General features: G+C 47.6%; 1 protein-coding gene and 1 long non-coding RNA gene across 2 annotated transcripts in view; both read left to right on the top strand.

Moving 5' to 3' along the window:
- The window catches only part of MYBL2 (MYB proto-oncogene like 2), a 17,433-nt gene extending 14,526 nt beyond the window's left edge, over nucleotides 1-2,907 (top strand). Inside the window, exon 14 of the mRNA XM_054081937.1 lies at nucleotides 966-2,907. Coding sequence (XP_053937912.1) covers nucleotides 966-1,094 — 129 coding nt within the window. The 3' untranslated portion in view covers nucleotides 1,095-2,907. The remainder of the gene's footprint in view (nucleotides 1-965) is intronic.
- Nucleotides 2,908-17,668: 14,761 nt separating this feature from the next.
- On the top strand, nucleotides 17,669-41,779 carry LOC128853857 (uncharacterized). Its single transcript, XR_008452662.1, has 4 exons — nucleotides 17,669-17,801; nucleotides 18,393-18,440; nucleotides 24,783-24,897; nucleotides 41,033-41,779. It is a non-coding gene; the product is annotated as an uncharacterized LOC128853857 (long non-coding RNA).
- Nucleotides 41,780-70,816: the final 29,037 nt, after the last annotated feature.

Below are 70,816 nucleotides of genomic sequence, written 5' to 3'. Positions count from 1 at the left end.
AGGCAGGGTCGTACTGCTCTGCGAGCTAATAGATCCACATAAATAAAGCTTTGGGAGTGACTTGAAGGTGACAGTAAGGCAGCTTGTGTGGTGACAAAGTACACAGGTGTGCAGTGAAAAATCCCATTGCCCAGAGACAGCAGAGCTGTCTGCGGTGTTGCTGGGCTCCTGGGATTTATTGTGCCAGAGCAGTGTTGCTAGCAGTGGCAATTATTTATTAAGGAAGCTCACCTAGCTGTGGGCTGAACCTAAATCAGCCCTGAAGCTGTACTGTGGCTGCATGAGGGGGTTGTTAACGTAAGCAAGTGCTGAAGCTTGAGCTCTGGTTCTTTGCAGTGCATGTATAAATGGATATCCATTTAGCAGAGTATTCACAGGGGTTTTCCTGAGGTGCAAAACCACTTTATGGGAAACCTTTCTGCATGCAGTGACTGAAGCACACCTGACTTTCAGCTCTTCCTATGTGCTATGGGGTCTCGCTGAAGCTGAAGGCACCAAATTGCCGTTAAGGATGGTCTTTGGCAACCTAGACCTTGTGCTGAGCGGCTTGTGTAGGAATTGAATGGGTTAGGAATAAATCCCAAAGCTTGAATTCCTTCTATCCCTCTGGAATCTCTTCAGCAGAAGGAGCTTTAGTGGGTTTGTGCTTTTGGGTTTCTGCCTCAAGCCAAGTAAGTGAAAGACCTGAAAGGGCATGTGGACCATCCTGAAACTGAGCACTCACCTGGGAAACTGTTGAACATAATCCCTCTTAGATAGAAACGACCATCTTGGCTGTGATGTGTAACTGGCAGTGTTCATGCTCCTCCTGGCTGCAAGATGGGTGCTCCTAACTACCAAGTTTTATTTCCCTTGGGTAGCAGATAGTTGTTATGATACATTTTTTTTTTTTAAATGGCATGTCAACACTGTCTTTGTCCTCTCTCTTAACTGTGCTGTACGTGTTCTTTCTTTTCCCTCTGCAGATGACCAGGGCTTGGAAAGCAGTGGCCTGTGGTGGAACCCAAGACCAACTCTTCATGCAGGAGAAAGCTCGACAGTTTTTGGGCATGTTGAAACAGTCTCACACATCAAGGACCTTAATCTTATCATGAAGGATTATTCTGCTTTTTTTAATTTTATTTTTTAAAATGTTTTTATAAATGGAGAGAAGGGGGAACCACAGGAAAAAAATATCCTCTGCCAGGCTGTGCTGTGTGGGGGTGGATTTTTTTCCTTCTGTTTCCAGGTAGATCTATATTGTAATAAGTTGGGCTAACTGCTGGCTAATGTGTGGAATGCAAGGTTTGGGATCATTGTGGAAAAGCAGATGAGGGAGGTTTGGAGAGCTGACCTCTCTTTGCAAGACCTGGGTTCTGCAAAAGTAGAAGCACACAGCCGTGTTCCACCTTGGAGCAGCGTGCACAGTGGAGACGGGCCTCTCTGCCTGCCTGGATTTCTCACTACCTGCTCTAGTACCTCGGGAACGGCTTTTGCGAACATTCCTGCACATGTCTCATCTCCCCTTCCAGCTTTCACAGGGGATGGAGTGCTCTCCCCTGACTCTGTGAGGACAGAGGCTGGGAGATACGCTGTGGGGCGACTGGTGTTTGGAGCTGGCCTCTCGTTCCCTGTGGGGCTGCTTTGTACTGCTGTGCTGCGGAAGGGGAGCGCCTGGTGCCTCTCCCCAGGGCTGCGCTCCCTCTTCAAATAAACAATGGTGCTAACATCACCCTGTTACTCGGACTCTGACTCGGCCTCGCCATGCTCAGAGGGAGGCAGGGCTGTGCTGGGGTGGTGAGACGCAGGAAGACATAGGGTTTCACGTGTGATCTTTCCTGGCAAATTGCTGAATTTATGTTGGTCTATGTGGCTAGGGATGCCTTCTCCTCACTCTCAGTAGTTTAATCACTGTTTAGGAATGGTTTTGGTTACTTTATGGGAAGGTGCTGTTCTGTGTTTGAGCTTAGCGTGGCTGCAGGAGTTGGGTAGAGGCTGCTGAGAGCTGTGAACCTGCGAACAGCACCAGGAGCATGTGATGTAGCAGAGCCTCTTCTGTCCTTCCTTTGGAGTCCAAAGCTGTGTCCATAGAGTTGTCTCTGTGTGATAGCAGTAATATGGTTTGCCATTTCGATGTAGCCAAGGATGAAATGCAGCAATAGTATCAATATATTGTCTGTGCAATGGGAAAGGAGCTGGAAATACTGAGGAGCGACTTGCCAGTTAGACCAAGTGCATGAACAGCTTTGGGTGAGCTCTGTTCAGGGCTGTGCTGTGATGTGCTGTCCCCTCTAAGCCACCAGGCTCTGGCTGGGGGTGGCAGTGCAGCAAAGATGCAGGGAGGGGGTCTGTTCACTCCATGCATCTTAACTGTCCCCAGTCACTCTGCAGGGTGGAAAAACGGAGCAGGGCTATATAAATCTTATTTCAGGTTGTGGCTTACACAGGGAATAGTCAAGAAGCCCTTACTGCGAAGCTTGTTAATAAAACCGTGGATTCTGGGAAACGAGGGAGTTTTAGAAACCCAGCTCATTTTTCATTTCTACAAGCTCTGGGCCAAAGTAAATCCATGAAGTCATTTTTATTTCTGTTTCTCAGTGCTGCAATGTTTGCTTTGGAAAGACAGTAGGGACCACTTGTCTGAAAGCCTGGCTTTAGCTGCTTCAATTCTCTTGTTATTTTAAGAGAAATCATCATAAACCCATCCCTCTTCGCTCGGAGTTTAGCAGGCTTGGCCATACCTGTGCTGGGTGACAAAAACCAAGCCCTGAATTGCATTTCCTTTCTGGAGCCGATGTAAGCTGAGAGTCCTGAGCAGGCAGAGTCTGCCGGAGAGTAAATCGGTGCATAAGCCTGACGTGTAGATTTGGGAACTGCCCCTAAATTAAAGGATTATGAGGCTGAGAAGTATTAACTACTAGTCTGATGCTGTAAATCTAGATAGGGCCGGGTGTCCTGCATGGCAGAGTGCTTGTTAAGAAAGGTTGAAAGGCAGAAAAATACTGAAGAAAATGATTCAGGCCTGGCGTGGTTAATGAGTAAAAAGATAATTAGCTTCTAATTGGAAAGTTTGGTGTGGATCTTGCCAGGCTGTCTTGGCTATCCTGGGGCTTGGAAATGGGCACTGCTCTGCAGGTGGGGGAACAAGGCCCTACACTTGATTTATTCTGTTAATTTAGATGCTCTATTCCTGACAAAAGCCTCAGAGGTTGAACTTACCTGTGGCTGTGGAGTCCCTGGGCTGGAGCTGGAGATCCTTCTCAGTCCAGGACTCCGTGTCCCCACAGTGTCCCTGGCTGCGCCCCAACCATTGTCCCCTTGAAGCCTCTGCAGTAACCCAGCCCTCTCAGGCCACACAACCCTCACAAAAAGAAACTTGGAAATTTAATTTTGCTTTAAATCGAAGACCAGAATGAAAGTGTCCCAGGAGCCCCTGCCATGTGGGAGAGGAATTCCCTCCCATGGCCTGGCTTGCTGGAGAGCTGCAGAAACCCCAGGTTCCTGCTTTGTTTTAAACTTTGTATTTGCTTCTGATGTTTTGCATTCCTCAACAGAGAGCATGTGACCCCTTGTTTGAATCTGTACGTGGAAAAAGGAGTGATCTTTTTATTTTAGCAGGGATGAGAGGGGAATAGTAGAGCTGCAGCTCCTGGGATGTGGCAGTGCCTGGACTGCAAGCAGGGCACTTTGCTTTCAGTTGGGACAAGCCCCGGAAAAGCTGGGGAGTGCGAAAATATCAAGGTAAACTGAAAAAAAGAGGACACCAGTTTTTTTTTTATGGGCAAGCTTCTGGATGGAGCTGAGTGGTGCCCAGGTGGACAGCAGTCAGGTGGAGCAATGCTGAGCCCATGAAGATCCACAACAGGCAGCACAGGAGATGCTGCGAGTTCCTTATAGGGCTCTCAGCTGCTGGGCTTGTTCCTGCTGGTTGGAGGGATTTCACAGCCATTTTTATCTTGTTTTCACAGCTAATTCTACTAAAGCGCTGTGCAAACAGCAGGTTGCTCGCAGGGGGCTTTTTGGCAAGGCACCCTGTGGGGAGAGTTGTCCCTGCATGCAGCCGTGGAGGGATGCAAAGTGTGAATAAGATAATTTTCCCTATTTTGAGTATTTCCTGTAACTGAAGGAAATAAGAAGTGATGCACCCCATTCCCTGGCTTGCCCATAAAACCAGCCCTGGTAAAGCAAATGCTTTGCCTGCTAGTGGGCAGAGGCTTTGTGCAGTCGCAGCTGCGCTGGGTCGTGCTGCCGAGGGCCACAGCTGTGGCAGGAGAAGTGCTAACGTGGGTGCAATTACTCGCTTAACCCAAACTTGCCCTGCTGGCCTTGCTGACGTGCGCTACTTAGTGACTAATGTGATGGCATGGAGCAAGGTAAAGTGCAGAGCATGAAATGGTGCATAATTGCTTAGCAGGAACTCGGTGGTTTGAGCTTTAAGTCTGACCTGTCACTGTGTGAGGTTTCTGTGAAAGCAGGGACAGGCTGGGGCACGTGTGGAGAGCATCCAGTGGGTTTGTCCTCCTGGAGCAGTGGTGTGAGCCCATGTTACAGCAGGGCTCCTGGCTGCACCAGGAGCATCTCAGCCTCCAACATTTCCAACAACTCCTGTTTGGGAGTCGTCCCTTCTCTGTGGAGGCTGTGCAGGCATGCTGCTCCATCCCTGCTCTCCTCCTGCCTTCCCGCTCTGAGCATGCTGGTTTGGGGGTGAGAAAACGATTACAGAATCACGGAATCATTCACGTTCTGAAAGACCTTTAAGACCATTGAGTCCAACCGCAAACCTCACACTGCAAACTCCACCACTAAACCATGTTCTGAGGTGCCCCATCTACACATCTTTTAAACACCTTCAGGGATGGCGACTCCATCACTTCCCTGGTCACCCAGTTCTGTTTTGGGCTGAAAAGAAGATTAATTCCCCATTGGTGACTAAATTGAGGTGGTTCTACCTTGATGTTTCACAAGTTTTAGCCCAGCTCTATGCAAGAAGGGGAATTACTCAAAGCAGCGAGTGCTTCCTCTCCTGCCTTTGCTTGTGGTATTTATTAGGCAGTTGCTAAGCAATAACCTTCTAAAATTTCTCATATCTTTATTTTTTTTTCATGCTCTGACCTGTGGGTTTAGAGGTTTAGGAAATTAAAAGGACAATTTTAGCCTCTTAGATACAGGAGCTGAGAATTAGCTAAGCAGCTCCTGGATTTTGTGAGGGATGGAGATGACTTGCGTTAAGAGCTGCCTGCAGCTGGACAGGAAACTAATTGAGATGTGGTGTCACTGGGGCAGAATAGAAAGGGAAGAGAATATCCGTCTCCCTTCTGGCCACACTCAGAATACCAGGATACCATTAGCCATGAGGGCATATTGCTGGCTCATGGTCAGCTTGTTGGCCACCAGGACTGCCTGGTCCCTCTCCACAGAGCTGTTTTCCAGCTGGTCAACCTGTAACCTGTGCTGGTGCAGGGGGATTGTTCCTAATGAGATGCAGAACCCTATACTTGCCTCTGTTGAACTTCATTAGGTTCATCTCCACCCAGCTTTCCAGCCTGTCCAGGTCTTACAGGAGCAAAGCTCCCCTCCGTCTGTGGCAGCTGGAGCTCAAATGCAAAGCCTGGTGTGTAAAGCTCTGTTTTTACCATCCTATGTTTGCAAAGCTGTCGCAGCAGCGTTGTTGGCATGAGCAGGTGGGGATGGTGCTGCCAAGAGCCTCTGTCCGGGGAGACCGCTGGTCTGAAAACTGCTATCAAATTAGAATCTGTAGCCCTATATAAATAAAGCCTGTTATCTGTAATTGTGCAGCAGGTAATGGGTGCCAGAAAAGGTGTCAGATCTGCCCAAAAGGACTAGATAAGGCGACAGGAAAAAAAAGAGTAATAATTTTAGATTCCATTCCGCTGATGTACTCGCCCATTCCCAGGGTTAGTCCAAATGGAGGTTTGAATTAAGCCAAAACAGCCCCAGTTAATGTCTAAATCTGCCACTTCTCAGGCCCTGCAGAAGCAGACAAACACAAAATCGATATTTTCTCTAACTGTTGCTAAGTTTACAGACTAATTCCTCCCTAACAGTCCTTGCAGCCGTGGTTCTTCAGAGCCCCCTCCCTCCTGGCTGGGGGTCCTGGGCTGCTGTGGTGCAGGAAGAGGCAAAAAAACCTGCTTTATCCCTGGGACTGGAGCTGCTGCTCGACTCCCTCCTGCAAAACCAGCCTTGCTCTGCTTTCTGCAGCGCACAGCATCCTCTCTTTGCCCCTTTTCTGGATGCCAGGGATGGTTTTTTTCAGCAGCAGCAGCGAGTCCCACGCTGTGGCAGCGCAGCCGGATTAACACCCAGGTTTACACGTCGGCCCCGTGATGAGCCGGATCTTTTGATCCCTTTAATTAGAGTTATTTCTGGTCCGAAGGGTTGTTCCCAGCTCCTGCCGCTAAGGGGGAGTGTTGCCCCATGGCAGAGCCAGCAGGACAGGACCGGAGGTGGGAAAGGCAGCAGTGAGGGCTCATACAGCATCTCCCAGGAGAGGGTGATGCCCTCTGGTTTGGTGTCAAAGCGGGGAGGGACCCAAATGGCAGATTTATCTTGGGCAACAAGGGCTGGGACCACCCTTTCCCAGCAGCCAGAGGGGTTTGACACCTTCAGCCAAGACTAGGTGACCCTCAAAGCCCTTTGAGGCCAGAGGAGAGATGCTGATGAAGAGCTAGGAAAGAGTGATGGGGATGCAGGCAGGATGGCGGTCGGATGAAAAGGGCTTTCCTGCTGCAGGGATGAGTACAACAAGAAGAGAGGAAATGTTCCAAAGCCTACTGTGGATGTGGTCCTTTCCCACCTGGAGAAAAGCAAAGAAAGGGGCTTAGTCGCTCATTTGGGTGGGGCAGTTCAGGATCTCTGCTTTTGGGCACCTCATATGGTCTGGTGCTCATGTCATGATTTATGTGCTCGAGCTGACCTCTAGGTTGTTCCCCTGCCCTGTGAGATATATGTAGAGATGATCCAACAGTTTCCCTTGTTAGAAGCCAGTCCCTTTGCCTATGAAATGCAGATAATCCCATTTTTTACTTCTCCCTACAAAGGGTTTTGGGATCTACAGATGCCAAATGTGCTTGTTTATGGCTTGCTGGAGTTAGAGTTGTGAGTTTTCTTTACGAATATGTTTTCTTTTCAGTTTCTTATTTCATTTCAAATGTCATCCTTTTTCTCTTCTTCTTCTAGGGCCACCCAGGAATTTTATTCACAAAATTGGGATGAGCTGCAAAAGGGATAAAGATCATTCATGAGAACCTTGAAAGAATCGTCTGAGCTCTGTGAAATGAAGATTAAAAATAAAACAGGTAGGTGAAGCGCAGACTCCAGCACGAACATCTTATAAATACTTGTCTGTGAAACTGAGAATGCTTCCCACAGTGCTGTGTGCTCTGCATGGGAAGGAACTGTTGTATCCATCTCAAAATTGGGTAAATGGGAGCACAGCCCAAGGGCAGGAAAATAGAGGGTTAGAAAGTCAGCCAGCTCTTTGTGAAACCGGTTTCTGCTGCTTCCTCCCCGTGTAAACTGCACAGGTGAACTCTGCCATGGGTTATTTCATATCTGGTATGTGTGAACAGCGGCACCAGCAGAAAACTCCAGTTTCTGGGGAAGGTGAGGCTAAGAGGAAGAGGGAGAAAGGGTTGTAATTCCATGTTGCCTTCAAAGGCAACCTCGTGCCTTTGATGCTTGTGTAAAACGAAGGGCTCTGGTGATCTGCAGCCCTGCAGAAACAGGAGACCTCAGCGCTGGTTGGGTTTTGCCTCAGGGCTGCCGGATCAGAGCATCACCTAAGCACAGGTCTGGGAGCTGGGATAACCCAAAGGTGAAAACACCATGGGATACCTCCAGTACAGATATTTCAGGCACAGTCCCTGGCTGTGGTTGGGTGAGACGACCGGTCTCTGTGGCTCTGGTCACAAAGCAGTGTCCTGCAGATAGCAAGGGAGTGATTTGACCTAAAAAAAGGTATTAGCTTCAGCAGACCTCCAGCCATGGTGGTGGGATGTGAGTCTCGTGTCAGCCCCCAGGATGGAGCTGCATGGCATGGTGGGCAGCAGGCTGGGCTGGCATGAGCTGGAGGGGTGACTCCCTTGCTGCAGGGAAGACCAGGGATGGCTGCTGCATCTGAGGGTGTTTTGCTGTACTGGGCCCTGCTGAGCTTTGCAGGCCCCCATTTTGGTTGGCAGCGTGAGCTGAGCTCCCTGGAGAGGTTTTGTACCTGTGGATGATTCTTGAGCTCCTCTGTGTCTTCGCCAGCCAGATTGGTTGCATCTGGCTCTTGGCTGTGGGAATGTTGCTGGCATCTTAGGAAAGAAGTCACTAAGGAAGTCTTTCTAAGGACTACCTTTGTCTTTCCGCAACCCTTCTGAGTGCATCACACAAAGCCTTTCTGGTGGCCCAGTGAATCCAAAAGTAGCTCTGTTGGTGCCTTCCTGTGCAGCACCCAGACAGTGTGAGCTCTGTTACACATTGATACCCTATATTCTCTCTCAAGAGCTCTTTTGTGTTAATTGGACCTTATTTGAAAATCAAGCAATTATGCACAAACACAGCAGTCTGGACATCAACACCTCAGATCAGCTGAGCTCTCCTGGGAGCTGATTCTGTGCCTGTGTGGCAGATACCTTCATCCAGCCCACCTTTCCCTTCTCCCAGCTGCCGTGAGTCAACCTGCTGAGCACCTCCAGCTTTGCGTGACTCTGGCAGGTACCTCTCATCGGGCTGTTCCTCAGGGTGTTGCGAGACCAGGGTCATACTCTGTGGTACACTGTGGAAAATCTTCCTTTGCCCAGGTAGATTTATCTGTTACACATTGTTGGTAGGTCTAAAAGACGATCACTTGTGCTGCATTTGATTTACTGCCTCTCAGATGAAGTAGGTCACCAATCCATCATGGATTTATTTTGTGTGATGCACAAGAGAAGGCAGTGAGATCCTATTTCTTCCCTGTCCTCCTCCTCCCCACCCACAGGTGACAGGAGGCAAGACTGTGAAATCCTGAGGAGAAAGGCCTGATCCTGCACCTTTCTGGCTCTTGCTCTGACTGAGTGAAGACTGTGACCCCAGGGAGAACAGCTTGTGCCAGGGCAGTTGGCAGTTTGATTGCCTATGAGCTGAGTTTGGTTTGCCTTGAGATGTTAGGCTGCCAATGTCAGTGGCCAGCGAGAAAGATACTCTCCAGGTGTTCTCTGCCACTCATCCCCCAGTGATTTGTCCCAGTTTTGCATCAGGCAGGGGATTCAAATGTGGTATTTATGTTAGAAAAAGCTTGCTGAAGCATAAAATGTTTGCTATTCTTTCTGTTGCTTTTGTGGGTGACCTCAAGAGGTGTCTTTTAAGGTACAGTGAATGAAGATGAACCCATTTTCTGCATGATAAAAAGCCGTGCTGCGTCTGTTGTGGGTATTTTGGAGCGTTCTGTGGTTAGCTGGACACCTGCTAAGTTTCCTCTCAGGAACAACCTACAGTGAAATGCAAGTTTCCCCCATCTCTCTCCCTTATCTTGTTTAAGATTCTGATTTGGAGTTTTATCCGTGCCCATCTGGCACTGGGCTGGCTGCTTTCCCCTCCTTCCGCTGGGACCATGTCCCTGGCACAAAGGCAATGCTGTAACATCAGAATGCCCCTGGGAGGTGGAGAAGACCAGGAGCCAGATCAGGGTGGAAAGCTGGTGAGAATGCAGCAGAAGAACTCAGTAAGGACAAAGAGCTCCAACTCTGCATCAGCCAGCAAAGGCGAAGGCGGCAAAGCTTCCGTTTCTGAGGATAAATCCTCCTCCTGAAAAAAAAAGCCAACATATTTTGCGCACCACTGTTAAGGAATCAACTAAATTTTTCCTTTCTGTGTCCCTGTCTCTGCAAGAGATCCTTCAGCTACAGCTTTGCACACGGGTCTTTTGAAAGCATCTCGGTTCAAGTGCTTGGAAAATGCCATCATTTAAATCCGTAATAGCTCTGTTCGGAAACACGCCCCAGGCAGTGCGTGTCAGCTCTTGGTGTTGCAGAGTGTGTGCACGTCTGGTAACGCTTTGTATCGCTCATGCTGGAAATGATGTGAAGCAAATGCAACATCAGCCTGTGGCGCTCACAGGCAGCCTCAGGCCTTGGCCCAAAAAGTGGCCCCATGCACCCAGGTGGGCTCCCGGGACAGGTTGGGGCTGTGTGACGGTGCCTGGTGTCCTCACAGGAGGAGACCCTCCCAGGTGAGCCCCACTGGGACATCTGTCTGCTGCTGGTGGGTCTGCTTGCCCTGTTTTCCAGTGGAGCTTCTCCATCGGGTGATGGGAGAAGCAAAGCAAAGTGGAAAGGGATCAGTGCATCTTTCTCTTGGAAAGAAGTTTCTGGAAGCAAAACTGGGAGTAAACTGCTGTGCCACTGCCCGTGTGACACTTGGACAACCATCCAGAGCAGGAGGTGTGAATAAACCCTGCTTAGCCTGAGCTTTTGGTGGCAGTACCGAGGTTAAAGAGGAAGGTCTGTTAGATCTTCCACTGACGTCCTGTCTGTCCCTGTTCTTCTGATAAAATATGGAATTGGGAGAGTTTGAAAGCACTTTTTCAGTTACTGAAATGCTTTTACATCACTTAGTGCTTGCTTCTGCCCACACATGCTTCTGAATAATCATAAATTTCTTCTATAATTATGTTTATTACACACTTGCTATGGTGACACGCTATCCTGTGCTGTGGAGGAGACTGCAGCCGAGCTGGAATTCTGCTCCGGGCGAGCCAATTCCCAGGGTGTGGGAGGGAAATCCTTCAGTACTCTTCCTGTCACGCTCCCCCTGCCCAAGCCGGTGTCACAGCAGGTTGCACAGCAATTAATAACAGGATCATCTTTCTTCTATATTTTAGTACCAGCAAGCTAATTAATAATGATGGGTCAACAATTTTTAGGCTTTTAGGATTAACACCAGGTTTAGAAGAGGATCACATGCGTGTCTGAGCTGCAGTGTGCAGATGTAGGCAGCCAGGTTGCAGTAAACGATATTTGACCCACATTTTGAAGTTCTTTGAAAAAAATAATTATTTCTTGGATATGAAGGTTGCAGACTTAATCCTCTTCTTTCCCACCTGCCTCAACTTATTTAATCCCTCTTATTAAGGACAAAACAAAGACTATCAGGTAAATGATGTTTTTTGGATGAGATGACCCAGCCCCCTAAACTTCATGTTATTTTGAGAATTGCCTCCTCGATGTATTGTAGGGGCAAATCAGCAGCTGAGGTGTTTGTGGAATTTCATGTTCCAACAGAGGTTTGCTGAGACTTGGAGGTCTGTTGGAGCTCCACGCGTGAACTGTAGTTCAGGAAACCTCTGATGTCTTGATGGCTTTGTCATGTGGTGAATCCTGGATTGGACAAACTGTGGTGTGTTGGCCAGGACTCCGCATCCAATTGCTGAATCGGAGCATATGTCTTCCTCCTGTCTTGTAGTACACAGCAGGATGCTTGCTGTGGGTGCTGGGCTCTGCAGATGGTGTTTGTGTAAGGATAGAGCACCTTGTAGCTTGCACAGCACCTTCCTGACATGTTTGATGCCCATACCAGCCTGGCCTGATCTGAAGCCAGTGTTAATGTTATGTCGAGCAGGATAAGACACCTCCAGCCTGACTTATCCGATCATTTTACAACACTACGAAGTTTTGCCAGCCTACCTTGCACACGGATAATTGCTCTCATCCTGCTACCTGGGCTGACGTGGCTTGCACAAGCCACTGTTCCCTTGGCAGGCTGCAGGTGGAGGCCAAGGAGTGTGCTCACCTTACGGCACTTCAGACTTCTTGGTATAAAGAGAGATGGTGAGACTCTGCCTCCCTCTGCAAAGCTGTGCCGTGAAGCCTTTGCCACAGTGATGTTTCCTACCACCTTCCTCTCCTGGTCATCCTCATCACCTCTTCCTTTCCCCTATCCTTACCAAATGCTTCTCTCTTTTCTTCCGAATACTGTTAACCTCAGCAGCCTAAGGATAATCTCAGACAGGAGCTTGGCCGGCTCAACCCCTCTGAGAAAGCTGCTTCCTACCCCCTAGCAGAGACCGTCTGCCTGTCTCATACCAGAGCTTTCCTTCACCCTCAGGGAAGAGGACCACAGAGCAATGAGTGATGCATGGCGAGGGGTGTCATTAGCACCCTGCAACGATTGCCAGACACTGAGCACAGGCAGCCTGCCCGCCTGCTGGGAGCCAGCCAGACACATTGCTTAGCATGCTGGATACCAATAGGATAATCAGTGCATAAGCTGCTAATTAAAATATAAGTATACTGCAGTGAGAAGGTGCTTGTGCAATGGACCTTGAAATGCACTGTTTGCATAGTTGATGAGAGAGAGTTAATGCTTCTACAGTAGCTCTGCACTGTGTGTGGGGCCTGCCCCACAGCCACTGCCCCCCGACCTGCAGCGCTGTGCTCCTTGTGCTGGTGGGAGGGAAGTCCCTCTCTTACCTGGGTTCAACCCAGAGGCTACAGCCCTTGCAGCAGAGCTGAGGGTAAGCACTCAGTTCAGTTTATACTGAAATTGTGTCTAAAAGCGCTGCTTGTGATGTTTAGGGAGGGAGGAGCAGCTGCATGGGCTGACGCAGCTTCTCCAGGGAGCGGCAATACGGGGTGTGAGCTGGTGATGGCAAGGAGGTGGCCAGGGACCTGCGGTCTCTCCTGCTCCTTGGTGACTCCTCTCCTGCAGTACCTGGCTCTTTGCTTGTCCTTATGGGCATGCTGGAGGGGTAGGGGGCTTCAGTTTAATCACTGTTTGCCGAAGTGCTTTGAGATCATTGGAGGACAAATGTAGTCTTAGATGGTTTGTATGATGAGCCGGACCCAGACCCCAATTCACTCTTTATTCTTGGCCACTCAGGAGGTCTTCGCAGACTCAACATTTACTCAGGTAGCAAAGACAAACACTGTCAACGCACCTGTTAGACTGGCACACAAATTAAGGGTGGATGACAATAGATTCTCTTATAATGAACATGGAAAATTAAACAGATAGGGCAGGAATTAGGTGGCTCTCTATTTTCCAGAGACTATTCCCTGGGGAGTTTCTTGCCACCCTTGCTGGGCAGGGGCTCTGTGCGGACCACAGCAGTTACTTTTCCTCCAGATCTATAAATGTCCAAGCATTTTCTGCTGTTTTTCCCCACCTCCAAGCAGTTTTTCCCATGTCTCGTTCCCCCAGGCTTTGATTCTGCAGCAAAGCCTGAATTATAGAAGATGTTGGTGCAGGGATGAGTGTGGCAGCGAGAGCCCAAGGTCTGGATGCTGCTGAAGCTCGGTTTTGGGTCAGGGCTGGCCTGGGGCTGAGCTAGGTCCCCAGTGGTTGGTGCAGGGTGATTTGGTGAGCTGCTTAATGGAGTTTTTCTCACAACAACCCTATGAGGCAGAGAAATACTGTGATATGAAGGTAGAAGAGGTTTGGGGTGTCTGCTGGGGGGAGCTTGAACACCCACTCTTCTGCTCTAACCACAGAGCAACGCATCTACCGCTTCTAATGGGACAGAAATTCGAGTGTAGGGAAAACTCTGCAGAGGAAAACTTGAATTTCTGGCAAATTCCATCTCTGCATCCAGGTGCTGATGCAGGATCTGTCCTGAGGTGGGCAGGGATGTCTGCTGCAGGGGAAGCAGCATTGCCAGTGGGCTTGGCAGGGAGCGAGGGATGCACAGGCGTGTGGGCTCAGAGCGGGTCCCTTTGCAGGAATTGTCTTTCCTAGCCTGGATTTCTGCGAAAAACAGCACTGGCATGTAGGGAGAAGTACTTTGTATTTGCTAAAGGAGGGATCTTCCAGCTTAATGGCTTCCCAGGACCATTCATTAACCTGACAAGTCGACGAGCAAACCCAGAGCAATGATTCTAGCTGCTTGCCAGGATGTCTCTTTTTACCCCAATAAACTTTTCCCCTCCTTCTAGTTCAGCTGATGAATCTGCCCTGACATGCAGAGAAGGGTATCTCCGAAACAATGAATCCCCGTCAGAAGATTTGTGAGCAGCCAGACAAACGATTCCAGCCACAGAAAGACATGAGAAAGAACATCATTCCCGAAAGCGCTGCATTATTGATTAAGCATTTGTGATCCATAAAACATAGTAACAATGTAGGGCTGGCTGAAGGATGAGCTCTACCAAAATTCTATGTTCTTTTACTGTCTCTGATCCTCAAGGACGAGAGTAAAGTAAGTTTAGTACCAAGTAGGAATTAATTTGTATAATAATAGTTTTTGATGACTCACAAAGGTTATTTTATGATTAGCCATCTAATTATAAAATGGCCAACAATTTCATCTTATCCAAATCTGCATCAGCTAAATTATGAAATGCCCTTGTTTTATGCAAATGCTGGAAATATTGCTTCTCTAACCTCCCAACCCTGCTGTCTGTCAATAAGGCTTGCGTGGAGTATAAATCTTAGGGCAGTACCAGAGCTCAATTCAACTGCAAATAAAATGTGGCAAATTAATTCTGCAGGAGTGCCCAGTGGGCAGCGAGTGATGGTGAAGGAGTGAGATCTGAGTGCCTAACCCTACGGCATGGTTTGAGCTGGGCTGCCCTGTCTGGGGAGGTGTTGGGGCCGGCACTGGGAAGTAGGAGAGGCGTACATTTCTAGGGAGAGGTTCATTGATCTTGCGAAGGACTGGAGAGGTGAGATATCCTCATGCTCAGGCACTGGAGGAGCGCTGCCCCTTGCTGGCTCTGTTGCATGCTCCATCCTTTCTCACCCTTCAAGCAACGCCCTGGTTCCTCTCTGCTTTGACTTCTCTTGATCAGCTGGGGTCAAAGATTTTTTAGTTTGTTTCCTCTACGTTGCAGAATGATGACTCTGAGGAGCATCGCTGAAAGATCCATGAAGTACAAATGTCTCCTGTGGCTTGTCCCCTCCTGGATTCGCAGGGAGGGTGGGCAGGGGAAACTGAGGCAGGGGCTCTGCCCTGGGGTCCAACCCTCCCCCAAGGCTTGTGCACAGCTGCATCCCTGCCCGGCTGTGCTACAGAGAAGCCTCTGCTCGCAGACAGCCCTTCATGAAGATGATTTTTGATCTCTGGGCAAAAGGGTGAGTTTCAGGGACCTGCAGATAAAGCACAGAGGCAGTGCTGGACCCAGACTTGTTTAATTCTGCAGTCACCAGCGAGCTGTCAGACAACAGCCTAAGTGCAGAGTGGGCTGCTGTGACCCCAGGACAACCTCAGGGTGAGCTTGAGAGCACATCTCCCCTGGCACAGTGGGACCTGAGGCAGCAGGTCAGGGAATAAATAAGTCTTTATAGAGAGTGGCTGTGCTAGAGGCAGAGGTCAGGCTGGGCAGGGAGCAAAACCCATCAAACTTTGCTCCTTGTGCTCTGCGATCCACAGCTGGCTGAGAGCTCTGGGGACAATAAACTTTATGTCTTGGTTACGGTGTCCTTCCTCAGATATGAGAAGTGCTAAAAAAATTGTTGACCTATGGACAGTAGAATTTTAAAGCGCAGTCAACGCAGGTATTAAAATTGACTACGGAAGTTTTTGTGAGCTCAGATGTATTTTAGAAACGAGTGCCAGAGGCAGAAAGGCGATGTGAGGGTAGGAGGCAGCTGCTGCTGCTGGCGCACTGCCTGTGACCTCTCCTTCGGTTTGTACCAACCAAGAGCACAGCCAGTCATACTCTCAAGGTAAAATAATTATAGTTTGGGCCCATTGTTGGTGTTATTTTTGAAAGTTTGGATTCTAAGCACATTAAGCAGTGTCCTGAAATATCAGTTGCCAGAAATTCCATGCATGGGATGAATCGCATGCCTTGGAATCCTGGCAGGTGCAGGGTTTCTGGTGTGAGCTGAGGGGCTTTGCTGTAGTTAGAGGTGGGCCCTTCTAAGAGTTGGATGTAGATGGATCTGGGACTATTCAGAGCTGTTGTAGAAACACTCTGTGTGTGTGTATTTATGGCTTCTTTGCTTACAGGAGTTGCGGATTCCTCACGCTCTTGAACTTTGTGAAGCAGAGTTGATTTAAAAATAATTGAAACACTCCCATTTCATAAATGATGAGAGAAAGTAAATTACTGCTTCGGTGTTTTAGTTACAACTCTCTAAAAATGAACGTCTTGGCTGCTCTTGGGAGAGGACTTTCCTTCCAAAGCGTTCAACGTCTCTCCTAGCACTGGGTAAGACAATACTGAACTAGAAGTCTGAGGCTGGCAAGTCTCGCAGAACAGGATGGAAAAATCCCGTGTGTTTCCATTAGTTTTTGTTTTTTCTGGCGTTTACGTTCCTTGTAAAATGAGATGGTCTGTGTCCATATCCCTGGGATCTGACAGGTCTGGGTGAGCTCCTGTGGAGGAGATAGAGCAGTGGGAGTGCAGTGGGAATTAGGAGCTGGTGTGGGAAACTCCGGAGGGTTTCCAAATGGGACACCTCAAACTGATGTTTGCTTTGGGACAGTCCCTGCTCGTGGCCCTGGTGGGGCTCCCCGCAGAGGCAGCAATTTACCACGACAGGAATGGGGTCTTGGTGCTGGAGGGAGGAAGAGCAACAAAGGAGGAGAAGAAATGCCAGAAAAGGGGGAGGAAAGGAGGATTATAAAGATTAGGTCCAATTAGATACATGCACTTTAAACATCAGATCCTATTAAACACTCCTGGTTTAAAACCAGGCCCTATTATGTGGTTGCAGCTTCCAGACAAAGTCCTGTTAAGTGGAGCTGCTTTGAAATCCAGGGCCTCAGACACAGCCATTATGAAGATCAGGCCCTATTAAATACATTCAGTTTGAAGATTAGGCCCTGTTAAACACAGACAGTTCAAAGCTGGCCTCCAATTAAGCAGAGGCGGTTGGAGAAACAGAGCCTGTGTGGAGAGAGGGGGACCTGTGGAGCAGCTTCATGCATCTGCAGTTCCTCCTTGGTGGGACTGAGCTTCTGGCCAGGCGTGAGCAGGGTGCTCATGGTCCTGCCTGCAAAAGGTGAATTACTCCAAGTTGATTCTTCATCGTAAAGGAGTTAGGGTGGTCTCCAGGCTGGTGGAGACCTGAGGCTTGATGCTCACTGGAATGACTGGGGACAGCAGCAATATTGCTGACTGGATCAGGCATTTGAGAAACTGGAGAATAAAGGAGTACACTGTGTCTCCCCGTCAGTTTTCTCTGACTTTCTGAGCTATGTCAGTGGGCTGCAACATTTGTATTCTTCGGAGCTGGATAGGACCAAGGGCTGTGCCGTATGTGGGGTGGTTGTGTACAGGGGGAGGCAGGTCCTGGATAGCCCCAAGGTGTCTGGGTGTCCAGCAAGCTGTGGATTACAAGGAAACAAGGGTAAAATCGCTTGTCTTTTAATACCCAAAGAGCTGTGCACGGCTCGGGCTGGTCTGTGGTTTGGGTGTTTGAGACCTCCATTCTCAGCATCAGTCTCCTTTTTCCACTGGCCACAGCGGTGGAACCCAGACCAGACAGTTTGAGACCTGGTTTACTGTAAGATTGCACAGTTACTCTCAATTTCTTGTGCGAGCTCCATGGCTGCTTGCCTTACTAATCGGCACAGCTAAGAAATACATCTCAGGATGCCTGGGGGACATGATGGGGACAGCAATGGTGTCTGATCCAAACCTACTGCCCAAGGCAGCACTCCCTTCCCTGGGGCCCTGACCCTCTGCAGTGGGTAGCTCAGAGCTGCTAAGCCTTGCCTGGAGGTGACTTGCTTACGCAGCTAATGTTTTTTCTGCAGAATATCATTGAACAACCCTCCTCATCCCACTTCTCCGTGTATTCATCACAGTGCTGCTGCTGCTCTGCTTTCACAGTGTGTGATGCACAAAGGTGTGAAGAGCATTTTGTACCTGGTCCCCACATCAGTACAGGTCAGTGAAGAGCCCTTGAGATGCTCTTGCAACTGCTACTGGCATCATTGCGATTTTCTTTCCAGGGGATTTATTTGATGCTGCTCTTGGTCCTGAGCCTCCGTAGCATCAGATAACTTTTAATGAGCGCTGGGTGCTTTTATCTTTGGTGGAGGAAAGGGATTTTACCATTTGGAATTTAGCATATGAAATATTAACTAATATATATATATATTTAATTTTTGTATTGAATATTATATAGCAGCATAGTATGAATATTAAAACTTTAATACAATGTAGATGTCAGAATGAGTTGTAGTGATAAAACCTAAATGAAATATATTTGCCTCCCTGTTTTACTTACAATGGCAGAAGATTTTGAAGTCAAAACAGACTTGTTTCCCTTTTCAACACAAGTTTCTTTGTTCTACAAGAAACCATTCTATTTGAGATTGTTTAGGATTTTTCTAACACACATGGCTTGAAGACCCAGGGCTTTAATGAGCACTGAGGCTAAGATGTGCGGTGATAGATGAGAGTGCTGTCAACTCTCCTATCTTCTCCTCCTGTTCTTTCCTATTTGTGCCTCTCCCTCGCCCGTTCTTTTCCTAGGAAGGAGACATGCGTACCTGAGCCTGGCTGATGCTCTCTTGGCAGCAGGTGGGTATCTCTGAGGGTTGGTGGGAAGGGATGCCAACTCTGATGCTCAGAGATAACGCTCAGGCAGGCCAGAGAAAACAAGCAGCCCCTTTTCATGCAACCTTTGCTGAGCTCAGATAGCGTGTACACAGCCCAAGGTGTTGCTTGAAAGCCACGGCAAGGATGAATTTGCTGTGTGCGCACATGAAATCCTGCCTGGTGCATGGTGGGGAGATGGGGAGGCTGCCCCGAGTGCGTAGGGAGGATGCTTCAAGTCCTCACGGCCCAGGCAGTGTGCAACCAGACTCTGGGGTGGGGGTGATGACCTGCTTTGGCCCGGCCCATCTTCTCCTGCTGTTTGGCTCTGTTCTCTTGGCTCCTTGGTAAGAAAGGGATGAAAGAGCTTCCTTTGAAGTTTTAGCTGCCTTCTCCTGCCAGTAAGGCTGATCCTTCAGACCTTGATGGAAGAGTGCAGAAAAACTGCACATGAGCCGCTGAGAGGCTGGAGGGAAAGTCGAGAGGATGAGGGTCTCCCTGCCATGCCCTGCTGACGAGCAGGGCTATGCTGGCACGGTCTGGATTTGCTGAGATGCTGAAAGGCTGTGGAAATGTCCGAGCTGGCTTGGGATGGGACTGCGGTGCCCAAGAAACCCTGGGGAGCTCTGCTGATGGGTCGCAGCAGAGAGCTGCCTGGGGGTCTGTCGCAGCAGGACAAGTCAGCTAGCCTTGTCACCATCCTGACCATACTTTTGATGGCCTGGGGAAACAGCCCTGTCCCATAGGCAAAGGCCACCAGGACGGGCAGGGTGTTCTCCCCTGGCTCAGGTCAGCAAGATGAAATTGTGATGCATGAACACGTGGAACGTGCTAAAGGAGCAAGTGCAGAGCAAGCAGATCTCTTGGTGTAGTGCTTACGTACGTGAGGTTTCCTTTTTCTTTCATCTTTTTATCTACGTTCTTTTTTGAAGGAGCAGCAGATGAAAGATTCACATCAAACCCCTATCAAGTGCGTTAAAGGAAATGTTTTTGGCTTCATGGATTGCTTTGAAGGAACCGGTGGCAAAATGAACTAGGAAGGTGTGAAAGACACCCCAGTTGGTTTAGCTGCATTTCTAGTGTCAGAAATTTGTTCTCTGAAGTAATTAAGATGCAGGTGTTTGGAAAGGGTGCACGAGGCTGCATCGGTAAGATACACTTTTGCTCAGCTTCTTTGGCTTATGCTGCTCTCCAGGGATAACTGCAAACCGCTCCAAATTACCTCTTCCACTCAAAACAAGTCATAGGGTTTTGGGATGACAAAGTCAGGAGTGCAGAAACCTTTCAAAAGCTTGTCTCTGGATAGACCTGCCTTAAATTCCTTCTTCTTATTGAATGCAATAAATCAGATATGACGGCTTCCTGTAAGAGGAGTAAGATCATGGCCCGGACTGGTAAGACAGCGAATCAGAGTGAAGTGCAGAGGTGCTGCAAAGAGGCCGAGAGTACTGTGTTGGATGCAGGAATGGAGGGTTAGCTGGGCTCTCCCTCCTTCTAGGAAATTGCTTCCCCTGTATCAGTGGATTCGGGACCAGCGTTTAATAATGGGGCAGATCGCACACCATGATTACAAATATCTTAAACAGGGAGATGTAGCGATTTCATATTTTACTGTGTGTGAGCTATAAATCGTACCCCTTGCGTCTAGACATGTGAAGGTTAATAAAACCAAATAAAAAATGAATTCTGTTCAGCAGAGACGGTCACTGATGACATACCAGTGAGCTCCTCAGGATGGGAATGTGATGCTCAGTACTCTGTGCATGGAGTCCCTCATCTCGTGGCCCTGGGGTGCATTCGCAGACGTAGCAAATACCAGCATCTGTTCCTCAGGAAGGAGCTGCTGCTCAGTGGAGCTCCCCAGCTCTTTATATTGGTCCCTCTCATGCAGTGACCACACATCCAGTCCCTCAACTCATTGAGCAAGTGGGTGGTCTTGGGATAAATCAGTTGCAGCATCTTTTGCTGCAGGATGTCATTAAACCCAGTTTTTCCATCCTGCTGAGGGAAATCAAAGCTGGGTATCACTTCTTTGGACAAGCGTGGAGTAATTTTAGGGTCAATAAACCACCTTTCTAGACGTTGTAGGCTCAGCTGTTTTGGTGGTCATAGCTCACCTTGCCCACAAAGGAGAGACTCTGAGGTCCGTTGGCTGCACACAGACAGTGAATGTACTGTGGTCTGCAGCCCTTTCAAGCACCCGCTGTTGGTTATTTGCAATTTTCCATATGATTTTTCCCTACTATTTGACATCGAATCCTGTACAGAGGGAAGCTTTTTGCTCTGGAGCAAATGTAGGTAATGGAAAGGAGACTGCAGGTATGTCCTGTGGGACACAGGCAAAGAGCAGGAGAACCAGAATGTTGGATGGGCCTTGGACGGCCTGATCTAGTGGGACATGTCCCTGCCCATCGCAGGAGGATTGGAACTAGATGATCTTTAAGGTCCCTTTGGACCCAAACTGTTCTATGATTCTATGACAAGATTTTGGCCACAGTGGCACAACCACAACCCTGGAGCACACAGCGCTTTGTTTCTGTTACATCACTTTGCTATAAAAGTGTAGTGGTAATAAGTGTAAGGCTGAAATGCGTTCCTGTGTCTGAGGTGCTTTTGTTCATGGCCATGAGTCCCTCTGCAGTGGAAGCAAACACTCCTTATAGACAGAAGGATGCTCTTGCGGCCAGTGTGGCATCCACAGCCATGGCGATCAACACACAGGGGCCGTATTTCATAATTTCTGAGACGTGGAGGAATATAAAAATCTAAGGGATAGCCGGAGTATGATTTTTACAGATGGAAGGGGAGCATTGTACTTTTTACCACTAGCCACAGAAGGGCTGAAGCTGTATTGAACCCAGAAGCTTAAACAGGTTTTAACAAGCTGGCAAGGAAAGATGGGATAGGAGGGAAGGAATGCTCGCTCCTGGGGAGAGGAGCACCAGCCCCCAGTTTCAGCCTGTTCTCCGAGGGCAAGGGCTGGCCTCAGTTTCCCTTGCCACACATGCAAGGGGCCCAAATGCCAGACCCAGAGTCAATCTCCCCTCCTGGGGTCATGCTGTGCTGCTCAGCGTGATGCTGGGTGGTACTTCACCCAGCTTCAAACTAGGTTTTGGGATTGGATGCTGTGCAGCCCAATGAATCTGGACTAACACAACCTGCTGAGCAGCTGCCTGGCTGAAACAACTTGTTGGCAAACTTGCTATTTCCCCAATCGGTACTCATTTTTCTTGCCCCCCTGCCCACTGTTAATGTTGGTAGTCCCTAGATGGCCCTGTGTGATGTGGGCAGAAGAAGCCCCATGCGGTTCCTGGCTAAGAGGCACCAGTGAGAGCTGAGCACCAAAATACAGATTGACAGGAACATTCAGGTTCCCTCCAGCTTTGTACTTGGGCACCTTTGAGGACCACTGGGACTCCACGTCTGTGGCTACAACTGCTATTTCTCTCCGAGCTCAGGCAGGCACAGGCCATTCAGCACCAGCCTGTTCCTTGAGGAGTGGTGGTTGCTGAGCAGATGAGAAATCTGCCTTTAAATTGGAGGCATTTGTAAGCGTGGCTTGCTGGATTTGTAGGGAAACGTTATTGACCTGCTGTTCTATTGATTTATACGTTTACCTGGGGTTTGCAGCCTCACTCCTCTTCCTGGCCGTTTGCTCCGGGGCTCTGCTGGCACATATTGACAGGAGTTATTCCCTCATTGCCCTGGGCAGGGGAGCAGGATAGGGCTGACAGGGCTGCAGCACGATCCCACCCCCGGGTCTGGCTCAGAGCTTCAAGGCAAAGTTCATTCATGGACCCTGGTGTGGCACAGCACTGTCCCAGTAAAGAAATGTCTTTTCTGCCTTTCGGGCTCAATTATCTGCTGTGGCAATCCATAGGAGACAGACTACACCTGATGAAACCTCTCTAAAATATTGCCTTGCAGTCATATGCAGCAAAAGCAAAGATTTGAAGGAAATGGCAAGTTTTTAAAGAAACTTCCAAATTCCCCCTCTTTGGATGATGACGTCTCTCGGGACATAACTAAGAGGAGGTGTTGTGAATACTGATGACCCAAAAGAGGCCATCAAGAAGAAACGGCTTCCTCTAGACGCTGCCTCAGCATCTCTTGCCAGGTGATACCCCCCTGATCCTCACCCTTTGCCCTTCAGAAAGAGCTGGCAAAGCCGCTGAGCAGCTCACGACACTAAGTCGAATGGATAAACTTAATTCTGCTGGCTGGAAAATCCACAGCAGCTGGGGCAGAGCGCAATTGCAGCCAGCGGTGAGCCTGTGTCCCCAGCTCCCTCCTTCTAGGCAGGGCTGGCTTGTCACTGTCCTGGCCCCAACACCACGGCTCCGGGGCTCCCCCAATCTCACAAACCCCTGTAGGGCTGCCCTTACACCTCTGTGGATGTGGCCATACTCTGTTGGGCAGCAATTTAATACACAGACAGTGCCCACAAAACCCCGTCCTGTTTTTCCATCTGTGTTTCCCAACCCGTTGGGACCAGGGCAGGTGAGTGTGATGCAGTGAGAATCGTGTTGCTGGTCTCTCTTCATCTCAACTTTGGGGTTCCTGGTCCCATCCTGGCATCTTAAGAGCAGCTTCTCAAGGAGCATTTGGGGCATAGGGTGGGGAAACGGGTTTTACTGTTTTGGGAGGAAAAAAATCAATCCTCCATTCTGGTGTGAAAAGGCATAGAAAAGGAGTTGTCTGCTTAAGGGGAGAGAAATACCGATCATATTGAAATGGGGGTAAAATCAGGGAGGCTTTATCAGGACCATTCACTGAGAAAACTTGCAGTTACAACTGTGTATGTAAAAGCTCAGATTTGAATCCACAGAAACATTTAGGTCCTACTAATCCTGCAGTATTCAGGCAAAACTCCTATGGGGTCCAGTGGGGGCCTTGCTCAGAGCCTGGAAGTTTTACCTTACTGATCTTTAAAAAATGCTAAAGAGTTTAAAACCACCGGCTGACTTACCTGGAGAAAAACAGTGGGTGGTGGCAACGCTGACACTTGCACATCATGGTCAGAGTCAGCACACAGCGTCCTCACAGAGGCACTGGGCTTTTCTTTGTCCTTTCCCATTCACCGTACAGTAAGAGGAAAGGGATGAAAGCAAGAACCTATAAAGTTTCTCTTTCTGTGCTGTCAGCTCTCCTTCCACACCCCCTCTTTTATTTCCTTTGTGCTTGGCTGGGCTGTGAAGTCCTCTTTGTTCCTGGCTGCCCTCTGCCCTCGGTGCGCAGCAAAGATGCCAAATGGCCAGCGCGGGGTCACCAGAGGAGCATTCTTAGGACGAGATGTGCTTTGTTAGCAGCGGCCCTGCCACGTGTCTCTGCCCACAGACAGTGGTGCTCACTGTGAGCTGCACAGGCACTGATGGAACCCAGGAGGTGAAGCTCTTCTACAGCACGGGCTACCAAAACGTCCCCATGTTCTGCTAAGGAGGCCACGAGCCATACCAGCACCTTGAGGATCTCATCTCCCAGCACATTGCAGTGGGATTCAGACACGTGAGGGCTTTTAAATACCAGTTAGTGCTGCAAAACATGGTCCCTGGGGCCAGTTGTCACTGCCCTCATGCTGGGGTGGTGGGCTTTGCTTCTGGGCTGCTCTGTGCTGGGGCTGCTGTGGCACAGAGCTGCCCCTTGTGCCCAGATACAGTGTGGGATGCACCCTGGGCACTCAACTGGCAGGAGGAAGAAAGACATGAAAAAATATTCAAATTTCTGTTTTTTGCTTGCTGCAGTTATTCTTCGGGCCCCATCTCTTTCCCACGTGGCCAGAGTTTTACCATTGGAGGCAACTGGATTGATGAATACCCTTCTGCAATGTTGTTTAAACCCCAAGTTAAGTGGAATGAAGAGAAGTGCTTAAAAGCAGTGGTCTTTGATTTTCAGGATCTCCACTTTCCAACATGTGATGGGGAGAAGAGCGGTCCCTGGTGTGCTGTGACCCTGCCGGTGTCTGGGCTGTGTTGATATAGGTGCAGCTCCTCATGAAGCACATCCCTGCTTAGAAAATGGCAACTTTGGGAAAGCTGGAGATAAAAGAACAACCTGATGTAGAAAGAGGAGCTCTAGTGAGGAGCCTCTGGAGAATTGCTTGAAAATCAGAGATGAGAAGTACCCACCAGACAGCTTGAAAGGCTGAGGCAGGACCAGCTGCTGTGGAGAATGCTCTTGATGCCACATGAGTCAGCACCTTCAAAGGAAGGACGGGAAAAATGGTGACTGTTGATAGCAGGGAAATTCATGTGCTCAGACAGCACTTGGGCTGTGTCCTGAAGTATAAACCTCTGTAACTTATATGGTGTTTTTTCTCTTGTGTTTCAGATGGCTGTGGCTCTTCTCACCATCAATCTAAACGTCCGATCAGCTCGAGCTCTGCACCACTGAAACCTCAGAGACAATTTGCGGCAGCACCTTCAGAGGTTAATGATACGTTATGGTAAAGTGGTTAGTTTTAAATTCAACACTGTCTGATTTCACTCTCTGTCCTCTTGTAGTAGTGCTTCTGAAAAGAACCAGCCACGGCATCTGACTTTCACCTGATTATTAACTTTTTTTTTTCTCTTTAGTGGTTCTTTTTCGCTTCCTGGTAATTGGTGCTGGGTTGCTGGGGGGAAGCCATCTGCGTGACTGGAGAGATTTAAAGAGTCAGTAACAGAAGGGATGTTATCAGAGTCTGGTGCTTTAGAAGGCTATGGTAATCCAAAGCTGATTACAGCTGGGCTGGCGCAGCGGGAAATTTGGGACATATTGGACACCGACACTTTCCGGCAGCATCAAGCAGCGTGGGGCCGTCTGTGCATCTTGGGAGGGGGGCTCTCCTCTGTGTTTGGCACAGAGGGGGATGAATAGTCACCCTTTCCCATTGAGATCACGACTGCTGGTCTTCTTTACCAAAGGAGGTGGTGGGGAGGAAAAAAGCAAGTAGGCAAAACTAAAAAAGGAGGTGGAAAGCACCGTACCTGCTCACTGAGCTGGTGGTAGGTACACGGTTGTAAGGGTGAATGCGACCACAGCCAGCGCTTGCATTCCTCTGTCTGACAAAGTCCCATCCAGGGCTGCTCCCCCTGCACAGGTCAGCCCCGCACTGCCTTCCTCAGAGTGCAGATTTATGGCCTTGGGCTTGGCCACGCTTCTGTGTTGACCCCGATGAGTAATGCAGCCTGTGCACATCAAGCACATAAATTCCCAGTGTCAGAGGGAGTGATGATGTATCCCTGCTGGGGCATAGAGGTGTCTCACAGAATCACAGAATCACAGAATCACACAAGGTTGGAAAGGACCCATTGGATCATCGAGTCCAACCGTTCCTAACACTCCCTAAACCATGTCCCTAAGTACTTCATCCACCCGTTCCTTAAACACCTCCAGGGAAGGCGACTCGACCACCTCCCTGGGCAGCCTGTTCCAGTACCCAATGACTCTTACTGTGAAGAATTTTTTTCTGATATCCAACCTGAACCTCCCCTGACGGAGCTTCAGGCCATTCCCTCTAGTCCTGTCCCCTGTCACTTGGGAGAAGAGGCCAGCTCCCTCCTCTCCACAACCTCCTTTCAGGTAGTTGTAGAGAGTAATAAGGTCTCCCCTCAGCCTCCTCTTCTCCAGGCTAAACAACCCCAGCTCTCTCAGCCGCTCCTCATAAGACTTGTTTCTTATGAAGACTCACGCTTCTGTTGTGCTTTAATAACAAATATAGGGGCATTGATCCCCTTCTGTCCCATAAATAATTGCCAAGGGGAGTCGCGCTGCTGCTGTCCTTGGAAGAGGCTTTTGGGTCAGTGCTGAGGCCACTGGGCAGGAGCGGGCTGTGATTTTGGGATGCTTTTTGCTCTCAGGGCAGCCGTTATACACAAAAGAGCGAAGCCCCCTGCCTGACCCCATACTGTGGTCAGGCCACGCAAAGACGTTCCAGTCCAGTTTGACCATAGCTCAAACTATGCAGAGATGGGAACCTTTTCCCTCGGCTGCCCACTGGGCACTTTCCTCCACAGCAGGAGGCTTTCTCGCTGCTGTGCCTGCATGGGGGAGCCTTCACAGCAGATTCCAAGCTCTGCAAGTTGTGGTGTGGCTCTTTCTCTTTATGCTGGGTGGGAATGGCTCTATGCCAAGAGGATCTGCGGCTAATCTGTGCTGCTGGTGCGTTTGTGAGCAGAAACAGGGCTTGCAGTGGGCATGTTCTCCCCGGTGTTCCTGCTGTGATGAGGGCGCTGTATCCTAGTGGTACAGCCAGCACATAATGGCAAAAGAAAGCAAACACCTGTAAGCCACTCCTATCCCAGCCTGTGCTTGTGTAGCTGGGTTTTGGGGGGTTTAATGTTTGTGTCTCTGCAGGCTCCCAGTCACGCGCTCATGCGATGAGGTGTGTCCCCTGCACTGGCTGCGGCTGCTGGCTTCGGCAGAGCCTTCAGGTGACACATGAGGCTGTGCTCAGGCTGCCCTGGATCAAACTGTGTTATTGATTACTGCTTTGATTCCCACTGCTTTATTTACTTGCTCAGTAATAATTTGCTTAATAAAACCATGCTATGGTGACTACTGAGTCCCCGAACCTTTTGATTTCCAATTGCATTCCCAGCCTCAAAATCACTGGAGTTTCTGTGTTTCCATTGAAGGGTGACGTAGGGTTTATATCGCATAATTTGGGGTTGTATGGGCTGACCATTGCTCCTTCATTGATAGGTACCATCTTTGGATGTCTGGGTGGTTTGAAGAGCCCGTTGGCATGAGTGCATATGGGGAGACCTTGTCCTGGGAATCTCTGAATGCAAATTCCAGGAGAAGAAAAGCAGCAGCAATTCCCGGTGACCCTCATACTCCAGCTGGAAGCACTGGGCACAAAAACTCAGCAAAAACCATGATCCTTGCACAGGCATGGGTCTTACCAGACCGCTGCTCATGCAAAGACAATTTGATTTATGTGGCAGCGTTCCATGATGAGGGCATCATCCTGCTCATTAGTCCAGCACCAAACACAGCGGAGCCCTGGCTGTGGGGCAAGCCGGCAATGGAAATATGAACTATTATTAATAAAAGGAAGCAAAAAGTGGAGTTTGCCAGATGCAGCCACGCTGGGGGTTGTCAGGAAATGACAACACTGCGTGCAGGCTCTGTGCAAGATTAGAAAGTGTTTGGCAATTGTCCCCCTGAGTCTTTAACCAGGAATGGACAACATGCAAATACAGTTAGTTAATCATTGCAAAATAGGACAGGGTTTCCAGGGATAGAAGGCAATTTTATTCTTTCATTATGCAGGCTCTTCGCTCTCATAAGTTGAAGAGGAATTCATATTTTTTTGTTAAAAAAAAAAGAAGCAAACAAAAGTGGGTGGAAAGGTTATACTGTGGAGGTGCTTTTGGAGACCCTTGCTGCTCCTGGGGGTTGGAGCCAGGGACAGTGGGGCTGTGCTGGAGGCTCCTTTGGGCTTTGTGATGACACAAGGCTTGGTCCCAGTTTTGAAGCTGGTGTCACCCTTCCCAGTTACAGCGGAGTTTGGTGCAAGCTTTGTCCCAACCTTATGTATAGAGCAGCTATTAACCCCAGGGATGGCTGCAGCCATCTGTGGGGGAGATTGCAAGGCTGGGGGAGCCAGTTTGGTCCCATGAGTAGATTTGTCATACTGAAATAAGGGCACAAACCATAAAGGTGTGTGAGCATGAGGCAGGAGCTGGTGGTGCCTATGGGACAGTGTGGCACAGACAAGGAGCTGTGACCCCAGTCTGGACCCCACCCACAGCAAAGATGTGATATTTTCTCATCTCTCATTTTCTCATTTGATATTTTCCTGAACTTTCCATCAGTGAAAAAAAAAAATGTTCCTGTTTAGCTTTCAGTCTAATTTGGGATGAAAATGAAACACTGAAATATTCCTTTGGCCCGAGGCGGTGTTTAGCCAGCTCTATTAATACAGCTGGATGCATATTAATAGCTGGGCTGTGTGGGAGTGGGGAGTGTGTTCAGCTATGCCTCAGTACCACTTTCAGTCCCTGGGATGCAGGATGTAGTGCCTCTGGCTCTCCAGGGCTGCGGCGTGGCTCCCCGTCTCTGTGTCCCATGGGGCAGCAGCCAGCGGGACCCATGGCTCTGCATCCCCTCTCACATCTCCTTCTGGCTGCTGGGGCCACCCAGCCTCTGGGTGCAGTGTGAAGCTCAGAATTCTGGGTGCTTTTGGGTGCTTTTGGGTGCTTTTGGCTGGTTTGCTGCCTCTAGATGGCACTGACCCAACGCACATGGTTCAGGAACAGGACAGCTTCTGAATTATATATTTTCCCTCCCTTGGGTTATTTTTGTTTTGGAATCCTGTAATAATGGATGTTGAGTTTTGGCAGCAAGGTGCTGATTACAGAAATAATCGATGCCATTGAGAGAAAAGAGCCTGTCCACGCCAGGTTCTTCCCTGCTCTCTTTCCACGGGAGCCGGGGCTTTGTGGGCACCTCTCCCATGGGTGTGAGGTGCGCAGGAACACTGGGCCAGGAGGATGTTGGCCTGTGGGCTGGAGGAAAGGTTCTCCTGGATGCCCTCGTCCTTCCCCATGTCCTTGTTGCGCTGATGTGAGTTTCCCTGCACGGGAAGTTGGCAGTACCGTCTGCACCCAGGCAGGTCCTCAGCTTCGAGAGGCATCCGCTGTTCTGTTCTCGGTTATCCCTAGTAACAGCTTTGCTCTCTAAATCCCATTTTATGCTTATTTCCACATCCCTTGAGTCAAGCAGCAAGAATCTGTCTTAAACCCTGGAGCAACATGAGATCTGTGGAGCTTGAGGATGCACCATGGACCAAAGGCACGAGGAGAGGGAAAATTCCCGTTCCTGCTTGGCCTGCAGTGGAGGGTAAAATGATCCAGCCCGGGTGGGAAAGGGGATTGCAGATGTTGCCTGATCCTGGTCCATCCCCTCCCTGCAGCATCTGTGCCTCCAGCACCCTCCTCCTCCCTCCCTGTGGGGACCCGGATGTACTTTTCCCAGCATGGGGTAAGATGCTGGGAAAGACTTTAGAGACAGACTTAGACACATGGGATGCTGCGGTGACTTTAACAGCCAACAGCTGTCAGAAAGGCTGCAAAGCCACGACACCTCCACCGAGCAGGAGGTTCTTGAGCCCTCGCTGCCTTCCTCCAGCTGGAGGGGGGATTACTTACCTGACGGAAGATAAAGCCCCCAAGGTCACTCATCCCTGAAAGGCTGCTTACACTGCCCTCTATGAAATAACCAGAACATTTTCAATAGCATTTTCTTGGCCTCGTGGTGGATAATAATGTGCGGAGAGGGAGAGCAGGGATGGGGCTGCTTAGGGCCAGTGAGTTGCAGTGGAGCATCTCTCCAAAGTGTCTGTCTGGGATGCTGTGAGGGTAAAGAAGGGTCAGAAGACTGATCTGATTGCCTAATATGCTTACTTAGGATATTGTATATATATTTGCCTGTATATGAGCATATATTTCTTCGTATTTCTTGACAATCTGCCATGAGCTGCCTAAAGGACAGTGTGGCATTATTTAAGCTTTATTTAAAGGACAAGCCAGGGGAGATTTCTGGGAAACTGGGGCTATTCCCAACACAGCAAGGGAGGGGAATACTTAATTCCCTCCTTTCCAGCACAAATTAGCAAAGTACGCGTCGCCTTAGCAGTTGGGAATAAAATTAGGTTGGGAAACTTGTATAATGCAGGAGGCAGCTCTTCTTCCCGGGACTGCCATTCTCGCTGTCCTGATTTCTCAGAGACAGACGTGTCACTGTGTCTGAGACCCTCACTGGGGTGTGCAGCTTCCCCAACAAACCTGGAAAAAAGCAAATTTAAACCTATGGCCACACTTGTGGCCAGTGTTGTGTCAGGAGGACTCGCCAGCATGAGAAACAGTGGTGGCTAATTAAAAATCAGTAGAAGAGGGTTAAAAACTATGCATGGCTTACAAGATGCTTTAAGTTAAATCCTCACCTGGGAATGGGTTTGCTACGAATCCCATGGTGTCCCAATGGGGAAGACCTAAGGAAGTTACATGAAAGCCTCCTGGTTTTTAACCCCATCCCATGCACTTTGGGAAGATCTGTTGGGTTTTCAGCTCTTGGAATAAGCATTATTGCTTCCAACAAGAAAGAATCACTGAAATACATATTTTCAAGGAGATTTTTGGAAGGATCATAATGTCATTGAAAGAAAGATGGATGTTTGGTTTGGATGAGGGCTCATAAATTATCTGGGGGACAAGTGCGTCTATTGGGAAATAGGAGTGTGGGTAAAAGATTTGCACAATCTTCTATTTGCAGAGTTATAAAATCTTCTAGAAATGTTTCTTTTAGGATTTGCAGTATGTATTTAACTCTTCCTCCAGCAAATCTTTCTGCTTTTTATTTTTATTTACTAAATAGTCAGCATGCTTGGGAAGCCCAAACGAAAGGAGTGGGCTTCCTGCCTCTCTTATTGAGGGAATATGAATCTCAGGTCCCTGTTCTGGTCCTGGTAAGACTCTGTTTGCCTTCCTAACTTTCAGCTCTGATTTTTTTTCCAAGGCTTTTCTCCTCCCTGGAGAAAAACATATGGACATAATGTTTCAGGATTAAAAACAACTCAGATTTTCTTATTCCCTCTCGCAGTGGTGAGTGTCCTCTGGGTGGTCCCACCACTCCCCTAACACTATGGCAGCTGCTTAGTTACTTGCTGGACGGGGAAAGGCCCTCAAATATTGGGTGGAAGCAACCAGGAGTCTGTGGTTAATTTGTAGTTCTGCACAACCAAAGGCTCAGCAAAGCAGCAGAAGGAGCAGGTTTGCCAACCTGCCGGAATACTGGCAGTTTTTGGGATAGGAGAGCAATGGCAGAGCTTTGCGTTCCTACATTCCCCTGGGAAACAGGGAGCAAGGTCTAGTGCCTGGAGTAACACAGAGAAAACAAATCCTCCAGCCGCAGAGACATAAAGATTAGGAAAATCAATCGAGAGCATTTATAATGAATAGTAAATAAGCAAACATGGGCTAGCTGTCTACGCAGGTATAAAGCTTCATCAAGAGGCACTGGCGACATCCTGATAATGGCTTGCATTTAATAACAGGATTTAATGTCCCTGTAAAGGGAGCAGGCAGTCATCTGTCGTCAGAACTGCAAGATAGAGTTTTCTTGTATTACACTTTCACAAATTGCTTGTGAATTAAGGGCAGGTGGTGGCAGGGCACAATTCCATCCCTTCCCTCTTCCCGACTGGAGCAGGACTCGCTGCTGTGGATGTGCAGAGGGTGAGTGACAGGGTCTGGGAGACCAAATCCCCGTCTGACTGGTGGGGGAGTGATGCCCTGCCCCCAAAGCAGTGTTTTGGCTGGTGTGGATGGGGCTATGGCTCCTTGGTAGGGTCTGGCTATAAAGCAGAGCCTCGCTGAGGCCAGGCTCTGCATCCTTGATGCTGCTCTTACAGGTGTACTCATGGACCTGTTCCCAGGCTGCACAACCCAACCCCCCCGCAGCACAGCCCAAGCTGGAGATGACTTGGCTCTCAGCTCTACAGACCATCCACCATAATTCCAGACTTTTCCACCCTATTACAGCCCTGTTGCATCCCAGGATACTATCATAGGCAGCTCCACTTCCCTAGAAACTCTGCATGCTCTGGATGTGCAGGCATCCCCTAGGAGCCTGACGGGGGGTGGGTGGTATGGAGCAGCATCTCTGCCCCCCTGCCCGAATCCCTGCTCAACAGCCAGTGAGCTCCTGGGGCGGAGGGGAGGAGAGCCGTGAGCCAGGCGAGCGCACGCTGCAAGGCCGTTTGCAGGCTGTATCAAAGGGGTCTGTTGATATCCTGGTAACCACAGGGGTGAAACTTGATTAGTTGGCGTTGTGATCAATAATTAATGATGGTTATTTATTATTTGTTAAGTGCCGACACTGTGTTTGCTTCCAAATCCCCCAATGCATATACAGCCTTGTTCGGCGTCCCTGAGTTGTGCTTTTATATTGCTCGGAGGTCACAAAAGATTTTACAGAAAGAATATTTTAGAAAGTGTAATCCTTTGTACGGAGAGAACAGAAACATCCCACTGCTGTAAAATTAGCCGTAACCAGGGAGAAAAAAAAATCTCTTCTTTTTCTTAGTAGTTTGATTTCAGGACGGCTCTCAGCCAGCTCAGAATGGCATAATCTGCGGGTCAGGAGTCGGTACAGGAGTACTGTGAGTTCATTTCTACAGCTTCGCTGTTTCATATGAACTCAGAGCTGCACCGAGTGCATCAGAGCGAAGAGAAGTGAGATGTAATGCAGCTGGATTTTAAAAGATTTGAATAATTTAGTTGGCTGTGTCGTGGGCAGAATGTGCCACTTGTGGTACTTCTGAAGCTGTGCTGATGCCTGAGGGCTGCGATTCATCCCAGGGCAGAAGGTGAGGGAAGGAGCTTGGCTTACCTTTAGCTGCGTGGAGGGATGTTGGTGCACACAGTCCCTGTTGGCGGTGGGTGGGAGGAAGAGGTATAGCTCTTAGGAGAAATGGTCTGTGTCTTGGGTTTGACTCTACAATAGCAGGGATTAAACAAAAAGAGAAGGCAGTGTGATGGGATGGAGAAACCAGGTGGTGGTGGTGACAACAGGACAAAATACTTAAAGGTTCAGGAATTGATATGGATGCAATCATTTGGACCCTTGTCTGAAAACCAGCTTCCTCTGGGCATCCTGCAGTGGTAGGAATAGCTGCTGGCGGGCAGGGAGGGAGCTGTGGTCACTCCGACCACTCCCTGTGCCCTCATAGGGATAATCTCCACTGTGCTGAGCACCATCATCTCCCTCCTCGGTATAGGATGAAAACAATGCTGATTTGTTTTTCTTTTAAGGGGAGAAAGATATGCAGCTGGGATTTGAGAAAACCCCATGAATGGTTATTTAAGTCTTTACAGCCCCTTCTCAAAGGTCCCTTGGCTGCCCTGGGGACCACAACTCACTGTTAGCAGGAGGGACAGGAAAGTGCTTGTGGGGACCAGGGTCCTTGCCAGCGGAGCTGCCATCTCTCCTACTTGAACATACTGGCTTGCGTTTTATTTTAATGAACTTAGCAGCTTTTTGAAGTTAATTATATTTCTCATTCTATTGCTCTAGGAGGTTAGGGACCCTCTTTTAATTTCTGACCTAGATGTAACTTCAGCTCAATCCCCCAGCGAGGCAAGTCTGGTGCTGCCAACACCCACGGGAGCTCCCTGTGTGATCTGCAGGGCTAAGGGTACCCCCACAGAGCCCATCAGCCACTTAATGCAGCGTGTGTGTGTGCATATATATATATATATATATATAGGCAATCCAGGTTAAAACCTGCATCCGAGCCTGCGCTCCCCAGAGCACCGTCCAGGCTCGCCGCTGCCGTCCCTTTGCTCCTGCCCGTCTGCTCTGTGGCTGCCTCGTAAATCCCTTCCATTCCTCATGCCCCCATTAATTCTGCTGTGCTTTCGCTCACATCCTTTCAATCTGAGGCTTCACAGCGTTGGCTTGAAGTGGCAAGTGCATGCCTACGGACGGTGCGTGATGGATGGAACTGCGCAGCTTCAGAACAAATGTGCATTGGGTGTCAGCATTATTTGTTGCTGTCTGACAGCAACAAATCAAATTTTTAAGCAAACTATAGATACTATATTGCCCTATTGTTATCTCCCTGGACAATGTGACTTGGACAAATCACTAAAGCTTTGGGCTTGTGGCTTATATTTCTTTTCTTTTGCCAGAAACCTTTCTTACTGTTCCATCCCATCCACATGCAGCACTGGAGTTAATCTCCTTTTGCTATAGAGAGAGAGTTTGGGGTGCGCAGACATTATTTTGTATGGAACACTCTCTAGTTAATCCCTGTTTAGACGCAACAAGAAAGGGAATGAAGGGTTAATGAATCCTCCCCGGAGAGATTAGTCTGGAATGTTTAAGGCTTCTTTAGTCCTGCAACATTTATTAAAGGCTCTTTTTTTTTTTGTTTTATAGTTGTAATGCTCCATTCAAAGAAATCCCTCCTGGAGAATTCTTTCAATTTGGTCTCTAGCACAGAAATAAACTGGCTTATCTGAGATCTTTTAATATCATATTCAGGCTTTTAATAAATGTGAGTTTCATCAGCCCCCTTTTCTTCTTCCTTTCTTTTTTTCTTTTTTTTTTTTTTAAACTGGTGAGATAATTTAATATTAACACATCACACCTTATCACCCAATAACACTTAGTCCCTGTAATCTTATGACAGGCTAATTTCTGTAGCAACATCCCCTGTGTCAAGTCTGCTCCGTTCCATTACTACCCCGGCTGCTCGTGGAGCTGGTAATGAATATTCTGGCTCCTAAGCTTTTATCTAAGGATTATGAAATGAATTTGGAGTTTAGCTTGAGGGAGTTACAGCTTCATTTTGCCTAGTGGAGTTCGTTCATATCATTGGAATAAATCATAGGGGTTTTTTTTAATGCTAAAAATGTAAGATGGAGAGCCAAAAATACATATGTGCAAAATCCTCCAGTGGGCTGGGGTATTAAGTGCAGGATTTGAGAAAAAGGGTTAATTGAAAAGAGAGGTGGGGAGATGGGGAGCAGCTGATGTCTGGCTCCTGGGAAGGAAGAGAGAGGCAGTGCGATGCTCTCGCTGTTTGCGTGGTCTCTCCTATGGCAGTGTTGGTGGATATTAGGTTGTGGTTTGAGCTGGGAGAAGGAGACAGTGGTCCTTTCTCTTTTAGGTGGGTGACCTGCCAAGGTAGCCGCAGTGGGGACCACGCCAGCCTCATCCTGTGTCCCCACTGCACGTGAATCGCTGCCTCTCCCCTCCTGCCTTTCTCGACTGCAACGCCAACAACTTTCACTTAATTTAATATGTGCCGCTCAGAAGGCTGAAGATGAGGTGAGCTCATTTGGCATAATTATCAGATGTGTCAGGAATGTGAAATCCAAGGCAGTGTAACTGTCCTGGAGCCATCACACCTACGACAGCCTGTCGGCTGTTGATGCTGCAAGGATGGGAAATGCACCTGCTTCCTCAAGCAGAAAATAGACTGTTAAAAAAAATTGGTGAAGGCTAAACTGCTATCGTGTTTTTTTTTAATGTATAGCATATGCTCCTCATCCCTGCTCCTCTGCTCCCTTCCTGCATCTCCTTTCTTGGCTCTTGTGAGCCCTTCAGTGGAGTGTTGGGGTGGGAGATGCTGCCCAGGGCAGGGCATGGTGATGGCAGGCTGCGAAACGGGAGCAAGCTGGAAAGGGAACTCTCTCCCACTTGTCTGGTTGAACACAGCTCTGATCACGGGCTGGTAGCCAGGGTATGGGTGCTTTTACTGATATGCAAAACTCTTCCTGGGGTGGAAAAGAAGGTAAAAGAATGTGCTGCACATGGGCTGTGTGTTCAGGTCAGGGGCTGGGGCATCCTCAGCTCTCCTCATCCCCTCCTGTTTGAGGACATCTGAGAGCCAGTTATTCAGAGCACTCCACCGCCACTTTTTTATGGTTATTGTACAAAGCAGCATGGGACAAAATGTGGCTGTTGGAGCAGAGATGGGTAGCTGCTTTATTTTTGTCTGATTTCTGCATGGGTTGCTCTATTACTCCTGTCTTCTCAGTAAATCTCCCATCCCTACCTCCCGGGCACATGATTTGGGGCAGTTAAGCAAGTCTTTAGCCTAAACCCTGGGAAGGACAGGTTCACCAGGCTGAGAAGGGTCACTTTGAAGCTTTAGAGCTGACTTTTCCAAGCTGACAGATGTGTTCTTGCTGTTTATCCCATCCAAATGATGAGCACATCCTCATGGCATGTCCTGATCCAGGTGTTCCTTGCTGAGGGCACCTGTGTTCGCACACTGGCTGACATGTGGGTGCTGGTGTGTGCCAGCCACCATGTGAACAAGGCCTTTGATGGGTTCCACTTTGCGCACACAGCTGCAGCTGCTGCCTGTGAGCCCACGCGCTGCCCTTGGACAAGAGAGTGAAAGGTCCCAAATCACGCCTGTGAGCAGCCGCTGGCTCCTGCAACCACAAGGAGCTGCTATGGGAAGGGCCCAGCTCTTCTGCCAGAGATCATAAAATTGTAGAATAGTTTGGGTTGGAAGGGATCTTAAAGATCATCCAGTTCCAACCCCCCTGCCATGGGCAGGGACACAGCTCAGTAGATCAGGCTGCCCAAGGCCCATCCACGCTGGCCTTGAACATCTCCAGGGATGGGGCAGCCACAGCTTCCCTGGGCAACCTGGGCCAGTGTCTCACCACTCTCACAGTGAAGAAATTCTTCCTAATATCTAGTCTAAATCTGCCCCTCTCCAGTTTATACCCATTGTCCCTCGTCCTATCACCACAAGCCTTTGTGGACAGTCCCTCCTCAGCTTTCTTGTGGCCCCTTCAGGTACTGGAAGGTTGATATAAGGTCTCCTCAAAGCCTTCTCTTCTCCAGGCTGAACAACCCCAACTCTCTCAGCCTGTCCTCATATGGGAGGTGCTCCAGCTCTTTGATCATCTTTGTAGCCTCCTCTGGACCCGTTCCAACAGCTCCTTATCCTTATGTTGAGGATTCCAGAACTGGACACAATACTCCAGATGAGGTCTCCCAAGAGAGGAATAGAGGGGCAGAATCAGCTCCCAAATGCCACCAGTAAGGGTATAAATATTTGGCACTGGGATGCTCCCCTCAGCCAGGTTTTGGCAGGAGGTAGTGATGTTGTGCCTGCTCCAGCATACACCTGGGAAACAGGAGAGCATTAGCAGGTTCAGTCCTGCCCACCCACACTGCGCAGTGCCAAAATTCACCCAGCTGTCCACCTTTCCTTTCCTCAATGAAAGCCGAATAATACATTTGACAAAAAATAATTACCTTGCCTTAAATTGGGTATTAGCATATGAATTAGAATTTAACATATGAAAGGGCTTTTGATGCCGCATCAAATTAATATGGAAAATGACCGTAACAGAATAACAAACTACACTTCAATGCTCTGCTCCATTGAGCCGGGCTGACAGTGTGGTGGCAGCAGGATGATGCCTGAGCTGGAGAGACTGGGAGTGGGGAGCATCGCCTCTGACCCCAGGATTCAGTGCTGCACTGTACCTGCCGTGAGCCTCAGGGCTGGCTCTGTCCTGTTACACTGGGGCTGAGGCAATTCATGCAGGTAATACCCCCCCATTTGTATTCTGGCACTTGCTGCTTATTTATTTGGGCCAGTGGAGGTTTATTTTTGGTCCATGGCTTTTGTTCAGTGTGATCTTTTTGGGTTTTTTTTTTACTGATGATTAACCTAGGACTTTTTTCCACTTGATTTTTAAATGGCCAGGGTGGTTTTCAGCTGCATCGTTAATATAGTCAGGACAGAGAGGATTTAAGGTAGTTGTTGAGGCGTGTTGTTATATTGCTAAAAACAATCTGTAGATATAAATTATTAGTTGCAGGCAAAAAAGTTTCCAGGACAGAGTTAAGCTGTTAAAGACAGGCCATTTATTTTCTGAGGGGAAGGGAAGGAAAACCAACCCCTTATTAAAATATGAAAGGGATGAAGGTAATTAAAGGTGGTTTGAATAACAGCAGTTAAATGAGCTGCCACTCACGGTGCTGAGCTGCCACTTGGGCTCTGTGCATGCTCTTAGACCAACCCAACTGTGAAAACCAAGTATTAGCTCTAAGTTGCCTTCCCTGAAGTTTAAAGTCAACACATTTTTACCTTGTATTTGGAGCAAGAGGATTCGATGGATGAATAGCAGCCAACTGAAGTGCCACAACGTGTTTGCATGTCGTCAGTCATCCACCCAATGCAGAAGGTCTTGGAAAAGATAAGTTGGAAAGCTTGAGATATTTTTCTGGTCAAATAACTGGAAAAAAACTCCTGGGACACCTTTGTAGTGAAAGGTGTGGGGTGGTGGTTGTGTGCAGCAGGACTGGGAGCTGCAGTCATGTTCGCAGTTTTGCTTCACCGGAAGAACGGTGTATGGTGGGGAGGACCATGGCTTACGTGGCTGTGTTGGAGAGTGGGAGGATCTCTAGCCATGGTATAGAGATAGAAATTGAAGATACTCGTATTTTCCTGCACCTCCATCAGAGAAACAGGGCTGGTTTTGTGCCCTGTATCCTGAGTGGGTGCCTGTGAGGCTGGACGTAGTGCTGGTGCTTTCATCCTGACTTTTGAGCTGCCCATGCAGCTCCTGTAATTGCAGACAAGCGGCACCAGTCTGGGCATCACATCTGTGATTAAATACTGCAGGTAGCCTGTGAGCAGCATGGGGAGAAAGAGCTGCCACTAAGCAGGCAGGAGAGACAACACTGGGGAGGGCTTCAGGGGTCTTGGAGAAGAGGACGAGGGTTCCAAATGGAGAGGGAGTTAGCTGCATCTGGGGGTGCGTGGCTAGAGGATTTTCTCCCTTGAACATTTCTCTTCCAGTGCGTGAGTAGATGCTGTGCTCCTGGTCTGAGAGAGTGATGGAGCTTTTAGGACAGCATCATGTGAGTGGGGGTGCATGGCAGAGAAGGGAGTGTGAACCCCTAAACCCAACCCTTTGCCTGCATAACTTTGCTTCCTTGCTGTTATCCTCCATTGTCTGATCAAGCTCTCCATGACTTCTGTTTCTGTTCCAAATTCCCTGAGTGGTGCCTAGGATATTTACTATTTCTAGGGGAATACCTGCTTTTCTCAGTCCCCGCAAAGTTCTTTGCCATGTTTTCACCTCCCTTGCACAGTTTTATGGATGGAACAGTCCTGTTAGCAGCACTGCCCTTGGAGTCTCAGCAGATGCCAACCTCTTTCTAGCACTGGGTGCACCGTCTTTGCAGTCTGCAAAGCCCTCTGTGCTGGCCTGGTCTGGTCCAGATCATAAGTCCATGGCTTCATAGCTGTCCATTTTCTTTCTCTTGCTTTTTTTTTTTCCTTTTTTTGTTTGTGAGCAGAAAACCCTTAGGTTGTACATACGCCTAAGACAGTAATGTAATTATACCTTCCCAGCTGCTGTCTGTAAACGCTCTTGCCACGAGTGCCAATTAACATAAATTCAGATTATTGGGAACTTCAAGGACAAACAAAGTGGGGTTTGTCTAAATCTCGGTTTGTGTGCTGGGGCTTTAAGGTATTTAAGAGCCTGCATTTATGACCTATATCAATTCCTTTTAGCAGGGAAGGGACCTCAGTCTTGTTACTGGAGTGGCAGACAGTTGTGGCCCAGGGTATTTGCTGGGCTGGTTTCTGCAGCCAAGGGGACTGAGGGAGCATTTTGCTGCCCTGACCAGTGAGCTTTCTTTGGCCAGAGGAGCAGAGAGCTGCCTGCTCTGATGGCTCTGCAAGCAAACACAAACCTAAAGAGCTTGCTCTAAATTCATGGCCAGGCAGAGCAAGCCAAATAGAGACAACCACGCTGTGCCCTGAGGGTTAACTACCTGCTGCTGAAATACTAATTGCAGTGAATTATGTCCATCAATTATCACAAAGAGGTTTTCTTCCTGCAAGGATACAGGGGGAAGGCAGGGAGGGAGCAGCCCCTATCCTCTCAAATGAGCTTTCTGCTAATCATCCGAGAGACTGAAGGGTTCAGGAGATCAGTAATGAGTGGGATGTGAGCATCCCTCACCAGCCCTTAACTAGCACGTCCTCGGCCATCCAAAGCATCCCTTTGCCTTAGGAGTCCATACTCTGGTTCGTACTCATGGGTTCCTAGTTGACCCCTGGCTACCTACTGTCAGGAAGGGCTGAGGTGTCTGTGGCCATCATAGGCTGTTTCTCCTGGGATATTCTGTAACCTCCTCGGCCAGGTTGTCTGTGATCATCATAGAAATCACCACCACTTGGGTGCCTTTTTGGGGGTCTGGATTTCCAGTGAGACTCTGTATCCTGCTGGAGCTGTGCTGGAAACACTCAATAGGCTGAGCTAAAACTTCCATTTCCTTCCTTCAGGCAACTATTTTAATTGCAATACTATGATATTACTAATAAAAAAGAGGGATTTCATACTCTTGCTAGCCTTGGGAATCTATTGTTCAGGATGTTTACCTCCCTTTTTGTTCTGAGGAATGATTAATTTTCTCCTTGGACAAGGTTGTCCTCTAAATTATACTAAATTGACGGTAATTTATGTAATATTTCTCACTTCATACAGTAGTGATTTGCTGTTTATAAAACCTCTTGCTCAAGATTGTTTTTTGGTGATGCTCATCTCTGTGTCTGAGCAGTCCTTGAGGGACCAGAGCAACCTCAGAGCCATAGTTCTGCACCTGGAGGTGTCTAGGCTTCCAGGATCTGACCTCAGCTGTCCCTTTGTTTCTTCCCAGTGTGTTCTCTCCTTAGCTGGTGTGCAGAAGCTTCTACTTCTTGCAGTTCTTTTCCAGCCTAAATGATTATATGAGTCTGTTCTATGATTCTATAAAGCATCACCTACAAGTCTCTAGTCAAATCTCCTGCTTGAAGAATGACTGACACCACCGCTAGATTTGGTCAGATGTGGCTCTTTGTGGCCACATCCTGGAAATCTTCAAGGATGAAAACTTTGCCACCTCTGAGGACCTGTCCCAGAGCTACACCAGTCTCTCGGGGGACTTTTTTTTCCCCTAGTATTTACCCCAACATTGTATTTCATGTATGAGTATTTACAGTCTGCCACTACAGTGACGAATCATCCTCAAAACTGCCCGTTGGATCGCTGCAGGCAGCTATCAGGAGCAAGAAGTCCTGTGCATGGCATATTCATCTGGAAAGCAGAGCCCAGGAATGGGACAATCTTCTCCCCTGGCACCTTCAGGTAAGAGTGCAGCCAGTGCTATGCTGGGGGACAGGGACAAAGTCATCTTTCCATTTGGGAAGAAAGGAATGGTGAAGGCAACCTGGAGAAAATGCTGAAGTGACAACTGAATTTTTCCATAGATAAATATGCCCCAGTCCTGCTCGCTCTTATACTTCTGATCTTAAACCCGGGATTCACAGAGCATCACGCTCATCTGCTACAAACCTCCGCAGTGTGAGGAAGGAGCTGTGTTGCAGACAGCCCCCCGAGCAGAGGCCAGTAGCATTTTGGCATGTGTTTTTACAGAAACACCTACCTAAACCCCCAAGGGCTTAACTTAGGCTTAAAGCAAAGGGAAAAGGATGTTTGGTGCCTTTTCTGAAGTTTTGTTGTTTGGTCAAACGTTCCCTGTGGAGGATATAAGATTTTCTCTCTTCTTTACTGCTTTGCCATTAAGGTTTTTTCTTCAGTTCAGACATTCATCTAAGTGAACAATGTAAGTATTTTTGAGCAAATGTTGGCATTAGATTAAACCAACGTTGTAACTAAAAAAAGCCACAACACAATCTATGCAAAAATTCTCAATATTCTGCAATTATGTATGGTGTGAATGCATTGCAGCATCTTCTGTTCAGGGGATACAAATAGGCCTATGCACCATCTGACTTTGTCCATGCACTAATTTCCCAGAAATCTTTCCATCTAACAGCAGAGGGGTTGTTTTTTCTTCTTTAGCAGAGTGTTTGTGTTTTATTGTTGTCCACGGGCTGGGCAGAGACTCATAGATGAGTGTTGGAATCGTGCTGACTGTGTCAGGCATGCAGATGTGGTTGGGTGGAAGAGATAGAATTAGCTGGAGCTGTAGGATAATTCCAATAATTTGGGTTTTCCTATCACTATCTTGTTTTCTTTTTAAGTTATAGGTCACCTGCAAGACCCGTGGTTAGAAAAGCATCAGTGCTCTAGAGGTGCCCAAGGGTCATGGTTGCTACCATGGTTGTGTTCTTCTCTTCTCTTCTCTTCTCTTCTCTTCTCTTCTCTTCTCTTCTCTTCTCTTCTCTTCTCTTCTCTTCTCTTCTCTTCTCTTCTCTTCTCTTCTCTTCTCTTCTCTTCTCTTCTCTTCTCTTCTCTTCTCTTCTCTTCTCTTCTCTTCTCTTCTCTTCTCTTCTCTTCTCTTCTCTTCTCTTCTCTTCTCTTCTGAACCACATGGAAATGGTGCAGAGAAGGAGCTTTGCCATGAGCCTCTGGACTGATGAGGGGGCAGCTAATGGGCCTCTGTGTACTCCAGGCTCCTCTTTGATGAGGAGATGCTGGTGAAGAGGAGTCGTCCTGCTCCTGCAGATGCAACCACCCCTGAAGGTGATCTCCAGCTTAGACTCCGGATGAAGCTGTTCTTCTGTACTTTTTTCCTTTTTATTTCTTTCCCCCCCTCCTTGCTATTGGAAGCAATTCTGCATTTGGGGACTGTCACAGGCTGTCTGGCTCTGTCACTTCAAAGCCTGTGGCACTCAATGGCATTTCTCTCCAGCCCATTCCTGCCCGCGTCTCCCATTGCGGTGCAGCCCCTCCTTCCCTCCTGTGCCCACTGCTTTAATTCTTTATGGACAAAAGCTGACTTTAGCACAAGTCTCCTTTGATCAAAGGGAGCCTTATCCTGTCCCAGAGACAAGCGCATCCCAGGGAGATGGCAGAAATTAGGTCAGCTCTGTGGTGCTTGTCACCAGGAAGACAGGGCTGCGTGTCACCTTCCCTGCTGGCACGGGGGTGCTGGCTGCCCTCCTCCTGCCTTGGGGCAGCTCCCAGGGCAAGGCTCCGCTTAGAGAGGCACACAGGGTCCCCTTATCCTTGCCTGGGTGAGCAGCCTGTCCTCAACCTGCCAGGCTCCCCTCGCTGCCTCCTGCATCCCCCAGGGCTGGAGCCCGGCTGGCAGCTCTTTCTCTTTTATCTCATGGTGCCCTGAGATATCTCAGAGCAAATATCTTCATTCAGGGTGATGCTAACTTCTGCGATGCTGTCAGGATGAGGCTTGTCAGGCTGGCAGAAGAGGGCATACCGGGCTCGAGAAGCCTTGTTAAAAACTTGAATTAATCCCCTTGCCACTCCTGTACCAGCTATGCCACTGTACCACACTGTCATCTACATGATGGGACCAGATCTTACTGGGAATGGGATGGAAAATGTGCTGTTACTGTGACAGAACCTGTTGTGCATCTTTTGAGATGACTTTGCTTTTTTTTGGGTGCCAAGAAACCAGTGGGAGCGCAGGAGGGAAAGGAGTGGGACCTGCAGCTCAGCTGAGCTGGATAGACAGGATCACACCACAGACCCAAAGCAGCATTCAGCTCAGCCTCCTGACCTTTTGTACAGCTCATTAACAAGAAATGCTGAAGAGAGGGAGGGCAGAGCCATTATAGAGCAATTTATATGTAAATGCTTGAAGTACCAAATAGAAGCAAGCCCACTGGCATTCATTAGGAAAAAACATTATTGAATTTTCTTGTATGTGTCTGTGTGTGGTTTTTTGTTCTATCTTGGCAAGTTAAAGCATGCTGTCAACCTGTTTGGCTTCTTGATTTGCCAGCTGCATCCAGGCATAGGTTAGGGCCAGGTTTTCCCCTGCTCAGGTGAGGTGGAAAGCAAGACAAACAGACTCTGGCTTCTGGGGTCCCCCAAAATCCCTGGAAAGGGACATCCCGCCTCCACCACCCGCTTGGGACACCAATGTAAGTGCCCAGTGAGAGGCTTTGCTGTCCCCACACCAATGCAGGAGCTTTGGGTGTTCCCCATCGCCTACCCCACAGTGTGGACCTTGCTTCCCCTTGGAAAGACAGTCCTGAAACTTCATCCTGGAGGGATTTCCAACCAAAGTGAGTTTACCTTTATCTTGATTTTTCTCTGCTGTGAGGTTTTAGCTCCCAGCTGAGGGCTGCTTCTGCCAACAGCAATAGAAACAAGGTAAGACACATGTATAAATTCTTAATCAAACTATTATCTATAATGGCCCCAAGTAGTGCAGCTGGTGGAACTGCTGCTGGAGAGTGTCTTTGCGTATTTGAAGAACAAGCTGATTTTTACTTCCTAGTGCTGTGTTGTCTCTTGTCAAGTTGAGAGTGCACACAGGTGAGTTTGGGGGTCCCAGAACGCAGCTGAAGGCCTGGAGAGTGCCTTGTTTGTGTCACAAACCTGGACTGTAGTTCAATTTGAGGCAGAAAAGCTTAGCAAAGGCTATTTCTGGACTGGAATGACAAGTGGAAGAGCTGCCTGCAATGAAACTTACACTCCTAAGCAGGTCTTTTAGCACCAGTGATCATGTCAAAATCTCAGATCCTTCTCTCACCTCAGCCCCCTGCTACCCTGGCTCCTTTGCAAAGCTGCACAAGTCTGTGAAAACCCTCCCTGCATCAGTTCCATACCCATCAGCAGCAACCATAGCTGGTTTCAGGAGTGTATGATCCAGCAGTGGAGGCACAGTGGAGGCACTTGTTGGTCTGGAGCAGGCTGTTCGTGCAGTGTGGTACCTGGGTTGAGCTGGCTTCCAGCTGGCTGCTTGTGTTTCTGGGGTAACAGCAACACCAAACTGTGCTTGGCATTTTGGGTAACCTTATACAAATGAACGTAAGTACAATAAGATCAAGATCTACCCCACTGACACGGAGATGGGATTGGTTGCCTTGTCAGGTGTTGGCTCAAACACATTTCCAGTCACGCTTCTCAACACAGTGTCTGGAGGTTTCCAAGACAAGCTTTCAGCAGCTGTGCAAGGGAAAGCTATTCAAATGGGAGAGGGGGAAAAATGGAAAATAATCAATGTTGCAAAATGGCTATCAAATATGTAGGAACTCATGTCCTGGCAGAGATGTGTTCATAATCTCTCAAACTATTACCACTGTATCAAACACAAAGGCTCACTCTGGGATGCTTGTGCCCATGGCCAGGCGTTACGCACCCAAAGCAGGTGCAATGAGCAAGTGTGCTCTTGGCCTTACCCCTTCCTCTCCTCCAAACAGCCAATTTACTTTTTTTTGGTAGCTTATATCAGAGTTAAAACCAATTCTTATTCTTGCAATGGGACAAAGACATATTAGCCCTTTCTTCTCTGCGTTAGTGAGGAGCTGAACTGTCGGCAGCTCCTGCAGCAGATGGGTTTGCGATGAGCGCATCTCACCGTGCTAAGGTTTTGTCAGCTGCAGCTGCATGGTCAGCCTCAGCAAATCTTTTGGCTGTGTCCGCCAACACGATGGCAACACAGTGGCATCCAGCATCTCTGTTGCGGCAAACCATTGCTGTGGCTCCAGATCTGAGTCCACGCTCTGACTTGGAGGTAGCTGACTGTGCTGAAAGCACCACCCTCAGGAGCTTCCATTTGCTTCCAGGGGATTCATCTGATGGGAAAAATACTGAGGGGCAAGTTTAAAAAGGTGAAAAATTGCTATCCTGGTGTGCAGAGTTAGGAGGTCTTGCTGGAGAGGGAATGGGGGCCGCTCCAGCCCCAGCTTAAGCAGGAGTCCGAGCAGCAAGTAGACCTGGCATGCTAATGAGCAATTTAACAAGGACCCACAGCAACCAGCAGCTGTTGACTGCCTGAAGGAGCAGAAAACTTAACCCTGGTGCTTGTACCATGCTTTTTGCTGCTTCCCCATGTGCTATGGCACCTCCACCTGGGAGCAGAGTAATGCCTGCCAGCTCTACCAGGAATTGCTCTAGATACTTGCCTGTTTCTTGTTTATCCAAAGTGACTGACCAGGTGGGTTGGAGCCTTAACCAATAAGTTTATGACTGGGCTAATGGAGAATAAGACCCAGGTGCCAGATTTCCCACTGACTTCGGCAGGCTCTTCTTTGTGTGCTTGCACTGACCCTCAGAAATTAACTGAAAAAACCCCACAGGAGTGCAAAGAATCTATCTTGGAGAGGATGTTCAGAGTAAAAAGACTACTTTCTTTTAAAGAGGGCCATGACAAATGCTACTTAATCATGACATACAAGAAGTCAACAAAGAATAATGCAACATAGATCTGACTTGGTGAATTAATATCTGAATGCCAGACTCCACTTTTATTATGTCCATAAGAGATCTCCATCAATACAAGATAACTATGATCATAACATTTCATTTTAATCTCAAGGAGATAAAAAAAATAATGCCTGTTGGCAAGATGGTTCTCCTGCTGTTTTCCCTGGCCATTAGTCCATGGGAAGCATTGCCTCATCCCTGCCCAGCACATAATTTCTAACTCTGTAACCAGAGCTTAGTTCATCCCAGCTGCATGGAGTATTCCTGTCAGCTGAGTGACTGCTCGCATCCTACTCTCCACTCCCGTTGGTTCCAGAGGTGTTTAGTGACCTGCTGCAGGGCTGTCTTCTCATCAACCCCTGACATAGGAGGACTGAGCCCTGGTACGTCCTGGAAAGCCACCCAGGTCCTAGGAGGGAAAAGGTGAGGAGAAGCCCCCAGGATCTACTTCTCCTGACTGCTTTCCAACCCTCAATCGAAGACCTGAAACAGTTCTTTTCTCCTGCGTGGTACCTCCTGGGGCATCACAATCAATCAGTCCCCATCTGCTGCCTACCTGGGAATTAGCTAATTTCCTGAGGATTGTCCTAATTGTCTAATAGTTTGTTGTATCACCTCTCCTCCCACTCCTCATTCATTATTTGATTGCTTAATTTCTAAAATGTCTTTAGTCTTTTTCATGTGAAGACATTCAAGAGACTTATTTTGGTTTATTTTTTGCATGCATGTCTTTTCTGAACAGTCCTTGCTGATACAAAGTTCTCCTCAGCCTCCTGAAGAGCAAGGACAGAGAGGTTTGACCCTTATCGTGAGGCATCTCCCCTCTACCTACATATAAGACTTCTAATTCAATTTTATTCTTGTGTTTGTGTTGCCTGAATGGCTTCTGAGACATATTACACTGCAAAAGATGTGTCTCTAGAGAAGCTGCTCTATGAGAATGCCTTGACAGGAGTTCTAGGGTTAGGGAATAAATGCAATTTTCTCCTTTAGTGGGTGTTTAACTAATTGAATTTGTCCTTGCTTCTGAAGGATCCACCTGCACTTGCAGAATCTGCTCCTGCCTCAGAAACGGTTGTGCGTTGGCATCCTATTCCTGATGCCTTTGCAGAAGGACTTTGAGGTTCTTTAAAGAAGCAACCAAAATGCTGAGTTCTTTGCAGGACCACTACGCTATGGGCTCACCAGCGCATGTAAGCTCCAGCTACCTCTTCCCAGCTGGTGTCAGCTCCTGTTGGCTCTTACTAGCTGGTGTGTCCTTCAGTGCAGCAGTGTGCAGGGAACTGGTCTAAATTGTGATTTGGGGCTGAAACGTCCCTGGTTGTGGCCGGAGTTTAAAAAAAATTAGAATATATCTTCCCTGGTGAAAAAGGAGTGCTTGCTCTTTCATTTCTGCTTTTGTCCTAGAGCTGAGAGCCAATGTTGGGGGGACAGGCCAGCAAAGCTGCCACCGTCACTGAGACAGAGAGTGTCTGAATCACTGCAGATAATAATCCTCTATTGATTTTGCCTTGTTTTTACAATCATTTGAGAATTTTCACTAAGCAGAATGAGAAAATCTTCTGTTCCCCCAGAGGCTTCTCTTATTCCTCTTGTTCTTTCATGGAAATAACAACAAGTAAACAAAAAACAAAGCAGAAAAATTAAACCCATGAGTAAACCATAAATAACGGGGAGAGCTGGCTGAGAATGCTTTGATATTCAAATGAACCAGTTACTTGTTTTGGTGCTTTTCCTTATAATTTTCCCGTACTCACTTTCCTAACTTTTCAGAGGTGGGATTTCAGTACCAGGCAGGTTCCTCAACCGCTCACAAATGTTTTCAGCCCTGTGTAGAGGAGCACGAGCTGAGCTGGGCTTGTGTGGATTCGTTTCTTGACTAGACAGTTTTGTCGGAGGCTTTTGGGGATATGCTTTGAGGGTTCATTTATCTGGGACGTGTGTCTGATAAGGTCTTAGCTGTGCTTTTAGTTCCCAACATAGATGTGTTTGTTTGTGTGTTGACTCCCTGTGTATGTCCATGCTGGACTCGGGAGTCAGGATTGATGCAAGCTGGAATTTGTGCTCATGTGTTGATGACATCTGGGGCCTATTGTGGGTTGGAGGTGATGCTGAAGAGTTTCCCGCGGCATGGAGGAAGGGGGGGGGTGTGTGCGTGCATGCACATGTGCTTCACAAGGGGGGCTGCACATCTCATCCGAGTGCAGCGTTTGCGACGGGAGCCTGTTCCGAGCACTAGCAATGCCGTTCTGCTGCTCAGGGGTGTTTCTTGGCTCACACAACTAAAAAGATTATGACGTTCAAAAGAAATAATTTATAAACAGCAGATGTTTCATAAACTATGATAAAAACCCCCAACAACCAGAACACGAGCCCACTCAGTATCTGCATGTGCCTCAACCTGGAAAGAAGTATCTAGACAGAGCAGAGGCTGAGAACGCCAAGGGAGGTCGGCTCTGGAGCAGCACTGAGACACACACGATGCCGAATGCCTAATAAGAAAGTTTGAAGTGGTACAAAGAGCGCATCTGAGGGAGATTAAACTCATGCATTTTTTTATAAGATATAGGGGGAAGAATAATATGAAGTGGGGAGATGTAAAGTGGGTAGTGGGGAAGGAAAATGGAAAACCAACAATGAAGATATAGCAAAGCCAAACCACAAGGTTAAACACATTATAGGTGAGGTTGGAGCAAAGCAGGAGCACTGTGCAGCCTTCAGGCAGCAGTGTGATGCCCTCCCCGAGCCTGGCAGGGGTGAGAGGGGGACTGCTGCTGGGGGGGTGGGTCCTCAGGAGGAGAAGGGGCAGCAAAGGCTGTCACTGATGTGTACCTCTTCCCAGAGTGCCTTTTTGATACAACTGTAAAAAATTGATTTCAATATAAAAGCATGTTTTAATTTGAGCACTCAGTTTGATTGATTTAATTTCTTCTGTGTCTGCTAAATAACGATGCGAGCATTTTCAGTAAATACCCTTCTAGTGCGCTCTAATTACTTGTTTGTTGGACTGTAATCAGACCTCTTTCTCCTCCTCTTGGTCCCTGCAGCCCCTGCCCAGGCAGTAGCAGCAGCCAGGAGGAGAAAGAGGACATTTCTCTCCTTCTTGTGCTCCAGCAAGGCAGGGCAGTCAGGGCAGAGCACCCACCTGGGATGCAGAGCTGCCTGGTGAAAGCCTCCATCCAGCTGTGGCCCCTGGGGACAAGTCTGCCACCGACCGACTGCAGCTTGCTGCATCTCTCCCTGCTCCCTCTGCTCCACCACTCGGCTTTGGTATACAGTCAGGAGCAGCTCCTTCCTTACAGCCTTTCCTCCATGAACCAACCGACCTTTTGTACTTCTCCGATTTTAGTCCCTTTCACCTACAATCGGAAGACATCTCCTGCAGCCCAGCCTTGGTGGTATCAGCCTCCTGGTATGATTACATGTGCCTCCCCAAGACTTTACGGGGATGTAACCCCTCTGAATGATTTTGTGAGTTCACTGTTAATAATTGCGTTTGCTTGCCCTAGAAACCCTCTGACAGAGATCCACATCTCTTGACCTGCTTCTAGCAACCCTCAAAGTAGCCTCTAGGGATAGCCAGTGATGTAGTGAGCCACTCATATCCCTAAGCGCCTGCTAATCTGCCCTGGATGCAACAGATGAATGTCTGGTATTGCCACCTGAAAATTACTGAGCAATGGTTACAAAATAGGGAATATAGAAATCTGGAGAGAAGGAGGTCTTGGGAAGGACTCGGCCAGTTCCTCCTCTGAGAGGCTGGATCACGTAGCCCTGGCTGGAAGGAATCTGCAACCACCATGGAAAAGTGTTGACAGATTTGGTAGGTGCCAGCCCAGAAATCTTAGCTGGGATCTCCAACTCTCACCAGTTAAAGCTGGGGCTTTCGTGGCTCCCATTTTTATCATTGCTACGTTTGTCCTCTCCGGGTTGCGTTCGCTGCCAGAGGAAACAGTCCACAGCCCATTGTCTGGTATCTGACACATTAATTCCAGAAAACAAGCCCACCGCAGCCATAAATTATTTTATTTGTTAAAAACTTGTGTTAGCTGTTCCCCCTTAAAGCCTGTGTTTCCTTTTACTCATTCTTCCAGTTCATCTCTGCCCAGGAGCCAGGGGGGTTTTCTAATTTCTTTTTGTATTTCTGGTTACCCAATCGCTGGTCTCAGCTAAGGAAAGGTTAATGAATTAGAGCCCCTCAAAAACGCCCAAAGGGTTTTAAAAGAAAGAATTCTCTAAACTTATACTGTCATGAAGAGCTGCAGGATTCTTTCGAGGGTGGTTGGAGCAAATCCTATCCCTCTCCCAACCGCTTTCCCAACCCAGAGAAACGGGGATGGTTTCTGTGCATCTGCCTGAAACCTGCTGCTCCCGTTAAAGCTATTTTGTTCTGTGCTTGGAGAGTTTTGTTTCCTGTTATTTATTTTCTCCTAGAAGAGGAGGGAGAATTTGGACTGGTTTTATTTGAAATGTGCAGACTTAAAAACAACAGCTGCTTATTATGAGTGAATTTTATGGGGCCCAGAAAATGAAGGAGGGAAGAAATGTAAAGGAGTGAAGTTTAGCAGAAGTGGAAATGATCAGCATGAGCGCAAACCTGCTGAAGGAGAGGTGTTCAGAGGAGAGAGGTTTCAGCAAAATGTTAAAGCCTTGTGGAGCAGGATGTATGGCTGGGGAAGGGGAGCCAGAGGTCCGCACTGTGCTCTCCCCATGCTGGGCCAGTTGTGCTGGCGGAGCACTTAAATATTTGCTGGGATCTGAGGAAGCTGCCAGCCCCGAGGATGCTCTGCTGGTCCTCTCGCCCCCCTCACACCACCCATGGCTCTGTTCTCTCCCATTTAGGCTGGGAGAGGACATGTGGATTTGGGAGAAGTGTGGCTTTACTTCTGTTTGCACATGGGCAGGGAAAGCAGTTGCTCCAGCAATGCACAAAGGCAGCAGAGGGACTGAAAAGGTGCCCAGGGACCATTCCTTGCATTTAAAAACAGCACCAGAATGTGGATCTTGGCTGGAAAATGCTGGTGGTTCTGGGGGTGACAGCAGTTGTTCGCAACAGAGCGACATGATCCTGTCCAGGCAGGACTCTGGGGACCACTTGTGCAGGGAAGGCAGTGATAATTACTCAGCTCTCAAACCTGGAATTTGGGGGTGTAATAAGGGCATGTAGGTTGTAATTAACCACAGGGACCAGGCACACAAACACTCAAGGTATAAGAGGAGCTTACTGGTCTTCTGGAGCCTCCCACGGTTGTGGCTGTGGTACCGTGACTCAGGCAGAAGGTACAGGTGTCAAATCCCATCTTGTCTATACAGCTGTGGGACACCTCTTTAATATCACCTCTAAATGGGTTTTATGGAGACAGTTAGAGACAGGTGAGGTTACACACTGCGTGATGGTGCCTCCTGCCCATCTGGGAGGACAGCTGTGAAGCCCCAGCATCAGTGCTACCCGAGTAGGACCAAGCCACCTAGACCATGAAGAAAAGCCCTTCTGGAAATCTGCATACATCTCCAGGCTCTAATCCTCCAGATCAGCCACACCTGGGGCCTCTTCTCACCTGCCCACACACCTCCAGCCCTTAGGCAGGGCTACATTTAAGCCCAGGTCCTTAGCTCTTTTCCTTTCTTGACTGGGCTGCGTGGGTGTTGTACCTTGCCTTGCTCCTTGGTTCTGGCTTCAGGATTGCCCTTGGACTCTTTTCGTTACTGTGGACCTTCGTGGTTGTAATCACTTGCCACAGGTCTGGCTCTCCTCGTGCTGGTACTGAGCCCCTTGTTGATGCAGTTGCTGTCCCCCTCAGCTCCTGGGTCATCCTCCTTTGCGGAGCAGTCCATTCTTGCTGCTTCTTCATGCTTCATCCTCAGGTAGGGTTTTGTTTTGTTTTGTTTTATTTTTTTTTAATGTTTTTAATACGTGGAAGAGCTGCTCTAAGATGCATTGTAGCTTCTCCCTGAAGTTGTCTCATCTACTGCTTGGGCAGATAAGCAACCACCCTCCAGGAGTGAAATTGTCCAAAGGGGAAGGTGTGGGGGTTTATGTAGGGGAAGGAATTGTTGCAACGTCTATGTGTTACTGCCACAACTCCACCATCACTTCTCTGTGAGCAACGCTTGCTGTGCTGCTCTGTGGGAGGTGGGAGTTGCTCGTGGTAAAGAAATATTATTATTCAGTTTTCCCTGAATATTTTCTTCCTGGTGTTCCCAACCTGATGGCTTCTGGGTTGGCTGTGCCAGGGCTCTAAAGGGCTCAGAGTGCGATTCCACTCCCTGCTTCCAGCTGCTGGCAGAATTTTAAAGCAGCAGAGGCTGCCTGCAATAAATCCTGCAGCACAGCTGCTGATGGGGGCATGGAGCGATGAGCACAACAAGGGAAAAGAGCTGAGGAAGCACAGAGTGCAAAAATAAAGATGAACTGAGGGGAGGGGAAGAGAACTGGAAGCAGCTGGCAGAGGATTGTAATAAGGTGACAAGAAGCTAACACTTCAGCAGCTGCTCAGTGCACCCGGTAACCCAACACATTTAATGAGATGCTGCCTGCTGCTATCTGTAAGGGTTGGTTTCTTTAAATAAATATTATAATAATACATCGGAGAGTGCTCTGACAGCCCCCCAGCTCTCCTGATTTCACCTGACAATGCTTCATTGAACCTGCTGTTTTCCCACATGCTGTGGCTTCTTTCTATAAGCAGCTACACTCCAAGGCAAGTGAAGGTGGGGCTCAGGCTGTGGAGGAACATCTGCTCCCCCAGCACTGCTGGGAGCACGGGCCCTGCCTGCTCTCCTGGCAAAGGGCTGTGGCCTAAAAGAGGATGGTTCAGACAGGCTGCTTGAACACATCTTGTCCTAGTTGAATGGATGCAAAGCAAAGGCTGGAGATGGACCTTGGGTGGGTGTTTGGGCATCTCCTTGAGCTCCTCTCCTGGTCAGATGTGTGGTTGCCACTCCAGCACGCAGCCTCAGTTGCATGTTGCCTTGAGTGATACCCACAGATGCTTTTATTAGCTTAAAGCTGACTCTGAAATCCACTTTAATTCCCTCTCTCCCATGCCAGCCTGGTGATTAGTTACCCAGTCTGTCTGCTGCTCCCGCTGTGCCTGCTTTCTGCACTGTCTGGGGACCTGTGAGAGCCTGGACGCTGCTCTTGTTGGCCTGGGAAGGGTCTGGGCTTGGTGAGGAGGAGAGAAATGAAGGCCTGATGGGCAGCGCTGTGCTGTGGGCGTTTGTGATCAAACTCAGTGGGGTATGAGTGTGTAGCGAGGCTAATACCACCCTGTAACGCGTTTAGACCTTTAGGTGAAATGCTGGTGTTCTTAACTGGAGTGCTGAGCTGCTTTTTGGTGGTACCTGTTGTGGTTTTAAAGGGTGCATCAAGTACTGAGCAGTGACTGTAACCAGCCCTGAGAATGGCTAAAGCAGCTGAGCTTAACAGCCGAGCAAATCCCTCCCAGCCGAAGCTACAGGTTGGCAGATTCCTTCTGCTCCTCTGGAACAGCCCGAAGCTCTCAAGGAAGATGGAGAGCCAGGAACAGTGGCCAGGTGATTGAAACCAAAGGAAAAGGTTAAAAGTCCCAGCTGTCTGGCTGTAATAACCAGAGTGCTGAGCACTTTGCTGCAGTAGAAGTGTAAGATCATTCCAGGTTTTATTGCTCCTCCAGGCCTTGTTGCAGCTGAGATCCTCTTCCTGTGCTCTGTCACCAGCTGCAAAATGAACTGCAAAAGGAAAGGATGAGAGGAGCTGGGAAACCAGCAATGGACTAGCCAGAGCCGCTCCGCTTCAGCTCAGCGGCTGCTTTGCTCAAAAGAACTCCCTGTAATGCCTTTCATGGAATGTACTTGTTTTTAACTTACTTTTTTTTGTAGTCTCTTTAGCCTCCGTGGCCAAATCCTCGGTGGTTTTACTTCCCTGAGTAAGATCAAGCAGCAGTTCTCTTTCTGCTTTTCCTAGAATGCTGGTTTTCTGCATCAAAATCATAAAGGTTTCTGCTGTCAGAAAATGCTTGGCAAGCTGAGCTGTTCATAGGCTGCAAATGCACTGTGGATTGGCCTCCAAGACCTGGGCAGGTACCATAAAAAGCTCTTTCTTCATCTAAACCCCCATTTACTCCTGATAAATGCTTCTAAGGGCTTCATCCATAAGTTCACTAAATGTGGGGAAAAGCTTGTGTTGTGCTTGTTTCTACACTGGGAAAGGTGCTCAATCATGAAGAGCTCAAGAGATGCCCAGGGCATGGGTGGAGATATAAAGTCGTGGGGGCTGAGGGCTGCTTTGCCTTGTGACTTGAAAGATTCCTGCCTCTTATCGCTTGCCACTGGCTGTGGAAGTCCTGTGCCACTAAAAAAGAGACAGCAAGAGAGAAATGCTGCTTGCATAAGGTTGCTATGAATGAGTACCGAGGTGACATGAGATTTCTCTGGCTCCTAGGCAGGGAGGGAGAACTGTTCCTCTGCAAGGTGAGCTGGGAGAGAAACAGGACTACCACCTAAACCAAACCCGAGCACTTAGAATCATAGAATCATCAGGTTGGAAAAGACCTTTGAGATCATTTACTCTAACTGTACCTGTCCACTACTAAACCATATCCCTAAGCACTTCATCTACCTGCCTTTTAAATACCTCCAAGGATAGGGACTCAAAACTTCTCAACTACAGCGTTGACCTTAAGCCTGTCCTTGGGCTATGAGCAGAAGCCCTGTTGATCCACTTCTTGCTGGGATCCAGGCTCTGCCCTGGAGTGGCGGCTGTGATCTGGGCTACCAGTGGCCTCACTGATGTGATGGCAATGTTCTCCTTCATCCACCCCACAGCCCTCATCTGTTTTACCCGTATCTCTGAAAAGTGCTAGAGCAGCCTTAAAATAGATGGTAAAAGAGAGAAAGCGTAGAAACCATTTAAACCATTTTTTGCATAGTTTGCTCTATTTTTAGTCGTAATTTGATAAACGAATGTAGGTCAAAAAATGGGGGAGTCTGCGCTTTTTCTTTTGTACAAAATTCAAGAGAATTTTGGAAACTGGAACAGCTCAGGAAATAGACCAAGTAGCAGCTGAGCTCAAAGTGTGTTTCTGCCTGAAGAGCAGGCTCCTTGTGTGGTGGACAGGGAGGAGTTAATTTTTATTTCCTTCCAAAATGTTCCCTACTTAGATGAGCATTTGCATAAAATCTTACCTAAACCACCTCAATTATGGAGATTGTGCAGTGGTGCAAAGGCCACTTTCTCAGTGCCTGTGCTTATTTTTGAGAAGGAGAGGGGGGCTGGTGCAAGCCTGCGCAGTGCCGATGAGGAGCAGCCCTGCGTGGCCACCATCAGGCTCCCCAGAAAAGGACCCAGGCAATGTCTGGACTAGAAAGGCAGCCCTGAAATGAGAGATCAGGCTGGCATGTGGTGTTTGATCTGTTAGCTGTGCGTTAATGCAGTCCTGGGTACCTGTTGCAGAGCGGATGATAGTGTAACAGAGAACTGGGGGTTGGCTTTGTTCACAGCTCCAGACACCCCACTAACTTTCCTAGGGGGACAGCTGGGTTTTTGGAGGCATTTAATTGAAAACTAGAATCATAGAATCACTAGGTTGGAAAGGACCCACTGGATCATAGAGTCCAACCATTCCTAACAATCCCTAAACCATACCCCGCAGCACCTCAACAGGACTAAAACTCCAGGGCTGCTGGCTCTTTGAAATCCTTGCTCTCTCCTCCTCCATTTTTTTCCCTGACTATTTTGTCTGACCAGTTCATGACCAAAATGAGAGCTGTCCTCAGTTTTCACATCCTTGTTTCCATTTTCTTTCCCTAAAGTTCTCTTAATATAGGTGCTCTGTGCCCTGGGAGGTTGCGCGCCAAAGCTGGGGACAAGAGAAGGGGACATTACCAGTCTTTCAGGAGCAAAATCTGCCACAGGGAGCTGGGGAAACCTCTCCTTGAGCCATCTCTTCGAGGTGGTCAAGGAATTAGGTTGTACGAGCAATAGCTTACTTTGCAGAGTTAAAAAATGAAAAGTAAATGTTTACATCCTGCAAGCAGCCAGCTTGCTTCTCTCTAGCCTGAGGGCATTCCTTTCAGCAAAGCAGTTCAGCTGAGGACTCCAGTTGCTCCTGCAAAATATATGCCAGGCTTGCTTACCGAGTTACTGCAGGAGTGAGTGCAAATTGTGCAGGACACAGGGGCAGGAGATGCTGCTAGGTGGATCTCAGCTGGTCCAGCTTGCTTCTGCTAAACTATTAATATCATTAACGGTGATGCCTGTGATCAGATATTATTGGTTACGTAGCTATCATTACAGAGATGCCTTTCAAAGGACGAGAGGTGGATTTGTGTGTTCCTGGTTCTTCTGTGGACATCAGGAGCTGAAACTGCTCCCAGGCAAACTGACTCCCCTGAGCTGTGGGTTTGGGTTCTTGGATGCAGAGCCAGGCTGGGAAGGTTATTCAATCCAAGCAGCTATTCAACAGTTAAAGAACAGCAGACTTCCCAGTATGGGCGAGTGTTATGTTTCTTATTATAGCTGCTATAGATGTTTATAATCTATCTTGCACTTTAAAAAAGGCTCCTCAGAATGGAACTAGACTTGATACCTTTTTTCCAACATATTATTTGGAGTATATGGCAGATGTCGTCCGTTTACTGTGAAGTATTTGCAATACTCAGCAGAGTTAAATAAGTGATGTACTAAGAGGTATACCCAGGGTGCAGAGGCACTGAAATCTCATCTTGGATGCTCCTTAGCAGGAGGGCTGTTGGGAGTAGGGCTGAACTTCATAGCGTCTGAAGACGTGGAAAGAAAGCACCTGGTGTATATGATGTAAAATACTGCAGTTTATTCTTCTGTCATGGGTTTCTGCTTCCTGGGGAAATGAGTTTGTGCGCTTTGAAATGGGACATAGACTTGACACCGCCCCAGCTATAGCCTCATCTGGTGTCAGGGAAGGTTTTTCCCTAGATTTCTTTGATGTTAGGATCCTTTGAAGGAGAAGAGGCAGCAGCAGTAACGGAATAAAGGAGAGCAGTTGTGCGAAGGATGCCTGTGTGTTTTCGTCGAAGAGACTGAGAATGAATGTCCTTCTTAGTAACATTAAAGGTGTTCCCCTATCAGCCCCTCAACAGGTTGATTACTGCTGTAGGTTGGATAGGTTACTTTGCCACAGAAGCTGCATCCCACAGGGACAAGTCCAGTGCACTCCTGGAGCCGCAGTGTGCGAGAGGGATGCTCTGAGCTGTGCCTCTGAACAGTCCTCTTACCATCTTCTACCTTACCATGCCCTGCAAACAAAAATCTGTCAGAATAACTTTCTTGTAGTACTTAATTACCTTCAGGACACTTGCTCACTCCTCTGCTGGCTTTCAGGCATATGCAAATGTAATTAATGTGTTCTAAATTAATCTTCAGTACATGGGGGAGCGAAATGACACAGCCTTCCCCCACTTTTCTCCTAGTCCCCATTCATCCTAATGATAATGTGGAGTAATAGGAGTGTTAGAAAGAGCAGTTAACATCCACCTATGCCACTATGGAGGTGTGTTCACAGCACGGTGAGGGAATGATACGTGCTGCTGTTGGATTTATCAGTGTCAGCAGGGGTGGTTGGTACCTGCTAGAAGCCTCCCTGGCTTGTTCAGTGGTCACTGAGAGCCTGTTTGTCCTGGCTGGAGTATCTGCTCCCAGGTCAGTCCTGCTGCTGCATTATATCCCTGAGTTGTGGAACCTCCTGTCCACAGTGGCATAGTTGTATCTCAGGCTGAATATGGTGGCTCTGGGAAGGCAGCAGCGTTAGCCTTGAAAAACTTCAAGAGTAGCAGGTTTTTGCATTACTTCTGTCTCATTTGTCTCTGGCCATTTGAAAATCTTTACATATTAGTGGAAAAATATGCCAAGATCTTTGTGTGTGCAAATCACGTGCTTAATTATGCATTAACCTACATGAGCAGCTTTTTATCTAGGAAGCTCAAAGCAATTGGTGAGGGGAGATATATTGCATTGCCACGATGGTGCGGGAGGTGCAGAGCGTCACTGTGGGCATGTGGGTGCCTGAGTCCTTGTGAAAGGCTGTTGGGGATGGCCATGGCCTATTCCCATGTGTCTGGATGAATCCGTCTTCCTCTGCATGCAACAGCCTGGCCCTGGAGTGCAAGGAGACCTGTTTGCAAGAGAAAGCCTGGCCCTTGCTTGCTAATCTCTGGCTTTGAGTACTTACTCTTCCTCCCCACCCAAAGTGCTGCTTTCCCTTCAAAGGACATATACAGTTAACTGTGTTCATGTATCTGCATTCAAAAACCTGGTCTGGAATGTACCTTTGTAGTGTTTTCACGTGTGCAGAATGACCTGAGTTGGAAGGGTCCCACAAGGGTCATTGAGTCCAACTCTCATACCTGCATAGGATGATCCCAAAACTCCCACATCAAAAGCCTTTTTGTTTACAGGTTTGTTAGTCATCGGTGGCCATCAAGTGGTCTACGAAGAGCTTGGTTATGCTGCTAATGATTGCACGTGCTTGACTTGTGGCAGAAAAAAAGTGGCTTGACTCTTTTCTTAGACTCTGCTAAAGCAAGATTAATGGAAAATCAATCTGTATGCTGTAAACTCTGTGTAGTTAATACGTACAATATTTTAAAACTACAAAATAATAGAAATACAGGTAGAGTAAAAAGACAGTAATTGATGGATTGCCTTTGAGTTTTGCGGAGAGAATAATTGTGTGTGTAACTCTGAGATGAGGCACTTAGCAAGCTGACATCATGTTCTGCAACTCTTCCATGCATTTTGTCATGAAAATCACTGTTTTTCTTTGTGCCTGGAAAGCTGCACCAGAGAACAGTGCGGTGTATTTATTATCAAGTCTCAAAGGTACGTTGCACATGAGAAGCAGCTGAGAAGGCTGCAAATGCGACTTAGAAAATGCTAACCTTCTGTTTTGTTGGATGTGGACACTTTCTCGTGTGCCTTGTGTCCTGGCTTCTTCCCATCACCACCAGTGAGTGCCTTCTAGGTGGCAAGACTTGCTTTTTTTTAATGAGTAGAAAACTGTGCTACTCTTGGCATCATTTTTGCAATGAATACTTGGTGAGAAATGGTTTGCTGGCTGCCAACTCTGTCCCCGACTCATTGAATCTCATGGGAGTGAATGCTTCCTATGGTTAATACTTCATTGAATGTAGCCCACAAGGGAGTGACTGCCTGTCCCAGCAAAGCTCAGCTGCCATGGGGTGGCAAATGAGGTGGGACCTTTGTGTCACTTCGTCCACATAGAGAAGGAGCACCTCTGATCTTAATAGCTTGCAATCTGGGTGACTGGACAACATGCAGGAAATAGAGATGATGTGAATTTTTTGCAGGTAATCTCAGGACTAGAGAGGCAGGGACAAAAGCAAAGGCTTCCCAGTTTGAGCTGGATCCGTTCCATGGGGATATCAGGCAAAGAAGATCCCATCAAGCCAGGAACCATCCTGAGGTGGGCAACAAATCTCCCTCCAGAGATGATGTGTGACCATTCTGAACTGCTTGCACACTTTAATATTCTGCAGTGTAAATGGTTGTTGAAGGGTCTCGCGTTTTGACTATTTTACAGCTGTTCTAGTGACAAGGTCACATTTTCCAGAGCAGGAGACCTTTGAGCCTGCTATGACACAGCCACACCACCAGCCTAGCCTGCGGTAATATGGGCATAGGTGCAGGCTTGCTATGTAATGAATATGTAAATTTGAGGATGATGTTTCCCCTGAAGGTCTCGTTTAGTCTCAGAGAGTTAGTGTACAAAATATCATATTCCATGATGGATGGGGAATAGAGTTATGACAGCCTGCAAAGCAAGGAATTCTCTCAAGGAAAGATGTAGTACTTAATTTTCATGACTTAAATGGGTTACCAGACCTTCTGGGCAATAGGCTCATTAGCTCAAGATATACAACCATCTCTCAAGAAGCAGTGCCATGTCCTACTGATCATTCCTGAGGTGGTTTGTTGGATGAGATCTTGACCAAAACTTTCTCCATGACTGATGGAAACAAAGGTGAGATTCCTCCATGCTGCTCTTTAACCTGGGGCTGGCTCTGTGAAAGCTGTTTGGACCCATTAAAGTACCCAACATACTGAGAGCTTGTAAGCAACTGACGGTATTTGTGGATGCTAGGAAGACTTCTCAAAGGCACAGATGGCAGTTCAAGGCATGCTTCAGATTGCTGTGCAGGAGTCAGAGCCCTAGGAGACTCCATGGGGATGGGAGGACCCTTTCTGAGCAATTCAGTAGCCCATCCTAGTTGTCTGACTCCATACTCTCAAATCCAGGTGCTGGTTCTCATATTTATTCCCCTGCAGTCACCAGGTTGTGGATAGATGTTGCAGTGCTGGCTTGCACCCAGGAAGGAGTGTGGGATGAAGCCTAGCTGAAAATCGTACTCCAGGGAGCCACTTCTAGAAAACATTCAGGAACTCTCGAATTTTCAGGTATGAGAACAAGTACTATGCAGACACAGCTACTCCTGGAAAGGCTGGTGTTTTCACTTAAGATTGATGGCTCTGCCTCAGCATGTGTTATTAAACATAAAAAATACAAGGATGCAAGGGAATAAACTCTAGTATAAAACCCCAAAGATTTATGCTTGAGCTTCTGTATTTGTTTTACTGCTTACTTAAGGGGCTCAATTATGTCTTGGAAGAGGTGGGAGGCAGAGGGTGGAGAAGAAACCTGTCACCTAAATGACAAGGTACAGTGCTTCAGTGAGGTGTAACACCTCCTGGCTGCTGGAGGAAAGGGAGAAGGGACTGTTTGGGGTGGCAGTAACTGGGCAGTGCTACTTCAGCAATAACACTCTTAAAGCACATGTAACAGATGAAAGTCTAGGCCTGAGGATGAGTGGGATACGAGCACTCCTGTAACTTGGATGCTCTGATGTTCCAAAAAGACTTCAACCTTACTGCCTGCTTCCTCCCCGCCCCCAATGATGACAAACAAATAGCAGCAGCTCCTAATGCTTTCTGTGGGAAAAAAAAAAGAAGACTAAGACTCTCTTGGGGATTATATTTTTTAAAAGTAGAAAAAAATTGAACTTTAATGCAATTCAGAAGGCAATAGAGTCCGAGTTATAGACATCACCTGCATTCAGTGTGTTCCTTGCTGCCTTCTCTCAGCAGTGTGTGCTTTTTCATCACAAAATAATCCCAGACAGGGAGCAGAAATGCCCTTGCAGTGTTTCAGTCTGCCTGGGGTTCCAGCAGGAAGAGGGGACAGCTTGGGTAGCAGTGGCTGCTCGTGACAGGCAGGTTTGGGATGAAACGGAGAGGTTTTGGGCTTGGAGGCATTTGCTGCTGCAGTGATCCTGGCTGCTCTGCTGGCTCCTCAAATAAGAGTTTTCCCAGAAGAGCAGCATTTTCTAGAGATGGAGTTGCAATGACCCAAGGGTGTCCTTGTTGGGTTTGTCAGATCCTGGACTTTCTGGTGCTGATCTTTCTGGTGTCCTTAGAGCGTGCTCTGCTACTGTCCCCCATCACCCAGAGCTGGAAAATTCCTCTATTTTCTCACTTTCCCTTCCTCTGCCCCAAGAGGCATTTGTGATGCTCTGGCCAAGCAATACCTGGGGTCCCCAAATCTGAAACGAGCTTAGGGCTTGTTCCCTGGCTCAGGGCACATCCAGTTCCTGAGGCTTTAAGATTTGAAGTCTCTTTGGCACAGTTTCACTAGGCTAAATCCATAACCAACATGAGCGATATAGTCAGCCTAACTCATAACAGTTAAAAACAAACAAGTGGTGAAGCTAAGAAACTTTTTGTTACTGTTAGTCTTAACAGCAGCTGCATTTTGCTCCATATCTTCCAAATTTCCACCTCTTTTATCCAACAGTAATTTTCCTGGGGTTATAAAGTCTGGGTTTTTTTACTCTATACAAATACACTTCTGTCTTTCAAACTTTCACTTTTTAGAATATATTTAATGGAAAAAGCACACTGGGTAATTTATTGCAGCTGTTTCTGTCCTGTCACCAGGGAGATACTGAAAGAACAAGTCTGGCATTGCAAGAAGGTGGGAAGGCTGGGGGAGAATTGAAATGGGAGATGGAAAAGAACAGGCAAAGGGAGGGCAAAAAGTCCCCTCTCTGAACACATACAGATGCGTTCATGACGTGTCTGTGTGCATGTGTTTGCATACATATATATGTGCATATAAGTACAGATCTATATGTACAACAAACCATGTCAGAGAGAGTTTACTTATTATTGCTGTTATTGGCAGGAACCTTTCTTCCTTCGTCTGAATAGCAAGAAAAAAAATCTATATTATTGTTTCTCGCCATGTTGTACAAGATGCTGGTACACAGGTTAATGAAAAAAATGCATGAATTTGGATAGATATATAAAGGTCCCTTGGGTGTTCAGTCATAAATCTTTGTAGCTGGAAGGCAGAGCAGACATAAATAGGCCTGATACAACCAACTGTTTTACATACAAATGAATGCTTGCCTTTTATTTAGTTGACAGTGTTATTATTTCAAATCCAAGGGGAATGTTAAACGAATTCCGTTATGTTGTCTCCATTAGGAGTGATCCTTGATATCTGAATTGACTGTAGTGCTGGCTTTGGGCTCCATGCAGGGTTGCGCAAAGCAAGGGGGTGTGCACATATGTGCATTCTTTCCCGTGATGGGGCAAGAGTCATTGAAATGCACTCAATCATTTACAGAAGTGTGCCTTTGCCATAAAGCTCCACTGCGAGGCAAGAAAAAAGGACATAAATTGGCTTTTGATGGTCTTGTAATTAAGTGTTCTGTACGGTGGCCTTCTATTGAACCAACAGCAGCAGAAAGCTTTTTTCTTTTTAAAAGTAAATGATTTTTTTTCTTTCTCATTCCAGGCAGTGTGGTGCTAGTGTAGCTGCCAAGCTGGCAGAGCCGGGATCTGGGTTTGCTTTTACCTGTGGGACATGCACAGATAACGAATGCCTTCTCTTTCCTCTCCCTGGGCAGCAGGAGGGGCTGCGCAAGGCTATGCTAACCCTCAAACACCCCTCTGGAGCTCATCCCCGTGCAGAAAGACAGAGAACACTGGTTTATTTAACCTACGGATGGAATGGATTCGTGCTGCAGCCTGTGCTCTTTCATACTTGCAGAAGGGCCTTAGGAGGAAAAGGCTCTGTGCTGTCAGTCCCTAGAGCCAAAGAAAGATGTAATGTGGAATTGCCCTGCAGTACCACCCTGTTCCTTGTAATTACTAGGCAGTATTAAAAATAAATAAAATAGGTACTCTTTTCTTGTTTTCCATTGACTGCAAATTGAGCAAAAAGGACTTGCTGCGCTTTACTGTGCCGTAAAATGTATCTGGAGTGCACGGACAAAGGGCGAGCAAAGAGAAGAGGCTTTTTGAGAATAATTAATTTTATGAAGAGTAGCACTTACCAAGAAAAGGGGAAAAGTGTTGGTTTATTGGCTTTATACAGCTTTCTTTAAGCCGTCCATGTGTCCTTGCGTAAGCAATATTAAGAAACGGGTTTTTTTGTTAGCTCACTGACTACTGCTATCAGTATTAATTTTGTTTTTAATTGCACGGCCCAGCATTTTTATGTTTGGCTGGGAGCTGGATTTAGTCATTGCTGAACTCGGTCTTTTGTTGGGCTTGTTTTTTTTGAAGCTACTTATTATGGTCTGTGGCTCTCAGATCACCTCTGAATGCTTGAATATCTGATTTCTTCACTGGTTTGGTCTCACGTAAAACATACTAGATAGGAAAATTTGATTATCTACACTTAATAGAGACTGTGTATTGGAGACAAATAAAAATACAATGTTTTGGTGAAGGTTGTACAGACAACCTGTAGCAAACCAAACTGCTGAGCCCAGTTCCCCACAGCCAGGACTTGGCTCCCACCCATGGGTCACCCTCAAACTATAGCAGTTTGTGCATTTTTAGTTTTCCACCATCTTTCTTTAGGTAGAGCAGATGGTCCCACAATACCAAAAGGTACCTCTGTAAGGGTTTAAGCAGCCGGAGGGAAAATTTAAACTGGAGAATACTGTTGGATACGTGAATTGTGTGCCGAGTGTGCTGCCGTGTAGAAAGGACCTTGGCCACTCATCCAAGTTGTTTGTTCGTTATTGAGTGAGCTACAAATATACACTGGGAGGCCTCAGACTGCTCAGATCTTTTCTTTTTGCCCCGACTAGCTGGTTTTTATGACTTCACTGCTGGCCCCAGCCATGTGAGCTGCTGCTTGAAGGCAGTTGAGTTATGCGGGAGATGCCCTCCTCTGTGCTTTTGCATTTTTCAGCACTGCCAGACGTACCACCTTGCCTTCCATTCCCCGAGGTTAGTCCCGGGCTATTTCTTGCCTCTTTGGGTGCACAAAGCAAAATGCAGCTTAGCTGGTTTGCTACAGAGGTCAGCTTTGCTCTTGGCTCACCTAAACCACTGAAATATTGTAGCTATTGAAATCTATATGAAGGGAAGTTTAATTTTAAAACAAAGCCTTCAAACGCTCAGCCAGCCAGCGAGGAGGATTGTACTTTCCAAAAGAAAGAGAATTAGCATTTGAAAGCAAATCTCTTTTTCATATATTAATCTGGAAAATTAAGACAAAAAGTAATTATGGAGCACCACGGTGTTCTTCTCTTAGAAGTGAGAAGCTGAAGTCCAAACATGGAGAAAGCTTCTAAATCTAAAATTCCTGGTATTTTATTTTTATCTGAGTTCTCTTTGCTCTCAGAGAAAGCCAACCCAGCCGTGGGAGGCAAGTGGAGGCCTCGGCCACCCTGTTCCTGAACAAGCAGCTCAGTAGGTGCGTTCCTGGGCTGAGTGCTCTGTTGGTAAACTCTGGGAGCTTTTTCTTTTCCTATTTCATAGGGATATGGAGGAGAGCGGGATGGTATTGAAGCGTGCGATCTGCCTTGGCACACGGGGAGGTGCCATCTGCCAGGGTGGCTTTGAACAAGCCCAGGGCTCCAAGAGTGCTGGCCTTGTGGATGGTTTCCCTGCTCAGAGTGGCTTTGAATCAGTGCAAGAGGTTATGGGCTGGTGATAAAAGAGCTGGCAGGACAAGAGGGCAGGGGGAAAAGGCTTCTGACAAATATGCATATCCTAAAGTACAAATGAAATAACATGAATAATGTGTGCCCTTTGCCTCTGTTTCTGGATCCTCTTACTGCCTCTGTGCTGCAGCAGGATTTGTTGTAAAGCCAAACTTTCCTTGGAATAATTGTATTTAAAAGTAGTCTGGTCGGCATGGGAGCTGTGAGTATCTGGCCCCACAGACATGCCAGGCTGGTCTGCTCCGGGGCCAGCTGCCACTGCTCTACACCAAAGCACAGACTGGGTAATCATGGCAGTGTGCAGCAGATAAATGTATTGGAAATTATTTTTGGAGTGAATTATAATTAAAAATAACTGCAGGACGGAAAGAGAGCATAGAATTCAGAGGAAAGACTCGGATGCATTTGCAAATCTTTTCTGTTCTGTTTTCAACTACTGCTGAACTGGGAATGTTTGGACAGCTGAGGATGTTATCTGTTAGCTGGTGAGAGTTGGCACCACCAGATGGACTTCCTCCTGCAGGAAAAGCTTTCTCTAAAAGGGAAAGCTTTCTATAGCAGTCATGTCAGGAACATCTTTAGTGTCCATCTTCCATCTCCACCATTACCAACCCAAAGTATAGGGTCATTAAGGTTAGAAAAGAACTCTACAATCAAGTCCAGCTGTCAGTTCCGTACCACTATTCCTACTAAACTATGTCCTGAAGTGTCTATATGCTTTTTGAATGTGTAGGGGTCTAGCGATGGTGACTTCACCACTTCCCTGGGCAGCCAGTTCCAATGCTTGACCACTCTTATCTCTCAACCTTAATGAAGCATGGTCTGGATAGCAGTGAAGGCTGGAAGTGCCTCAGACTGCCCAGCCTTTGCCTTGCTGTCAAAATTAGCTGAGGACCACTGGCTTCACAGCCACTTCCTACAGATGCCCCAACACAGTTTATAAACTTTTGTGCCATTGTGGCCAAGATCCATCCATATCTTGGACCCTTTTCCTCTAGATCTGCTGCACCATGGACCTTATTATTTTTGGTTGTTACTCTGCTAGTTTAAAACCTCGTGTTTCTCTCCTGCTGGAAATGTTGTAAACCAGCTTTGTTCAGCATGTTGTAAAGGGCTAGTGCTAGCAGCTAATATTCTCCGTGTTCCGTGTTTAATTTGTCAGCCATAAATAAGAAAAAAAACCAACCAGTGGACAACACTGGCTCTGTGGCATGTTTGCTAATGTAGGAAGTAATTATTCACATGACTTCTGTTCCCTGCTCCGAAAAGAAGGAAAAGCTCTGTGAGCTTTTCAGAAGCAGTTAGCAATTTGGACTGAAGGCATTTAGGGAGCTTTGGCTCCTTTCCTGGGAAATGCTTCTGTGAGCCCCTAATCAGCGCAAGCTTCCCTACAATGTGCTGTGCGGCTAACTGCAACTTAACTTATTCCTCTTCTATTTGTGCTTAATGTGCTATGGCTGAATAGAGATGCAAGCCTGTGTAATGAACACAACTGCAATCTGTTTATACAGCAAATAAGAGTAATATTTTTCTTGTATAATGCCCTGTAGCCTGGTGAAAGCTTCATTGAGCGAGGTGCTCAGGGACTTGGTATTCTGGCTTTGTATCTTCTACAGATGCTATTTCTGGGTCTGTCGTGACCCTGGAGTGGTTTCAAGTCCTGGATTTCTTGCCGATTTCTCACAGCAAATTTCTTTTGGTGCCTAAATACCAGCTCCTGGGCATGCTGAGAGAAGGCTGAACGCTGCTGGTGCAGAGCAGCTGGCGATTAAGACATCAGCATCTGTGAAAGGGCTGTTGTCACTCAGCATATTGGTTGATATGAAGTAATTGTTGGGATTTCACTGATCCAAGCTCTTCTATATCAACAACTTCCTGCCACTTGCTTAGTTTTTGTGGTTCAAAATAACCCCTAACACTCATAAGCTCCCAATCTCTCTGACACCTTTTGCCGGTGTGCAGCCCCGAGGAGGGATGAGCTGTAGTTGTGGGAACCAGGCGGGGATGAGGATGAGTTGTGCCTGGGCTGCCCCAACCACAGGTTGTTACAAAGCCAGAGCTCATTTTTGCCCCAAAAGTCTCGCGCAGAGGGAGCTTCAACATCCAAGTTGAGGCTTTAGCCCCCAACTGACAGCAAGGTGTGGAAACATCATCCTTTTGCTTTTGATCTCAGAGCAAAGTGATTGAATTTTCTTCCTTGATGTGCTGCACAGGATGTTCCAGGTCTGTTCCTTATCCCACTCTCCAGGAGAGCTGCCTTACTCTGTGCTTACCATCGCTGTGTGAATAGGGCTGGAAGCAGAGACCGAAACGCTGTTGTAACTGTGTTGGGAATGTATGTGGGTTATTTGCATGTGGCCCCTGTGGAGGAGGAAAAGATACCTCTCTGTTTCTGCCAAAGGAGTTAAATGCTGCTCATGCGCATCACCGTGTGTATGTGGGGAAGTGGAGAAATAGGTCTAGGAGTCAGAGCTCTGGGGATGGTTGCTGAAATGACTATGTAAGCAGAAACCTCGTGTTTAGATGTGTGTGGGCTCTTGTATTAGTGAAATGCAACAGTGGTTCAGCTGTACAGTTGGTTAATGGGAGATATCCCTTTAGGGAGCAGCAGTCACACCCTTTATTTGACACTTGGACGCAAGGGAGAGCTTGATGTCCTGCCCAGAAATGGGGACAACTTATTCCGTAAGCTTCAGAAAGATCAGAGCTTCCTTTCAATGAAAGCTTTCTCCAGAAACTGGCTGTAATCACAGCTGCAGGTGGAGAAGCTCCCAACCATAAGTCCCCAGGATGAATCTTTCACAACCTGGAAGGGCCCATAAATCGTGGTTTGGGGTCACTTGTACAAGGCAGTCTTGATATCTGTATGAGACTTGTCACAGATGAGGTTATGCTGTGAGATAGTGGGGTGTTTATTACGGTACAGAGCAGGGTGAGACCTCAGGTGCAGCTCATCCTCTACAAAAGGGCTGAGAACTTGTTCATCTATGGTTGTGCTGCTGATGTGAGATAATTTGGGATGCTGTCATTGCTCTGAAGGTGATAGATGTGAGCAAGTTCAGAAGACAGAAAATACTCCACAATCTATTATTTAATCTTTGGAAGGGGTGGAAAAAAAGCCGTGTGTACTTATGCACTTTTCTCTGACAGCTGCTCTTTTGTTTTGGAGATGGGAACACAAGCAAATCCCCAGTGAAAGGTCACCAGAGGCTACTCCCTCCTCAGCCAGCCCTGACCCTTACTTCACTGTGGGGAGACGGATGGAGACCTGGAGCTCTGTGCTGAGCTGAGCTGCTCTATCGGCATCATCACCATAAGCTGGTGGTGGCGATAGGCAGCGCCGGCTCCTGCCTTCCAGCTGTGAAAAGGGATTGTGCATTTTCAGCCACTGCTCTCTAAAATTGAGCAAGTGATGTAAGTGTTAAACAGTGTGGCTAGAGCACGAGAGGTGTCAGCAGCTGTGAAACATAGACTAAGCAGAGATAATGGTGTGTGTTAAGTGAAAGTCTTCCTATGTCTAACAGGCTGGTACAAACATTATTGGTTTGCTGCCCTGCTTTCTTTGGTGTAATCCTCATAAAAAAACCCCTGAACTCTGCTGTTCTTCCAAAACAACTGGGGGTTTCCTTTGTTTTCACTTCTTTATCCTGAGGCTTCCTACATCTCACTTATCTGCTCAGAAAGGGTTGGTAAATACTTGAGATGAAAAACCAGCCAGCTGGGAACACCCACTTATCGAAGATTTCTGCGTTGTCCGCCCAAGATAGGCGGTCTCCGATGCCAGGGGCAGGAGGTGAGTTCCCTGTTTGATGAATTAAAATAAGAGCACGTCTTATGAGATAAATTCTTCCTTTTGTTGCTCACTTGTTCATTTCCAAATAGCACTTTGTTGCATTGCAGGGAGTTTAATTTCTGGTTTTTTTCCATCTCTGGGAGGGTTCAGGTTCTTCCTACATTCGGTCAAGCTTGGCCTCTAAGGGAATAACGAAGTCCTCAGTGACTCCTCTACTCCTCCACCCATGCTGAGCTGCACCTGTGTACTGCATGGCCAAACTGCAGCTGGTGGGAGAAAAGGAGGAGAAACTCCTTTTTACATACTTTTGAAGGTGAGAAATACCAAGAATGGGGAAGGTCATGAAAAATGTATGTCCCTTATGTGTGAGCTGGCCTACATTTCCCACCAAATGACTCTATGCCTCCTGGCCAATGCTTTGAAGATACACCCTTTTTGTTTTTGTTGTTTTCCTTGTGTTTTTGTTGTTTTCCTGTTAATTATTTTTTTTTCCACTCATGTCAACTGATTTGGATGATCTTTCCTTCTCCTTGTGACATGTAGAATCCCTTTGAAGGTGGTATTGGGAACGGATGCATGGTCCTTGTGCGGTGATGTATTTGATGCATGATGAGCAGGGGGCAGAGCCCAAGTCTCCTTTTGTGTATGGTGGAACACACTTTTCATGAGGTAGTTCGTCACTTCCGAGCTCTGGTGAGATGAACACCATGTACGAGCTGTGTCAGGGATACTGGAGCTTTTTCCCTACCTGGGGAATGATGGCCAGTTTGTTCTTTCTGCTGATGTGGGCACGGGGGCTGAAGAAGCTGTAGGGGAGGGGATGTTAAACTTCTAGATGTCAATCTCTAGACAAAACTGGTCCCCAAGCTGGGTCCTGTTAACAGAGAGGTGCATCACCATACAGGTGAAACCAAATTGCCGAATGGTGTGGTTTTGTATGTAAATGATCTTTCTATAAATATGAACATATGAAATGGAAAGAGCCCTGGCTGTGGGACTGCTCCCCACATCTATGTGTTCTGCATCTAGCTGCTTATCCTGCGGCTCAAATACTGTCCCCTCCATTATACATCTCTTATTTGTCATGATTTTTTTTCCCCCAACTTACCTTATTTTTCCTTTGGAAGAAATTCTCTCTCTACACATCCTGGATTAGATTGCACTTGTAAGGAGGTACAGACATGATCATCATGAAATTTAAGTTAGAAGAGCCCTTTGGGGGTCCGAGTGTCCCCAGGCTGCTCAGAAGCTGGGATTTGTACACAGTGGCTGTCCTGATTGTAGGCTCCTCCTGAGCTCGCTGCCATCTCTGCTTAAGTTGGTGTTACGCAGAAGGGCACTAATAAGAAAAGTAATTACTCATGTCTAAATCAATTTGCTGTTGTGTCTACTTAATTTTCTCTTTGGAGACTATATCAGCATTGATTCCTGAAGTCACCCTTCACATCCTCAGTATTGTGCACATGCATACGCTTTCGGTGACTTCTGGAACAAGGTCTGAAGGAGGACTTCTTCCTTCAGTGAAAGTGTTTCGCTGCTGTTTTGTAGCAGTTTTGAAGTATCTTGATATGGGTACAAATTATTTTCTGGGACATCTCAATGGTCTGGCAAAAGTCAAACAGAATTTAACACTATTGCTTAAAGGCAGCAATGGAATTGTGTAATAACAAAAATGGGGTGCAGAAGAGGGCTTTCTGTCTGAATGGGTTGCTTGTGGGCTTCCACCACTCTGGAAAATTGGATTCTAATGAGTAGTTCAGCTGACTGGAGATCTCAGGAAGTAAACTTTGGGATTTTGCAGAAAACGTGAGCGATTTGTCATTCTTCCTGACTGTCTGGTCTTCAGCATTCATCTATGCATGTTCTTGCCCCCTGTGGGATGCAGAAGAAACAAGGTGAGCAGA

This window comes from Cuculus canorus, chromosome 16 (genome assembly GCF_017976375.1).
Source record: "Cuculus canorus isolate bCucCan1 chromosome 16, bCucCan1.pri, whole genome shotgun sequence".
NCBI lineage: Eukaryota > Metazoa > Chordata > Aves > Cuculiformes > Cuculidae > Cuculus > Cuculus canorus.
This window is presented reverse-complemented; position numbering and strand designations above follow the sequence as displayed.